General features: G+C 40.2%; 1 protein-coding gene and 1 pseudogene across 4 annotated transcripts; both read right to left on the bottom strand.

The window, feature by feature from the left end:
* Positions 1-13,807: 13,807 nt before the first annotated feature.
* Positions 13,808-14,920, bottom strand: LOC117090914 (annotated as a pseudogene).
* A 23,096-nt stretch (positions 14,921-38,016) lies between these two features.
* KLRG1 (killer cell lectin like receptor G1) lies at positions 38,017-58,775 on the bottom strand. Of its 4 annotated transcripts, XM_033223461.1 has the most exons (6): positions 58,585-58,722; positions 57,959-58,093; positions 56,000-56,104; positions 52,735-52,904; positions 39,687-39,787; positions 38,017-39,338 (listed from the first exon to the last, which is right to left on the bottom strand). In XM_033223461.1, the coding sequence occupies exons 3-6, from the start codon at positions 56,034-56,036 to the stop codon at positions 39,227-39,229; spliced, it is 420 nt and encodes a 139-aa protein (XP_033079352.1). In that variant the 5' UTR covers positions 56,037-56,104; positions 57,959-58,093; positions 58,585-58,722; the 3' UTR covers positions 38,017-39,226. The 4 variants fall into 4 exon arrangements, with proteins under 4 accessions (XP_033079352.1, XP_033079351.1, XP_033079350.1 ...); XM_033223460.1 differs by lacking the exons at positions 52,735-52,904; positions 57,959-58,093 and adding an exon at positions 40,118-40,200 and having other exon boundaries at positions 58,585-58,775; XM_033223459.1 differs by lacking the exon at positions 57,959-58,093 and having other exon boundaries at positions 58,585-58,770.
* Positions 58,776-72,089: the final 13,314 nt, after the last annotated feature.

The following is a 72,089-nucleotide window of genomic DNA, read 5'->3' as shown; positions in this document are numbered from 1 at the left end:
GTATTTCTTACCACTTAGGGAAAGCCAAAATGCTTTGCACCAATGTGACAAGTTTTAGACCAACTGAAAGCCTACAAAGAGCTCTATTTTAATAATTGAGTCTACTATAGATTTCAGGTTCAGCTTCCTACAAAGATTTTTTTCTGGAGTTTATTAAAATCAATAATTGACACTAGGTGGCAAGTCAGGATCAACAATTACTGAGTTCCCAGAGTAGTTATGCATCTTGATTTGAAGTGAAGAATGGGGGAGTACTATAAAGTTAGACACAGACTAATAGGATTCTGAAAGACATATACTGATACATAAGACACATATAGTGTATACAAGATTCATGCCCCAGATACCGAGCAGTATTATTTTCAAATACATTTTTAATGTGCTTCCCCTACACTTACTTGTTCCTGTTTGGATGGCTTAGCAGAAGCTCCAAGATGCCCTTTTCATATACAGTAATAAAAGATAGCCACAGGGTGGCAGCAAAGGTTTAAAAAGTTGAGTGCTGCTACTTTATTAAAAATCTTGTCAAAATAAAAATAAAAATAAAGTTAGGCAACGGGAACAGAAGAGAGGAGTAAAATAACCATAGAAACCAGAAATGAGAAGATAAAATAAGGTGCTAGCACAAATCATCCTTATCTATGGGTAGAATTGCATTCACCACCCTGGAAATAGCTGATTTTTGCTTTAAGCTTTGTTTTCTTAGAAACAATATATTCTACAAGAAATAGCACATCCCTTTATTTTTCATAAATAAAATATGACTCTAAACCCCAGCTCCCTTGGACTGACAGGAAATTTATTTCAGACATTCTGGGTCCTTCATACCTGGTGACCAAATGCAGGATCAAGATATTGCACTCGGCCGGGCGCGGTGGCTCAAGCCTGTAATCCCAGCACTTTGGGAGGCCGAGACGGGCGGATCACGAGGTCAGGAGATCGAGACCATCCTGGTTAACACGGTGAAACCCCGTCTCTACTAAAAATACAAAAAAAAACTAGCCGGGCGAGGTGACGGGCGCCTGTAGTCCCAGCTACTCGGGAGGCTGAGGCAGGAGAATGGCGTAAACCCGGGAGGTGGAGCTTGCAGTGAGCTGAGATCTGGCCACTGCACTCCAGTCCGGGCGACAGAGTGAGACTCCGCCTCAAAAAAAAAAAAAAAAAAAAAAGATATTGCACCCACTTCACCACAGGCATCTGTCTGTAGTCCACATGACCATTTTAGATCCACCACTCTGTGGCCACATTATCATTCTTGGCGGTAGCAACCTTTGACCAACAACAAGAGGCTGGGGCCTGGAACCCAACCTTCCAAGTGCTCCAGTCAGACCTTCCTTCTGAAGCCCTGATACTTACTCAGAGAGTACCAGAAGCTAGAGAAGGTCCCTGCTCTTAAGGGACTCACTGACCTTTCTCTGTCCAGCCTAAAAGAATAATTTTAGCCTTGGGAAAGTCCCTCTCAGCATAAACTTCTGTCTCTTAGTTGACTTTCTTCCTTCTCAAATTCTGTGTTTCTCTTGTTTATTCTTTTAAAATTAAAAGCCAGGTAACCCTGCCCCAAACGTTCAGCTCCTTCAAGATTTTCTACATCGCCAACCATGTAATCTGTGAACAAAAACAGTTTCATTTCTTCCTTACCAGTTTGTATGCCTTTTATTTTATTTTCTTCTCTTATTTCATTAGCTAGGAATTCCAGGACAATGATGACTAGGAGTAGTAAGAGTAGACATCCCCATCTTGTTCAGGATTTGAGGGGGAAAGTATCTAGTCTCTCATCATTAAGTATAACGTTAGCTCTAGTTTTTTTTGTAGATGTTCTATATACAGTTGAGTTTGCTGAGAGTTTTTATCCGGAATGAGTGTTGAATTTTGTCAAATGCTTTTTCTGCATTTACTCATATGACCAAAAGTTTTTTTTCTTTAGCGTTTTAATATGATGGATTACATTAAATGATTTTCGAATGTTGAACCAGCCATGCATACCTGGAATAAATCCCACTCTTCATCGCACCTAACTATTCTTACACATTGTTGGGTTTGGTTTTCTAATATTTTGTTGAGGATTTTTGGATTTTTGTTCATTAGAAATATAATCTGTACTTTTCTCATCTTGTATTTCTCTAGTTTTGGTTTTAGGGTAATGTTGTTCTCATAGAAAGGGTTAGGAAGTATTTCTTAGTTACTTGTTTTCATTTTTATTTAGTTCAACATATTTTTTAAATTTCTCATAAGACTTCTTGGACCTATATGTCGTTTAGAAGTATGTTATTTAATCTCCAAATATTCTGGAATTTTCTAGCTATCTTTCTGTTATTGATTTCTAATTTATTTCCATTGTTTTCTGAGCACATACTTTGTTTGATATGTATTCTTTTAAGTTTATTAAGGTGTGTTTTTGAACTAGGATATGACCCATCTTTAAGAATGATCTGTGTGAGCTTGAGAAAAATGTGTATTCTACTGTTGTTGGATGAAATATCCTATAAATATCAATTAGCACCAATTGATCGATTGTGCTATTCAATTCAACTATATGCTTATTAGTTTTCCTTCTGCTGAATCTGTCAGTTGCTGATAAATGGGTATTGAAGTCTCCAACTGTAATAGTGGACTTGTATATTTTCCCCTGCAGTTCTATCGATTTTTGCCTCCACATATTTTGACCTCTGTGGTTAAGTATACAAAACCTCAGGGTTGTTTTGACTTCTTAGAGAATTGGCCCCTTTTTCCTTGCTCTAAGATGTGCTTTGTCTGAAATTAATATAGCTACTTCAACCTTATTATTATTATTAGTGTTAACATGGCATATTTTTCTCCATCCTTTACTTTCAATGTATCCTTTATATTTACAGTGAGTTTTCTGTAGACTACATATAATTGAATCTTGTTTTCTTATCCACTCTAATAGTCAGTCTTTTAAATTGATGTCTTTAGACTATTCACATTCTAATTTATCATTCATATATTTAGATTTAATCTCTACCTTATTTTAATTGTTTTTATTCATTTTCCTTGTTCTTTGCCTTCTCAGATTTTAATTGAGAAATTTATACTATTTCATTTTGTCTCATCTCTTATCATATCAATTATACTTAATTCAAAAAAACATTTTCAGTGCTTGCCTAGAGTTTGCAATATACATTTGCAACTAATCTATGTCTGCTTTCAAATAACACTGCACTGAGTCACGGGTGGTACACATACCTTATAAGAGAGAGCTGCCAATACCTCACTCCCATCCCTTATAACATTCCTGTTACCCATTTCACATAGCTGTAAGTTTTATTGCTACTAATAATATTTTGTGGCTACTAATCTTTTGAACAAACTGTTATCTGTTAGGTCAATTAAGAATAAGAAAAATAAAGCCAGGTGTGGTGTCTCATGCCTGGAATTCCAGTGCTTTGGGAGGCCCAGGCAGGAAAAGCACTTGAGGCTAGGGATTTGAGACAGTCTGGGCAACATAGCAAGACTTTATCTCTAGAAAAAATTTTAAATTTAGGTGAGTATGTTGGCATGTGCCTGTAGTCCCAGCTACTCAGGAAGCTGAGGTGGGAAGATCACCTGAGTCCAGGAGTTTGAGGCTGCAATGACCTGTGATTGCACCACTGTACTCCAGCCTGGGTGGCAAGTGAAGACTCTGTCTCAAAAAAATAAATAAATAAAAATTTTAAAAAATAATAATAATAAAATGAAGAACAAGAATAAGAAAAGTGAAAGACTTTAAATGCTCTCCCTTTCTTTACATAGATCCAAGTTCCTGACCTATATCATTTTTCTTTTCTATGAAGAACTTCTTTTAACATTTCTTGAAAAGCAACAATTTCTCTCAATTATTGTTTTTCTGAGTTTTTATTTTCCTTTATTTTTAAAGAATAATTTACCTAAATATACAATTCTAGGTTGGCAGCTTTTTTCTTTCAATGCTTTAAATATTTCACTCCACTCTCTTGTTGCTTGCATGGTTTCTGAAGAGACATCTGCTGTAATTCTCACCCTTTGTTCTCTATAAGCAAGGCATTCCCTCACTGTGGCTTCCTTCTAGATTTTCTATTTGTCTTTGACTTTCTGCAGTTTGATTATAACATGCTTAGATGCAGATGTCTTGGTATGTATCCTGGGTGGTGTTCTCTGAACTTCCTGGATCTGTAGTTTGGTGTCTGTCAGTAATTTTGGAAAATTCTCAGTCATTATTACTTCAAGTATTCCTTTTGTTCCCTTATCTTCTTCTCCTTCGGTTTATTCCCATTATGTGTTTATTATACCTTTCATCATTGTCTTATAGTTCTTGGATATTCTGTTCCTTTATTCTCAGCCTTTCTTCTCTTTGGCTTTCAGTTTGGGAAATTTTCAGTTTCACTGATATATGTTCAAGCTCACTGATTCTTTCCTCAGTCTTGTCCAGACCATGTTACATAGGTACATGTGTGCCATGGTGGTTTGCTGCACCTATCAACCCATCACCTAGGTATTAAGCCCATCATGCATTAGCTATTTTTCCTGATGCTCTCCCACCCACCCCACACAGGCCTCAGTGTGTGTTGTTCCCCTCTGTGTCCATGTGTTCTCATTCTTCAGCTCCCACTTATAAGTGAGAACATGTGGTCTTTGGTTTTCTGTTCCTGTGTTAGTTTGCTGAGGATAATGGCTTTCAGCTCCATCCATGTCCCTGCAAAGGACATGATCTCATCCACCTTTATATGGCTGCATAGTAGTCTATGGTGTATATGTACCACATTTTCTTTTTCCAGGCTATCATTGACGGACATTTGGGTTGATTCCATGTCTTTGCTATTATGAATTGTGATGTATGAACATACGTGTGCATGTATCTTTATAATAGAATAGAATTACTCTACTTTTATTCCTAGCATTTCTTTCTTTCTCTTTCTTAGAGTTTCAGTCTCTCTGCTGATATTCCCCCATCTCTTCTTGCATGTTGTCCACTTTTTCTATTAGATCCCTTAGCATAATAATCATTATTTTAAATTTCCAGGCTATTAATTCCAAAATCTCTGTCATATCTTAATCTTGTTGTACTTGCTTGGCCTCGTCAAAATGTGCTTTTCACCTTTTAAAGTGCTGTGTAATTTGTTGTAGAAATCTAGATTATTATATATTGGGTAAAAGAAACTGAAGTAAGTTATCATGAGGTTTTATGTTTATCTAGCTAGGAGTTCGGCTGTGTTTACTTTCTTCGTGTCTTTATTAGAGGCTAAAATTTCCTCTGTAGTTGTTTTTGTCTCTGGGATTCTCTAGAGACTTCTTAAACAGGATCTAAGCCTCACAGGTCAGATGACAGCAGTGGTAACTTCTCTCACAAAACTGTAGTTCTATCAGTTTTCTGAGTGATGGTTTGCCCATAACCTCAATTCTTTGGTGGATCTAAGGAAAGGTGTTGATTTTCAGTATTTCAGTTTTTTTCCCTGTTGTGAGGGTGGCAGTGGTGACTTCCAAGCTCTTTGTAAGTCATGCCAGAAACCAGAAGTCCTTCAGTACTTTTCAACCTCTTTCTGTGTTGCTGTTTGCATATTTTGTGTCTTGCTTCTAACTTCTGTGTAGTATTCTACTAAAATAATTTGCATCCACCAAAATTTTATTCACTCCTTTAGTGACAGATATTTATGATACTTCTACTGTAGACAGCAATGCTCTGAATATCCTAATATATGTCAATTTATCAACCTATGTGATAATTATTCCGGGTTATAAAGCCAGGATTAGAATTGTTGAATAAAATGATATATACTATCTTAAATTTAGTATTCAACCAGAATGCTACACAAATCTATACTCCCTCTAGTAGTATACAAGAGGATCTCATTTCCCCTATGTTCTTGCCAATATTTACCACTATCTAGGTTTCTAATTGTTTATTCTTCTTCTTCTTTTTTTTTTTTTTTTTGAAACGGGGTGTCACTCTGTTGCTCAGGCTGGAGTGCAGTAGGGCAATCTCGGCTCACTACAACCTCTGCCTCCTGGGTTCAAGCAGTTCTCCTGCCTCAGCCTCCCAAGTAGCTGGGACTATAGGTGCATGCCACCACACCTGGCTCATTTTTGTATTTTCAGTAGAGACAGGGTTTCACCATGTCGGTCAGACTGGTGGCAAACTCCTGACCTCAAGTGATCCACCCATCTCGGCCTCCCAAAGTGCTGGAATTATAGGTGTGAGCCACCACACCAAGCCTGTTTGTACTTTTTTTTTTTTTTGAGTAAAAATTATTATTTTTTGATTCTTTAAACTTTTCCTTCTTTGATTACTAGAGGAGTAAAGTGTCTTTTCATAGTAGCTATTGGGATTTCTTTTTCTACAAATTACTTATTCATATAATTTGCATATGTTTCTTTGTTTGTATTTCATCAATTCTAAATTGTGCTTTGTTTACATTTTAAGATCCTTGAAATTGGGACATAATACAATAAATTAATATCTGTTTCATCTATCTGCTATTGTATAAAAAAACCACCCCAAAATCTAATTTGCTTAAAACGACAATTTTATATATTTCACAGTTCCATGGGTGGACATGGCTTAGCTGGATGATTTTTCTCATGGTCTTGCCAAGAGTCTCTCATGAAATTGCAGCCAGATGGCAGCTGGGATCGGAGTCAGGTGGAGACTCCACTGGGATTCTGAGAGATTGCTTGCTCGCTCTCTCTCTCTCTCTCTCTCTCTCTCTCTCTCTCTGCATGTAGTCTCAGGACTTCATTTTCTGGTCTCTCCAACAGACTAGCTTGACTTGTTATGTGGCATTTCAAAGCTCCAAGAACAAGAGCTTCAAAAACTGTAGGAAGAAGCTGCAAGGTGTCTTTGACCTGGCCGCAGAAGTCAGGTATTACTTCCATTCCGTTTGATTAGTCAAGTACATCATAAGGTCAGCTAGGATTCAGGAAGAATGAAACAGACTTCACCTCCTGAGGGAGGGGCAGCAAGATCACATTACAAAAGAGCATGTGGTTGCAGATATTATTGTGGCCACCTTTGGAAACACAAATTGTTATGAGCTGCCATTTGGCCACAAATTTCATCTCTCTCCTACATACAAAATGCACTTAGCCTCTTCCTCAAAAGCCTCGTCTTCTTAAGTCTAAGATTTCATCATCTAAATCAGATGTGAATGGAGTCCTTTGGGTGAAGTTCCTTAGGTACTACTCCTTGAGGACAGGAGACAAGATATCTCAACCTGAAGACATTTGAACTTAAGAAACAAGGTATCAGCCAGCCGTGGTGGCTCACACCTGTAATCCCAACACTTTGGGAAGCCAAGGCAAGTGGATCATCTGAGGTCAGGAGTTCAAGACCAGCCTGGCCAACATGGTGAAACCCCATCTCTACTAAAAATACAAAAACTAGCCAGTCATGGTGGTGGGCGCCTGTAATCCCAGTTAATTGGGAGGCTGAGGCAGAGAGAATTGCTTGAAACCGGGAGGCCGAAGTTGCAGTGAGCCAAGAGTGCACCACTACACTCCAGCTTGGGCAACAGAGCAAGACTCCATCTCAAAAAAAAAGATATCTGCCATGCACACAAACCCAAAAAAGATGGCGAGACAAAGAAAGGATAAGGGCATAAATATTCCTATTGAAAAAAACTGAGAGAACAGGAAGCACACAGCAGTCACTTGTCATAGCAATTCTGGCTGGGAACACATCGCCATTCCTCAATGAGGGCCCAGTCCTGCACTCATCAAAGTGCTTCTCCGTTCCGCTTCCCTCTACTTTCTGGGTTCTAAGCTCTTCCTTTTAAGTTATATTTTCTTTTCTATAAGACATTGCCCATACTTGCAGGTCAGTATCAAACTGCTTCCTGACTATAAAAGTTTGAAGACTCAGACCTCTTTTTATTTTCAACTGTCTCTCCCTTTCAGTACAAGGTAGCAGAATTCTTTTAAAAACTGTATGGACTGGCCGGACGTGGTGGCTCACGCCTATAATCCCAGCACTTTGGGAGGCCAAGGCGGGTGGATCATGATGTCAGGAGATCGAGACCACAGTGAAACCCCGTCTCTACTAAAAATACAAAAATTTAGCCGGGCGTGGTGGCAGGTGCCTGTGGTCCCAGCTACTAGGGAGGTTGAGGCAGGAGAATGGCGTGAACCCAGGAGGCAGAGCTTGCAGTGAGCCGAGATCGTGCCACTGCATTCCAGCCTGGGCAAAAGAGCAAGACTCCTTCTAAAATAAATTAATTAAATAAATAAATAATTAATTAATTAATTAAAAACTGTATGGACTTCTTTTCTATCAACTTATAACCCATTCCAGTAAACAAAAGCCACACTGATAAATCACTCTAAGACAGGTTCCTCTCTACCTTGCACTGAGAAGAAAAGCAGGGCTCTTAAGTTTTTTAGAAACCTCTAACAGAAAAGGTCTAAGAAACATGTCCTTGGGATTTTTTAGTAGACTTTTTGTCTAGCTGAGAGGGTTCAGGAGGCATTATCTTAAATCTTTCTGAGGTCTAAACAAAGGTCTACAGCTGTGATCTTGAAATCTTGACCCTGAGACCATACTTTAGTGACAGTGCCCTGAATTTGCTCTTTTGCTCTGTTGTCATTTATTACTTTAATCATCTTTTACTGGAAGAGAATGGAGATGAGAAACAGTTTTCTTTTCAATCCTAAAAAATCTGGCTAAGAAATGTGTTTTCTCTAGATTCTAGTTGAAAACTAAGCAGTTACTTCTTTAGTTCATCTCCAACTTTACCTTATCACATGCAGCTGAAAGAAACCAGCTGGTACATTCAACATCCTAGGTGGATACTTCCTTAGTCACCTTATCACAGGCTGAAGCATTGCTAAAATTTCTGCCACTACATTACACAAGCGACCTTTTTTCTAGCTCCCAATAAAAAATGTATTCCTTGTCCTTCCAGCCTTTACAAAGAATTTCTTAGAGGCCCTTCCAGATTCTTCTCATCACCTGGTCCCCAAACCAATACCACATATCTTAGATTTTTGTTAAATCATCAGCCTTGCATAGTACCAGTCTCTGTTTTGGTGATAAATTGTTGCATGCCAACCACTCCAAAACTTAGCAGTTTAAAGCAATTATCATTTTCTTATTTCTCATGGTTCTATGGTTGACTGGGATAAGGTGAGATGTCTCCCATGGGGTACCCCAAGCAGTTAGGGAATACCTAGAGCTGGAATTACCTGAAGATTTGACTAGGATGCTGGGACAACTTGACCTCTCTCACCCTCCAAATAGACTTAGGTCCTCTCTACCTAGTCTCTCCAGCAAGTACTCCAGTAACACTTGTTACAAGGCAGGTCAGGCATCCCAAGTGCAAATGTGTCAAGAGACAGTAGAAGTTGCAAGGCTTCTATAACCTAGCTCTACAAGACACACAACACCAGCTCCACAGCACTCTGTTGGTCAAGTGAGTCACAGGGCTGGACTGGATTCAAGAATAGTAAAAATAGACTGGAATTCTTGGAGAAGCAGTGTCAAGGACACATGGCAAAAATTCCTGTGGTGCATTAAAATATGCATGTCAAACAGGTGCAGTTTATGGTACATAAATTACATCTCAATCAAGTTTTTTGTTTTGTTTATTTGTTTGTTTTTGAGATGGAGTTTCGCACTTTCACCAGTGATTCTCCCGCTTCGGCCTCCTGAGTAGCTGGGATTACAGGCATGAGCCACCTCGCCTGGCTAATTTTTGTATTTTTGGTAGAGACGGGGTTTCACCATGTTGGCCAGGTTGGTCTTGAACTCCTGACCTCAGATGATCCACCCGTCTCAGCCTCCCAAAGTGCCAAGATTACAGGCATGAGTCACTGCGCCCAGCAATAAAGTTATTTTTAAAGGGTATGTCTGTTGGAAGATATGCAGTGATATGCATCTTTGGAAACAGTCTGCCACAGCATTTTGCACAGTTGCTGTCAGGTGGGCCGTGGTCATGATTTACTTGCCTTTCCCTGTTCACACCTAATCTTAGTTGTTTTCCCATTGACATTCCCATTGAATAACTACCATCTCTCAGTGTTCCGATCAACAAACCATTTAATAAGCAGTTGAAAAAGGAATCTGAATTCTAGTTGTTGCTTGAAATCTATCAGCAATAAGTTCTTGTAAGATCAAACCATTTTGAGCATGAAGAGCTGCAGAATGGTTTTCAATAGTTTGCAAAACAGCCCCAGAGACAACAGCGAGGCATCCTTTTAGAAAATGTCCTGTGATGTCACAGACCACACAACCGTGTATAAAAACAGAGAATCTGAAAGTGATTCAGAAGAATTACATTCTAAATAAAAGTAAGTTTTAGTAAAACTTAATATCAGAGACAAAGATGGGAGGGAGGCAGTGGACAGAAGAGCTAGGCGACATTCCAAATATATCATTGCTATTTCATGACAGGACAATAAATGTTTAGGTTGAACAATACAAAAGTATCCTTCTTATAGATCCAAACCATCAATGGTGAAAAACCTCCTGATTTGTAGCCTAATGAGTCCTACAAAATTCTGAGGAAAGATTTCTCTACTTGTATAGCCCAACACAGAAGGCACTTAAACAGAAAAATGGATAGCATGGTATTTATCTGTCAAGATGAGGTGAGAGAAGTTAAATTATATATTATTGTTTGATGACAGACAAGGTCTAGGAACTTAGCACTGTGTGATTCTGTGGTGAGTCTGCGCCGTATACTGAAATTATATATTCATGATCATGGACCATTTCAAAATGGTAGCAAAATTACCACGATCCTACTCTCTTACTTTTCAGAAAGTTTACTTTCCTATAATTGAGTACCTTCTTTTTATTAAGAATCTGAAGTGTTTCTCAGTCTTATCTTCTCTTGTCTTTTTCTTCACTAATTAGCCTTCTATTATTGATAGTTCCATTTTCCTTCTTACTGAAAGGTATCATTTCTTTCTTCTTTCTTACTCACTGTCATTCTAGTAGTGTCCATACCTGGCAATAACCTGAATGCATTGCACAGGCATTTTTGCTAATCAAATAATCTATCTTGGAGATGTACAGTAACAAAGGAAATAATTGAATGGCCACTAATGAACTATTTGTGTCTGAGTATTATAAAAAGAATGCACAAATTTTTCTAGAATCAAGGTAGTAAGAAAATGTTTTTTCCTCTAGTGATTGAATAGAAGAGACTTTACCCTTGATTGGCTACTAAACAAAGAAAGAAAGAATCCTGGAAGGGAATCTGTAATCTCAGCACCCTCTGAAAAGTCACTGGACACTGCTTTAGTAACTGTCATTAGTAGTGCAATTACTGGCATTGACCAAAAGAGGGCAGTTAAATCCTATAATGAGATAATGAGAGCACCGTGTAGTAAGACATCAGTTGTTTTTTTTTTTTTTTTTTTTGAGACGGAGTCTCGCTCTGTCGCCCGGGCTGGAGTGCAGTGGCCGGATCTCAGCTCACTGCAAGCTCCGCCTCCCGGGTTTACGCCATTCTCCTGCCTCAGCCTCCCGAGTAGCTGGGACTACAGGCGCCCGCCACCTCGCCCGGCTAGTTTTTTGTATTTTTTAGTAGAGACGGGGTTTCACCGTGTTAGCCAGGATGGTCTTGATCTCCTGACCTCGTGATCCGCCCGTCTCAGCCTCCCAAAGTGCTGGGATTACAGGCTTGAGCCACCGCGCCCGGCCGACATCCGTTGTTAAAGTGGTGTCATAAGGAAGAAGAAACAGAGGAAAAGGTCATGAATAGAAAAAAAAAAAAGTTTTTTAAAAAAACATAAAATTATACATATGTCAAGAACAAATAAGATCTTTTGGTCAATCCTAAGTTTCTGTGTACACAAATTATTAGAGAAAAATACTTTTCAATCATTCTATTTGTAAAGTCATCAGAGAAGGAAAACACAGTCTCACTTCCTAGTATTTCACATACGCAATCTAAGCTGGTTTTCTCATTCTATTCTCGGTAAAAGCAGAGAGTAGCCATCAAAAACAACAAATGAGAGAGGGCAAAGAGAATAGATGCGGAGGTAAAGAGATAAGCCTTGGATGTAATAACTAATGTTTTATTTAGCAATCATCTACTTTATACGTGTGACCAACTTATTGAATGAACAGAATTTATATATTACAATCAGGAAAGAGCTTTATTCTCCAACCAGAGCCTCCATACCCTTGGACAACTTATCAGACAAATCATTTAGCTCTTCTAATAAATTCAAGCTACTCTAACAGTCTCATTTGACTATCTGAAAAAGTTTAATCCAGTGTAAATCAAAATATTATTCTTATAACCAATTCATTCTCTGTTTCAATTTTTTTTTGTTGTTTTTTGAGACAGAGTCTCACTTTGTCACCCAGGCTGGAGTACAGTCCACGATCTCTGTTCACTGCAGCCTCCACCTCCTGGTTGCAGAATCAAGCGATTCTCCTATCTCGGCCTCATGAGTAACTGGGATTACAGTTGCCTGTCACCACTCCCGGCTAATTTTTGTTCTCCTCTACATACAGCTCTCACAAACCAGCAGTGGGGAAGAGCTGCTGCCCTCCAGCCTCAAGAGATGCGGAATTCGAAGAAAAGGGAAAAGTCTTGCTCTGGTACTATTGTTATCTGGCCATGATTTTGTGTGGAAGATACCTGGGATGGTTTTTTGATGTGTCAACTTTGCTAGGCAATAGTCCCCTGCTACTCAATCCAACACTAATCTAGATATTTATTGAAGGTATTTTGTAGTTTTTGTTAAAGCCCGTAACCAGTTGATTTTAAGGAAGGGAAAGTATCCTAGATGATCTAGGTGAAATTGGTTCAATATCAGTTGAAAGGTCTTAAGAGTGGAATTAAGGCTTCCCTGATAAAGATGAATTTCTACCTATAGACAGCAGCGTCAGCAGCTTCGGCTTCTGCTAGAGAGTCCCAGTCTGCCCTTCCTGGCAGCCTGCCTTATGAATTTTGGAATTGCCCAGCCGTGAGCCAATTCCTTGCAGGGTCTTGCTCTGTTGCCCAGGCTGGAGTGCTGTGGCACAATCACAGCTTATTGCCATCTTGAACTCCTGAGCTCAAGCGAGTCTCCAGCCTCAGCCTCCTGAATAGGTAGGACTATAGGCAAGCACCACCACACCCAGCCAATTTTTTATTTCTTTAAGGACTGGGGAGTCCCACTATGCTGCCCAGGCTGGTCTCAAACTCCTGGCCTCAAGCAAGCCTCCTGTCTTGGCCTCCCAAAGCACTGGGATGACAAGCATGAGCCACTGCTGTACATCATTTAACACAGCCAGGTCTCACTGAATTACAGGGATATGTTCTGATAAATGTAACCCTAAACAACGTTGTTTTGTGCAAAGGTCATAGATTGTATTTACACAAACCTAGATCGGATATCCTACTCCACACCTGGGCTGTGAGGTATAGCCAATTGCTCCTAGGCGGCAAACCTGGACTGGATGTTACTGTAGGCAATTGTAACAAAATGGCACATATTTGTGTATCTAAATGTATCTAAACATAGAAAAGGTACCATCAAAATACAATATAAAATATTTATGGTACACCACGATAGGGCTCGTACCATGAACGGGGTTTGCAGGACTGGAAGTTGCTCTGGGTGAATCAGGGAGTGGTGAGTGAATGTGAAAGGCTAGGACATTATTGTACATTACTGTAGATTTTATACACACTGTAATACTCAAGCTACACTAAATTCATTTAAAAAAATTTTTTTCTACAGTTTTCATAAAGGTTTATTTCATGATTGGTGGGTAGTGCATTTAACAGTTAAATATACTTAAATAATGTATAGGTGGCTGCATGGTTGCAGCATATTGCTAACTAGATACATAACCAATTCAACTAGAAACCAGCTAACGAGTAGCTGTTTAAATATTCTAAATATAGCTCTTGTTTATATCCTTTGTTTTGATCACCTTCTTTGTGGGGAGAGTCTGCTGGTCATAATGAAAATGTATTAAAGCCAAATCTTCTGATATCCATTGCCATTTCTTTCAACTGGATTAAGTCTCCAACTCCAGGACAAACCCAGGTGTTTGGCCTCCTGCATTACTGTGCTTTTTATCTAGCAGAGCAGGAAGTGCAAGCTTCACAGCAGGCCTCAGAGTCTGAGTGTAAATGAATTCTCTTTCTTTCCACTCGGATTAAACTTAGAGTTGTTGACTTTTGCAAAAACAGAAGCAGTGAAATGCAACCGATATTTAGTGTCGATGGCAAAATGAGTACAGTTGGTACTTGATGTCCAAGCAAAGTTTACTGAAGTGTCAAGATTGTCACATACCTTCTGATAAACTGAGCCTCCAAATTCTGTCCCATTATTGTCATTAGTGTGAAGCTCAAAGTCCCCCATCCAGTAGCCCACCGCAGACTTATTCCTTGTCAGCTTTGACTTGGCACTGTCAGTGGTCATCCGGTACCCAGCAAGCCAGCCCTCGTAATCAAAGACGGCTGAAGCATAGATTGCAGATCCAGCAAAATCAAAATTCACATCACAAGCAAGGTTTCTGCACTCCCTCTTGCAAGAGGACTTGATTTTACCACTTTTGTTTCCTGTAATTGCTAAGAAGGTGGTATCAAATATTAGTTTCAAACCTTGACAAACCTGGTCCAATTGTGATTTCTGTTCCCAGAGTAGTATCAGCGTCTCATTTTTCTGGGAAAGTCTCATCATACTCACACCGTTTATATTTGGTCTCCAAGACCCCAAAACCTTTTCCAGTGTCTGTATTAAATGAACCAGATGTTGAGAATCCCACAGCACTTCATGACTTTGTTCTCATATCCAGTTTTACCAACCCCAAACCAAATCCTTTGTTAAAAACATCTCTGGCAGCTTTACCAAGGTTAATATATGATGAAGAAATATACACTGGCCACATGCAGGTCTGCCCGTAGGTCGCCATGGTGAGGCCACAGTAAGAGGTGTTCTGGTGGTCTCCTAAGGAGGGCCACGGCCACCAGTCCACTCTCAGCTGAGGCTGCCCAGCCGGCTCACAGTCAGGCCGCACCTGCCATGAAGTGAAGTCTCTTTCTTCAGTAGTAAATTAACCTTAGCTTATTCTAATATTTTTTACTTAATAAACTTTTTCCTTTTTTTGTTAACTTTTATTTTAGGTTCAGTGGGTACATGTGCAGCTTTGTTAGTTACATGGGTAAATTGCATGTTGCCGGGGTTTCGTGTACAAATGATTTCGTTACCCAGGTATGAACACAGTACCCAACAGGCAGTTTTTCCATCCTCACTCTCTCCCAACCTCCACTCTCAAGTAGGCCTCAGTGTCTTTTGTTCCACTCTGCCTCCCTGTATACCCAATGTTTAGCTCCCACTTATAAGTGAGAACACGTGGTATTTGGTTCTCTGTTCCTACATCAGTTTGCTTAGGATAATGGCCTCCAGCTCCATCCATGTTGCTGCAAAGAACATGATTTTATTTTTTTACAGCTGTATAGTATTTCATGGTGTATATGTACCACATTTTCTTTATCCAGTCCACCACTGAGGGGCATCTAGGTTGATTCCATGTCTCTGCCATTGTGAATAGTGCTGCAATGAACCTGCACATGCATGTGCCTTTTTGGTAGAACAATTTATATTCCTTTGGGTATATACTCAGGGATGAGATTGCTGGGTTGAATGGTAATTCTGTCTTTTTTGTTTTTGTTTTTGTTTTACTTTAAGTTCTAGGGTACATGTGCAGAACGTGCAGTTTTGTTACATAGGTATATACGTGCCATGTTTGTTTGCTGCACCCATCAACCCGTCGCCTGCATTAGGTATTTCTCCTAGTGCTATACCTCCCCTAGCTCCCTACTCCCCAACAGGCCCTAGTGTATGATGTTCCCCTCCCTGTGTCCATGTGTTCTCATTGTTCAACTCCCACTTATGAGTGAAAACATGTGGTGTTTGGTTTTCTGTTATTGTGACAGTTTGCTGAGAATGATGGTTTCCAGTTTCATCCATGTCCCTGCAAAGGACATGAACTCATCCTTTTTTATGGCTGCATAGTATTCCATGGTGTATATGTGCCACATTTTCTTTATCCAGTCTATCATTGATGGACATTCGGGTTGGTTCCAAGGTAGTTCTGTCTTAAGTTCTTTGAGAAATCTCCAAACGACTTCACTTTTTTTGTATTAACACACAGTTTACCACACAAATGTATTGTACAGCTATACAAAAATATTTTCTTTCTTTATATTCTTATTATATAAGTTTTTTCTATTTAATTTTTTTTTTTACTTTTTAAATAGTTTTGTTAAAAACTAAGACACAAACACATACATTGGGCTAGGCCTACACAGCGTCAGGATCATCAATATCACTGTTCTGCTTCCTCATCTTGTCCCACTGGGAGGTCTTCGGGGACAATAACATTCATGAAGCTGTCCTCTCCTGTGATAACAACGCCTTGTTCTGGAAAACCTCCTGAAGGACCTGCCTGAGACTGTTTTACAATTAACTAATTTTTTTATAGATAAATACAAAGAACGTACTCTAAAATAACATTAAAAAGTATAATGGCCAGGCGCGGTGCCTCACACCTGTAATCCCAGCATTTTGGGAGGCCGAGGCGGGCAGATCACCCGTGGTTGGGAGTTTGAGACCAGCCTGGCCAACATGATGAAACCCCGTCTCTACTAAAAACACAAAAAATTAGCCAGGCATGGTAGTGCATGTCTGTAATCCCAGCTACTCAGGAGGCTGAGGCGGAAGAATCCCTGGAACCCGGGAGGCAGAGGTTGCAGTGAGCCGAGATCACACCATTGCACTCCAGCCTGGGTGACAAGAGTGAAACTCCATCTCAAAAAAAAAAAAAGAAGTATAGTATATTAAGTACATAAATCAATAACAGAGGCACGTATTGTCGTCAGGTTTATTTATCATACATAACCGTATGTCCTAGTTTTTATACGACTGGCAGTGAAGTAGGTTTGTTTACACCAGCATCACTACGAACACATGAGTAATGAGCAATTGTTGTGCTGTGATGTTGTGACAGCTATGATGTCCCTAGAGATAGGATGTCACTAGGAATTTTTCACCTTCATTATAATCTTATGGATATCCTTATGTCAGATATGTGATCCATTGTTAACCAAAACATCATTAGGTAGTGCATGACTGTGTGTATCTGTTCTCCTGGTTCTGCTTCTCTGGTTGAAACCTGACTGATACACAAATACCAGTTGTCTCTCATGGTGTCCTTCGATGGGTCTTAGGAGATCCTACACAGAGATACATCCCTGGGGAATTTCTGCAGGGCATCATTCCCGGATACAGGTGAGATGCTCTCTGGAAGGCCTCCTGTGACTCTACCTTAGCTCTCAACTTCTAGTGAAGCATCCAGCATGGCTTTTTTCTTGTAGGCTCTCCTCACCAATAGGGAGTCCGCTTGGATAAAGCCCTTTGTAGAGGACTCAAACCCACATCTGCTTCTTCTGGGATGAGGGGAGCTCATATACCTGCTCACCAAATAATAAAGCTGCACCTTGAAGGCACCCCACCTTACCCTGTCATCAGGTGCAACTTGTGCTAACTTCTCACCACTGGGCCTCTCTAAACAATAGTCACACAGAAGTGTCTTTGTCCTCTTCAATAAGGGACATAGGTCAGGTTCTTCCAAACACTTTTTTGTTCTCCACGCTGTCTCAAATTTACAAGCTCCCATAGTCGAGCAAGCATAGAGTCAAGGAGTAAGGCTCTGTCCACCTTCAGCAAGCAGTGCCCAATCTCTGCAAAGCGCCCTCTTGTTTCACCTCTCACTTGGAATCAGGGTGGGAGGGGATATACCTCAGTAATCCTTTTTGGTTTGTTTAAGAGTCTCATTCTGTCACCCTAGCTGGAGTGCAGTGGTATAATTGTAGCTCACTGTAGCCTCTATCTCCCAGTCTCAAGCAATCCTCTCTCACCTCAGTCTCCCTAGTAGCTGGGACTACAGACATGCACAACCATGCCCAGCTAACTTTTTTATTTTTTTATTTTTATTAGAGATGACGACTTGCTATGTTCCCCAGGCCAGTCTTGAACTCCTAAGCTCAAGCAATCTTCCCCCCTTGGCCTCCCAAAGTATTGGGGTTACAAATGTAAGCCACCACACCAGACGCCAGCAATCTTTCAATTCACAAATTCTTTCAAATAATTTGTCTCTGCAATCATGTAATCACCGGCAGGTTCTTCCTGCCTTCTGCACAGGCAACAGCAATTCACTGAGACTAGGGCACAGCAGTAAAGAAAGAGTTTGATTGACAGGAGGCTAACTCATGTAGTAAAACCAGAAGTATCACTCAAATCAGTCTCCCTGAAGGCTAGAAGTTTAGGGGTTTTAAAGGATAGTTGGTGGGCAGAGGGCTAGAGAATGGGGAATATTGATTGATTGGGGTCAAATCATAGGGGCATGGAAAATAGTCTTCACCACTGAGTTGCCTCTGGGTAGGGCCGCAGGACTGATTGACTCATGAGTTGCAGATCTGGCTCGAGTCAGCTGGTCTTGAGAAATGTTAACAGTCTGAAAAAAATCTCAAAAGGCCAATCTTGGGTTCTATAACAGTAGATGTTATCTGTAGGAGTAATTGGGGAAGTTACAAATCTTGTGACCTCCAGAACAACGGCTGGTTATCATTTAACTTTGCCTACATTTCAGCAGAATTCAGACCCTCTCATAATCCTAACCTGTGGCCTTTCATTAGTTGTACAGAGGTGGTTTAGTTTTAGGAAAGGGCTATTATCATCTTTGCTTTAAGGTTGAAGTATAAATTAAGTGCCTCCCGAAGTTAGTTTGGCCTACACTGAGGAATCACCAAAGACATCTTGTAGCTTAGAAGCAAAATGTCAGTTTTCTCTGTCATAATTTTGCAAAGGTGGTTTCAATGAGTCTCTATCATTTCCTCATATAGGCTGTTGGTAATTGTCCTTAGACCAGTTTTGGAAAGTCCTGTAGGGTATGCTAAGAACTCCCTTTGGAATATAGGATTTCTTAACACCTATTGTTCTCAGCTTTAGATTTTAGCCAAAATTCTGAGTCAACCAAAAAAAAAACTCTTTCTAATATTTTATTATACTCATCACTGAGTAGCTTTTTGCACCCTCAAAAAAATCAATTAATCATAGGTGATTTTCTAAGACCACCAGAGCGGGCACAAAAGAACCAGCGACTAGGCAAGTGTAGGAGCAAAACTGCAAGTTTATTTTGGTCACCTAAGGTGTGGGGAAGAGGTCTGTAGGCCTCCCGCAAAGAAGGCCCACAGAGTCCCCCGGTGGGGCTCTCAGACGGAGTTCCCACAGTCCCGACATCCCGACAGGAGTGGAGCTGTGAGAAAGCCGCGCGTGGTGTCCCTCCGCAGCGGCTTTTCTAGGAGTGGGAGGGCAATAGGCGGGGTACGGGCGTGTCGGGGGACGTTCCGCAGGTGCGACCAGGTAAATGTTGGTCTCTTCGGATTGACATCACCTGGCGCATGCCTAGTTGGTCTGCACCTTCCCGGGCGCCGGCTGCATTTTCGCTCGCGCGGGAAAAGTTGGTGAAGAAGAACCCGGAGGTGCACCATCTTGCCTCTGTTCGTCCAAACAATCGGTGAGCTTCTGTGATGATTAATTTTATGTGTCAGCTTAACAGGGCTATGAAATATCCTGATAACTGGTTAAGTATTACTTCTGAATGTGTCTGTTCAGGTGTTTCCAGTAGAGATTAGTATTTACATTAGCGGACTGACTAGAGCAGATGCCCTGCGTGGTTGAGCATCATCCAATTCAGTGAAAGTCTGAACAGAACAAAAAGACAAGGGAAGGGACAGTTCTCTCTCTCTCTCCTCTCTCTCTCTCTCTCTCTCTCTCTCTCATATGGGTCAGACAAATTCAACCAATTATCAGCCAGAAAATATTTAAATTTACCTGTAGCCTGGAAGCCCTTACTTTGAGTTGTCCCACCTTCCTGAATGAAACCAATGTATTTCTTAAGTGTATTTGATTGATGTTTCATGCCTCCCTGAAATATATAAAACTAAGCTGTGTCCCGACCACCTTAGGCATCTGTTCTCAGGACCTCCTGAGGTCTGTGTCATGGGCCATGGTCACTCATATGTAGCTCAGAATAAATCCCTTAAAATATTTTACAGAGTTTGACTCTTTTTGTTGACAATATTTTGGCGCCCAAATACATGGGGTCTCAGAGAAGACTCAGGACCCGGAAAGACTAGCCCAGATCCAGAGCTAAGGTACCAGCAGGGGCCCATTGAAGTCCCACTGAGTTCAAGTTTCTCTCCTGGTGGAACTGGTAAGTCCTCCCAAGCCCCAGACCTCCCTTTGGTTGACGGTCCTTGATTTATTCTGAGCTGGTTTTCTCCTAGGAAATTGTTTAAGGATCCTAATTCTACTTCAGAGATGCATTCTAAAGGGAGTTCTCTGTTGCTTTTTCTCCTAAAATTTATCTTGATTCAGTTTGTCTGTGTGCAATTTGCGTGAGGAACTGAACTGTTGTTTTCATAGCTAAATGAGAGACTGAGTTTTTTAGCTCTGAAGAGAAAGGGCATTTGCTCCTCCCAGCTGAAAGGTGCCCTGGGTGACCAGGGGCCTCACAGGAGTGTCTGGGGGGTTGAGCCCTCACCATGGGCCTCACAGGAGTGTCTGGGGGGTTGAGCCCTCGCCATGTGCAGCAGCCCTGCAGGGAAATCCCCAAACAGAATTAATTCTAAAATTGTAAAATTAATTTCTGCCCACACTCTCATGCCGTTGCAACCTAGGCCTCCACATTTGACCATTCTCTCACTACCCTCTGCCGGGAGATCCCATCTGGTGTGCTCACTGCAATACCTGTTCAACTGAAAACAGGTCACCCTATCTTGTCAACCTTTTTTTTTTTTTTTTTTTTTTGAGACGGAGTCTCGCTCTGTCACCCAAGCTGGAGTGCTGTGGCCGGATCTCAGCTCACTGCAAGCTCCGCCTCCCGGGTTTTACGCCATTCTCCTGCCTCAGCCTCCCGAGTAGCTGGGACTACAGGCGCCCGCCACCTCGCCCGGCTAGTTTTTTGTAGTTTTAGTAGAGACGGGGTTTCACCGTGTTAGCCAGGATGGTCTCGATCTCCTGACCTCGTGATCCGCCCGTCTCGGCCTCCCAAAGTGCTGGGATTACAGGCTTGAGCCACCGCGCCCGGCCTCTTGTCAACCTTTACACAGAACATCCCCACTCCTCTTTGCCTTAACTACAAACCAACTGTTTCTTAAAAATTATGCCCTCACAAAATGAGGCTACTAAGTTGCAAGGAGAGTGGAAGTAGTGGAAGAGAGGAAAGTCAGCATTTTTGTTATTGTTGTTTCCCTTGCTGACTCCAGACCATTGTTTCTTCATCATAGAAAAATGGTTCCTTTAGGCTGGGCACAGTGGCTCATGCCTATAACCCCAGCACTTTGGGAGGCCAAGGGGGGCAGATCACAAGGTCAGGAGTTCGAGACCAGTCTGGCCAACATAGTGAAACTACTAAAATACAAAAAATTACAAAATCTACTAAAAATACAAAAAATTAGCCAGGTGTGGTGGCAGGCCGCTGTAATACCAGCTACTTGGGAGGCTGAGGCAGGAGAATCATGTGAACCCAGGAGGTGGAGCTTGCCGTGAGCCAAGATCTCGCCATTGCACTCAAGCCCGAGTGACAGTGCCAGACTCCATCTCAAAAAAAAAAAAAAAAAATGGTTCCTTTAATGGATAGTGATAATGGCTGCACAACAGGGTGAACGTAATTAATGTCACTGAATTACATACTTAGAAATAGTTAAAGTGATAACCTTTATATTATGTACACTTTATCACAATAAAAACAATACCCCCCAAAAATGGCTTCTTTGAGGCACATGCCACCTGCCCACCCCATCCACTACCCCTTCTCATCACTTTCATCTTCAAACCTTTTCCTTCCCTCTCAATAACCCAAGACTTTGCCCAGAACTCAGTCCATCTTCTCTCTTCCAAGTTAGATATCACAACTGTAAAAATTAACTACAGATCAAAATGTGAAACAAAATAATAATTAAAGCCAGTTTAAGAGAGGGCAGGGCACAGTGGCTCATGCCATAATCTCAGCACTTTGGGAGGCCAAGGCGGGTGGAACACCTGAGGTCAGGAGTTTGGCCAATATGGTGAAATCCCGTGTCTACTAAAAATACAAAAATTAGCCGAGTGTGGTGGCACGTACCTGTAATCCCAGCTATTTGGGAGGCTGAGGCATAAGAACTGCTTGAACCCAGGAGGCGGAGGTTGCAGTGAGCCAAGATCATGCCATTGCATTCCAGCCTGGGCAACAGAGCGAGACTGTCTCAAATAAATTAATTAATTAAAAATATAAACTTATTAGAAAAAAAATTTGGAAAAATACAAGTAAAATCCCAAGCAGGCAATTCTAGATGGAATACCAAAATCCACAATAAGGGGGAAAAAATGACAGTTTTGACTTTGTTAAAACTTAAAATGAGGAGGGGGCATTGGGGAGATATTCGTCAAAATATACCAAATTTCAGTTGGAGAGGAGGAATAAGTTCAAGAAGTCTATTGTGCAACGAAGTAACTGTAGTTAATAACAGCGTATTCAGCCCGGGGGCCGCGGCTCACGCCTGGAATCCCAGCACTTTTGGAGGCCAAGGCAGATGGATCACTTGAGATCAGGAGTTCAAGACCAGCCTGGCCAACATGGTGAAACCCCGTCTCTACTAAAAATACAAAAATTAGCCAGGCCTGGTGGTGCACGCCTGTAATCCCAGCTACTTGGGAGGCTGAAGCAGGAGAATCACTTCTGCCGGAGGCAGAAGTTGCAGTGAGCCGAGATCGCACCATTGCACTCTAGCCTGGGCAACAAAAGTGAAACTCCATCTAAAAAAATAAATAAATAAATAATTAATTAATTAAAACACACACACACACACACACACAATGTACTGTATTCTTGAAAATTGCCAAGAAAATAGATTTTGCCTTTCTGCCCTTGGACGCCACCAAGGAAGCATCATTAAAGACTCTCTTCTCCCTGCCGTCATGTCTAAGTCAGAGTCTCCCAAAGAGCCTGACCAGCTGAGGAAGCTCTTCATTGGAGGGCTGAGCTTTGAAACAACCAATGAGAGCCTGACCAGCTGAGGAAGCTCTTCATTGGAGGGCTGAGCTTTGAAACAACCAATGAGAGCCTGAGGAGCCACTGTGCGCATGGGGAATGCTCAGGACTGTGTGGTAATGAGAGACCCAAATACCAAGCGCTCCAGGGCCTTTGGGCTTGTCACCTATGCCACTGTGGAGGAGGTGGAGGCAGCCATGAATGCAAGGCCGCACAAAACTTGAGGACCGTATTCGTGACTAATTGTATAACAGGTTATTTTAGTTTCTGTTCTGTGGAAATAAAAGCATTCAACCAAGGGTTTTAGTGTAGACTTTTTTTTTTTTTGCACCCATGCTGTGGAGTGCTAAATGGAATAGTCTGATCGTGATGCTGAATAAACGTCTTTTTTAAAAAAGAAAAAGAAAATAGATTTTAAGTGTTCTCACCCCACACACATAAATATGTGAAGTAATGCATATATTAGCTCATTTACCCATTCCACAATGTATATATATTTCAAAACAACATGTTATGTGTTGTAATATGTACACTTTTTATTTGTCAATTAAAAAAAAAAAAGTCATCCACAGTGATGCACACCTGTGGTCCCAGCTACTCAGGAAGTTGAGGCAGGAGCATCACTTGAGCACAAGAGGTCGAGGCTCCAGTCAGCCATGATCACAGCACTGCACTCCAGCCTGGGAAAAAATGTGAGCACCTGTCTCTAAAATACACACACACATGCACACACAGACAGTCACACACAGACACACACACAATTTTTTAAAAACTTAAAATGCATGAATAGAAAGAAAATAAATGCTCCACAATGTTTTAAGAAAACAAATAAAATATTTGCAACACATATGACTGACAAATAAGCAGGTGGCATGTGCCTCAAAGAGTGCCTACAGATTGATAAGAAAAAAGACAAAAAAAAAAAAGCAAACCCTGATAGAGTGAATAGCCAAAGGATATAAACATGAAACTCAGAGCAAATACAAATATCTAACTTACTTGAGCAGATGCTCAAAGCCAGTAGTAGTCTGGAAAGCACAAATGATGACAAAGCTATAACATCCCACTTTCCCCACAAAAATAATAATAATAATAATTAGCCAGAATTTAAAACATTGAGAACACATGGAGCTGAGAAGGACCTAGGTCGGGTACCGTCATCCGTTGCCAGTGGGAGTAAAATTGCTCCAGCCTTTTTGAAAAGTAATCCATTGGTATTATTAACACTTTTGCTTTGGCATTTGTTTAGGCTCATGATTTCAAAACATGAGAAAACAGAATACATGTACAAAAATGTTTGCTGTGATGTTTTATTTCGTTTCCTGCACTATTACTCCCAAATCTTTTCCTATACATGTCCCTCACTTCAGAGAACCTATTATTTGGTCTTCTTGCCTACTTCTCTTTTCTGACACCTTTTCTCTTCCCCTGAAACCATGCTGTAATATCCTCTCCCTCCATCCTTCTTGCTATTTGATTTCTCTATTTTTATGACTAATCCCATGTGGCCTGCTGCCAAAAATTATGCAATAGTACAGACTGAAATCGCTAAAAATATATGGCCTCCTGCCTCACCCAAGCTCGCAGAGCTGCCCAGCAATGTCGTGTCTCCAGGCAGATGCCTCTTTTTGCCCTTTATGATTATTCAAAAATTCCGCTGTCCACAGACCCCCAAAACTATTATTTCCTCTCTCCTTCTTAGTATATGACCTTGTCTTTGATTTCACTGAGAAAATGAAGTTCACGAGGCAAGAACAGTTTACTTCCCTGTCACTTGTAATAAACCCATCAGAATCCTCACCCATCTCTCCTTCTTCCATGGGAAAGGGGCACTCCTTCTACCCAAGGTTACTTCTTCCAGTTGTCCAGTCAGCTTCATATTCATCCACTGACTCAATAATTTTGGTCTCTAAAGGATCCTCTCTCACATGCATTTTTTTTTTTTTTTTTGAGATGAAGTCTCACTCTGTCACCCAGGCTGGAGTGCAATTGCACGATCTCACCTCACTGCAAACTGCACCTCCTGGGTTCAAGTGATTCTCGTGCCTTGGCCTCCTGAGTAGCTGGGACTACAGGCATGTGCTACCACGCCCAGCTAATTTTTGTATTTTCTAGTAGAGACGGGGTTTCACCATGTCGGCCAGACTGATCTCAAACTCTTGGCCTCAAGTGATCTGCCTGCCTTGGCCTCCCAAAGTGCTGATTACAGGCATGAACCACTGCAACCGGCCACACCCACACGCATTTTTAATATCTCCCTTTTGACATAATTTTGTTACCTCAGGTTACAAAATGTGCTATTCTCGTCTATCTGTATTTTAAGATATATCATAAGATACCCAACATATGACTCTACTTAGATATTACCCCTTTCCTTCCTGTCTTAACCAAACTGTGAACCATCTAAACTCATTGTTTCCACTTCCTTACTTGTATTATCAGCCTGCTAAAATTTCACCTGTCACCACCACACCAGTGAAGAATGATAAACATGACGTTCATATTGCCATTTCCATTGAATACTCTCCTCTCATTATGTTACTTTACAACTCTTTGACATTGTGTTCTAATGAGTGCTCCCTCCCCCTTGAAAACCACTTCTTCTTTAGCTTTCATCACATCATTTTTATGCTCTTTCCTCTGTGCCACGAGTTTTCTTTTCTCCTCTTTATTTCCTTTCCCTTCTCATTGCTAATACAGAAACAAAGACTTTACTATCACCAAAACTTTGCTATATGAGACCATTACTAGCAAGGGAAAGATGTGTATTGTAGATGTCCCAAAGTGAAGAATCTGAAAGAGCTCCTTCTAAGTAAAAACCCCTCATTATCCTTCAGAAATGGAGCCAGGAATGAAGTCATCATAATCATGAAGAGCCTGGTTCACCTGGTTCACCTTATCTCTGCCTTGTGAGGGTATAAAGATATAGGCACCCAAATTTATACATTGTTGGAGAGTTTAAATTGGTGGGACCATTTAAAGCTGCCATAAAATTTAAAATGCACATTGCCATTAACTCAGTGATTTCCCCCAACATATTCACACATATGCAAAATGTATAAAAAGAACATTTATCTAAAATCTATAGTAAAACCCACAGGACCAAGAACAGATAAAACAATTTTTAAAAAGAAAAACAAAGTTGGAGGACTACATTACCCTATAGTCTTACTTATAGACTTACTATAAAATTACAATGGGGTAGAAGTGACAGGATAGATATACTTTGAAAAGGAACAGAAGAGAATGCAGAAATAAACTCATGTGTTGGCCAGGCGTGGTGGCTCACGCCTGTAATCCCAGCACCTTGGGAGGCTGAGGCAAGCAGATCACCTGAGATCAAGAGTTTGAGACCAGCCTGACCAACATAGTGAACCCTTGTCTCTACTAAAAATACAAAGATTAGCCAGGCATGGTGGTGCATGCCTGTGATCCCAGCTACCCAGGAGACTGAGGCAGGAGAATCACTTGAACCCAGGAGGAGGAGGTTGCAGTAGCTGAGATCATGCCACTGCACTCCATCCTGGGCAATAGAGTGAGACTCTGGCTTGAAAAAAAAATCCGTGTGTTCATGATCAATTGATTTTCAACATAGAATTTAATGGGAAAAGGATATTTATTTCAATAAATGGCTCTAAAATAATTGGGCATTTATAAGAAAAAAAAATGTCAACCCATACCTCACACCACGTATAAAAGTTATAAAAAAGCAGGCTGGATGCGCCAAGGTGGGCGGATCACAGGATCAGGAGATCGAGACCATCCTGGCTAACATGGTGAAACACCCTCTCTACTAAAAATACAAAAAAATTAGCCGGGCGAGGTGGCGGGCGCCTGTAGTCCCAGCTACTCAGGAAGCTGAGGCAGAAGAATGGCATGAACCCGGGAGGCGGAGCTTGCAGTGAGCAGAGATCACACCACTGCACTCCAGCCTGGGCAACAGAGCAAGACTGTCTCAAAAGAAAAAAAACAGGCTGGATGCTGTGACTTATACCTGTAATCCCAGCAGCCCAGGAGACCAAGGCTAGAGGATCACTTAAGGCCAGGAGATCAAGACAAGTCTGAGCAACACAGTGAAACCCCATCTCTACAACTTTTTTTTTTTTTAATTGGCCAGGCATGCTGGCATTCACCTGTGGTTCCAGTTAGCTGTAAGGCTGAGGCAAGAGGATTTTGAGCCCAGGAGTTTAAGACTACAGTGAACTATGATGATGCCACTGCATTCCAGCCTGGGTGACACAGCAAGATCATCTCTTTAAAAAAAAAGAAAAAGAAGTTAAATACATTACCAACCTAAATGTAAAACCTAAAACTATAAAATTTCTAGAAGAAATTGTTTTTTTTTTTTTTTTTTTTTTTTTGAGGCAGAGTCTCGCTCTGTCGCCCGGACTGGAGTGCAGTGGCCAGATCTCAGCTCACTGCAAGCTCCGCCTCCCGGGTTTACGCCATTCTCCTGCCTCAGCCTCCCGAGTAGCTGGGACTACAGGCGCCGGCCACCTCGCCCGGCTAGTTTTTGTATTTTTAGTAGAGACGGAGTTTCACCGTGTTAGCCGGGATGGTCTCGATCTCCTGACCTCGTGATCCGCCCGTCTCGGCCTCCCAAAGTGCTGGGATTACAGGCTTGAGCCACCGCGCCCGGCCGAAGAAATTGTTAAGGCAAATTTTGTGGCCTTGGACTAGGCAAAGATTTCCTTAACAACGTACAAAAAGAGTAAGCTAGAATGCAAAAGATTGAATAGGAAAAGAAAATCAAAACCTGTTTCTCCCATACTATACTCTCATAACAGGATGCTTTTGTGACCAAATACGTAGGGATGTTTCCCCACACGCCAAGCAAGCCATCGATTCTGCAGTGAATTCTCCAGAGGTCACCAGCTGAGTGTCCTCTAACTCAATTCAATTCTGATACTATCTACCTGGAGGTAGCATCAGATCCCACAAGGTCAGGGCTCAGTCCCACAAGACTGTCTCCCACTTCCAATGCCAGTCCCAAGCACAGGATGTGGCCTGAGTTTGACTGATTGGCTTTAAATCTGGGTATCCCTGACACCCTCCTCAGGTCCAGTTTGCTGGATGGCTCACAGAACTCAGGAAAACACTTAAGGTTTATTCATTTATTTTAAAGAATATTACAAAGGATACGGAGGAACGGCCAGATGGAAGAGATGCGTGGGGTAAGCCATGTGAGAAGGTGCACAGATTTTCCAGGCCCCACACAGGTGCACCACCTGCGAGAAACCACCACCCGTTCAGCTGTCCAGAAGCTCTTGGAACCAGTTCTTTTGGGTTTTTATGGAAGCTTCGTTACATAGGCATAATTGATAACATCATTGGCCATCATTGATGGCCGTTGATCAACTCAACCTTCAACCTCCCTGGAGTTGAGGGGTAGGGCTGAAAATTCCAGCCCTCTAATCATGCCTTGGTCTTATTGGCGACCACCCCGATCCTAAAACTATCTAGGAGCCCCCAGCCACCAGTCATTCATTAGCATACATAAGACACTCTTATCACTCCGGAGATCCCAAGGGTTCTAGAAGCTATATGTCAGGAAATGGTAGGAAGACAAAATATATATAGTCATGCACACATAACAATGTTTATGTCAGCAATGAACCATATATATACACTGTGTTCCCATAAGACTGTAATGGAGCTAAAAAATTTCTGTTGCCTCATGATTCCATGAAGCCGTAACTCAAGGCACTGCACAAACACTGTTGTAGTGAGGAAGGTGCAAACAAACTCACTGTGCTGCCAGTCACATAAAAGTATAGCACATATAATTAGGTACAGTACATGATACTTGATAATGATAATAAACAACTGTTATTGTTTATGTATTTAGTATCCTTTTGTTTTTTTAGAGATGGGGTCTGGCTATGTTGCCCAGACTGGAATGTGGTGGCTATTCACAAGCACAATCATATCACTCAACAGCCTCAACCTCCTGGGCCCAAGGGATCCTCCCATCTCAGCCTCCCAAGTAGCCAGGATTACAGGCACATGCCATGACCCCCGGCTATTTCTTATATTTTTAATCATTATTTTAGAGTCTATTCCTTGTACTTATTAAGAAAAAAAAAGTTAACTATAAAACAGCCTCAGGCAGGTCCTTCAGGAGGTGTTGCCAAAGAAGGCATTGTTATAATCGCAGGTGTCAGCTCCATGCCTTACTTCCAAAGAAGACCTTCCAGTGGGACCAAGATGTGGAGGCGGAAGACAGTGATACTGATGATCCTGACCCTGTGTAGCCCTAGGCTAATGTGCATGTGACCTGATTATGATCAGGTATGATGAAACAGTTCATATACCTGTTTGCCATTTCAATGTCTTCTTTCAAAAAATGTCTATTCAGACCTTTTGCCCATTTTTAAATCGTGTTATTAGATTTTTTTTCCTGTTGAGTTGTTTGAGCTCCTTATATATTCTGGTTATCAATCCCTTGTCAGATGGATAATTTGCAAATGTTTTCTCCCATTCCGTAGGTTATCTCTTCACTTTGTTAATTGTTTCCTTTGCTGGGCAGAAGTTTTTAACTGGATGCTATCTTATTTATTCATTTTTGCTTTGGTTGCCTGTGCTTGTGGGGTATTACTTAAGAAATCTTTGCTCAGACCAATGTCCTAGAGAGTTTCCTCAACGTTTTCTTTTAGTAGTTTCATAATTTGAAGTCTTATATTTAAGTTGTTAATTTTATTTAATTTTTGTATGTGAAGAGAGAGGAGGGTCTAGTTTCTTTCCTTTTTTTTTTTTTTTTTTTAATAGAGATGCGGTCTCACTGTGTTGCCCAGGCTGGTCTCAAACTCCTGAGCTCAAGTGATCCTCCCACCTCAGCCTCAGAAAGGTCTAGTTTCATTCTTCTGCATATCAATATCCAGTTTTCTAGCACTATTTATTGAAGAAACTGTCCTTTCCCCAGTGTTTATTCTTCATAACTTTGTTGAAAATGAATTCACTGTAAATGTATGGATTTACTTATGAATTCTCTATTCTGTTCCATTGGTCTATGTATCTGTTTTTAATGCCACTGCCATGCTGTTTTAGTTACTATAGCTCTGTAATATAATTTGAAGTCAGGTAATATGATTCCTCTAGTTTTTTGTTTGTTTGTTTTGGTTTTTTGCTCAGGATGGCTTTAACTATTCTGGGTTTGTGGTTCCATATAAATTTTAGGATTCCTTTTTCTATTTCTGTGAAGAATGTCATTGGTATTTTCATAGGAATTGTATTAAATCTCATGTGATGCTTTAGGTACTATGGATTGGTTTTTCCAATCCATAAACATAGAATATCTTTCTACTGTTTTTGTGTTCTCTTCAATTTTTTGCATCAGTGTCTTATAGTTTTCACTTGTATGGTTTTCACTTCTTTGGTTAATTCCCAGTAATTTTATTTTATTTGTAGCTATTGTAAATAGGATTACTTTCTTGATTTCTTTTTCAGATCGTTCACTGTTGGTATATAGAAATGCTGCTGATTTTTTGTAGGTTGATCTTGTATCCTGCAACTTTACTGAATTTTTAATTCAGTTTTAATAGTTTTTTGGTGAATTATTTTAGGGTTTTGCAAATATAATATCACATCATCTACAAACAAGAATGATTTGACTTCTTCCTTTCCAGTGTGAATGCCCTTCCTTCCTTTCTCTTTTCTGATTGCTCTACTAGGACATCCAGTACTATATTGAATAACAGTGGTGAAAATGGGCATCCTCCTCATGTTCCAGATCTTAGAGGAGACACTTTCAGGTTTTCCCCATTACGTATAATACTAGCTGTGGGTCTGTCTCATATACGGCTTTTATTGTGTTGAGGTATGTCTTTGTATACCCAATTTTTTAGCGTTTTTATCATGAAAGGATGTTGAATTTTATCAAATGCTTTTTTGCATCAATTGAAATAATCCTATGGTTTTTGTCCTTCATTCTGTTGATACGATGTATCACATTGATTGATATGTGTATGTTGAACTATCCTTGCATCCCTGGGATAAATCCCATTTTGTCATAATGAATGATCTTTTTAAATAATGTGTTGTTGAACTCAGTTTGCCAATATTTTGTTGGAAATTTTTGCATCAATGTCTGTCAGGGATATTGACATGTAGGGTTTTTTGTTTGTTTGGGATTTTTTTGGCCTTTTTTTTTTTTTTTTGAGACAGAGTTTCACTCTTGTTGCTCAGGCTGGAGTGCAATGGCATGATCTCGGCTCACTGCAACCTCCACCTCCCTGGTTCAAGCAATTCTCCTGTCTCAGCTTCCTGAGTAGCTGGGATTACAGGTGCCCACCACCATGCCTGGCTAATTTTTGTATTTCTAGTAGAGATGAGGTTTCACCATGTTGGTCAGGCTGGTCTTGAACTCCTGACATTGGGATCTGCCCACCTTGGCCTCCCTGTTTGAAATTTTTTTAATGTGTCTTTGGTTTTGTGTCAGGGTAATACTGGCCTCATAGAATGAGTTTGGAAGCATTCCCTCCTCTTCTATTTTTTAAAATAGTTTGAGGGCTGGGCATGTTGGTTTGCACCTGTAATACCAGCACTTTGGGAGGCTGAGGCAGGTGGATCACTTGCAGTCAAGATTTCAAGACCAGCCTGGCCAACATAGCAAAACCCCATCTCTACTAAAAATGAAAAAATCAGCCAGGTGTGGTGACACACACCTGTAATCCCAGCTACACTGAGATTACAGCTGAGGCATGAGGAATCACTTGAGCCCAGGAGGCAGAGGTTGCAGTGAGCCGAGACTGTGCCACTGCACTCCAGCCGGGCAACAAAGCAAAACACTGTCTTAAAATAAAATAAAATAAAATAAAATAATTTGAGTAGGATTGGTATTAGTTCTTCTCTAAATGTTTGGGAAATTTCAGCAGTGAAGCCACTGGGTCCGGGGCTTTATTTTCCTGGGAGACATTTTGTTACAGCTTCAACCTCATTACTTATTGTTGATCTGTTCAAGTTTTGGATTTCTTCATGGTTCAATATTGGTAGGTTGTATCTGTCTAGGAATTTATCCATTTCTTCTAGGTTTTTCAATTTATTGGTATATAGTTGCTTGCAGTAGCCTCTAATCATCCTTTGAATTTCTGCTGTGTTGGTTGTAATGTCCCCTTTTTTTAACCTCTGATTTTACTCATTTGGATCGTCTCTCTTTTTTTCTTAAGTAATATGGCTAAAGGTTTGCTGATTTTATCTTTTAAAAAAACCAACTTGTGGTTTCATTGATCTTTTGTTATCTTTTTTCATGTCAATTTCATTTACTTCTCCTCTGATCTTTATTATTTGTTCTACTAATTTTGGGTTTGGTTTACTCTTGCTTTTCTAGTTCTTTAAGATGCATTGTTAAGTTGTTTATTTGAGGCATTTTTACTTTTTTGATGGAGGCGGTTTTAGGTATAAACTTTCCTCTTAGTGCTGCTTTCACTGTGTCCCATAGATTTTGGTATTATGTTCCCATTATTATTTGTTTTCAGAAGTTTTTTATCTTCCTTCTTAATTTCTTCATTGGCTCACCTGTCATTCAGTAGCATATTTTTAATTTCCATGTGTTTATATAGTTTTCAAAGTTCCTCTTGTTACTGACTTCTAGTTTTTTTTCCATTGTAGTCAGAGAAGATACTTGACATGATTTCAACTTTTTTGAACTTTTTTTTCTTTCTTTCTTTCTTTTTTTTTTTTTTGAGATGGAGTCTTGCTCTGTTGCCCAGGCTGGAGTGCAGTGGCCGGATCTCGGCTCACTGCAAGCTCCACCTCCCAGGTTCACGCCATTCTCCTGCCTCAGCCTCCCAAGCAGCTGGGACTACAGGCGCCCGCCACCATGCCCGGCTAATTTTTTTGTATTTTTTAGTAGAGACGGGGTTTCACCGTGTTAGCCAGGATGGCCTCGATCTCCTGACCTCGTGATCTGCCTGTCTCGGCCTCCCAAAGTGCTGGGATTACAGGCTTGAGCCACCGCGCCCAGCAACTTTTTTGAACTTTTAAAGACTTGTTTTGTGGTCAAATATATGATCTATCCTTGAGAATGATCCATATGCTGAGGAGAAGAATGCATTCTCTGCAGCCATTAGATGAAATGTTCTGTAAATATCTATTAGGTCCACTTGGTCTATAGGACAGATTAAATCTGATGTTTCTTTATTGATGTTCTGTCTTGATGATATCTCTAATGCTGAGAGTGGGGTGTTGAAGTCTTCAGCTATTACTGCATTGGGGTCTATCTCTTTCTTTAGCTCTAATATTTGCTTTATATATCTGGGTGCTCCAGTGTCAGGCGCATATTTATTTACAATTAATTGTTATATCCTCTTGTTGAATTGACACCTTTATCATAAGGTCAAAGAGACCTTGTCTTTTTTTACAGTTTTTGTCTTGAAATCTATTTTATCTGACATAAATATAGCCAGTCCTGCTCTTTTTTGGTCTCCATTGGCATGGAGCATCTTTTTCCATCCCTTTGTTTTCAGTCTATGTGTGTTTTTATAAGTGAAATATGTTTCTTGTAGGTGACAGATCGTTGGGTCTTGTTTTTTTATCCATTCAGCCACTCTGTGTCTTTTGATTGGAGAGTTTAGTTCACTTACATTCAATATTGTTATTGATAAAACCTACTCCTGCCATTTTGTTATATGTCTTCTTGTTGTTTTGCAATCTTCTCTTCCTTCTTTCATTCCTTCCTGTTTTTCTCTTAGTGAAGGTGATTTCTTCTGGTGGTATGTTTTAATTTCTTGCTTTTTATTTTTTGTGTATCTGTTGTATGTTTTTTGATTTGAGGTTACCATAAGGCTTGCAAATAATATCTTATAACCCATTATTTTAAACTGATGACAACTTAACACCGATTGACTAAACAAAAAAGCAAAGAGAAAACTAATAAAAACTCTACACTTTAACTTCATGTCACTACTTTTGAACTTTTTGTTGTTCCTGTTTATGTTATTGTACTGTCCATGTCTTAAAAAGTTGTGTCAGTCATTAATTTTTTGGTTAATCTTTTAGTCTTTCTACTCAAGATATGAGTAGTTTATGCATCACAATTACAGTATTACAATATTCTGTTTGTCTGTGTACTTACTATTACCAGTGAGTTTTGTACCTTCAGATGATTTCTTATTGCACCTTATGTTCTTTTCTTTCAGATTGAAGAACTCCCTTTAGCATTTCTTATACAACTGGTCTAGTGTTGACTAAGTCCCTCTGCTTTTGTTTGGGAAAATCATTACTTCTTCTTCATGTTTGAAGGATGTTTTCACTGGATACATTACTCTAGGGTAAAAGTTTTTTTCCCTTCAGCACTTTAAATATGTCATGCCACTCTCTCCCGACCTGTAAGGTTTCCACTGAGAAGTTTGCTGTCAGACAAACTTCTCCTTTGTATGGAGCTCCTTTGTATGTTATTTGTTTCTTTTTTCTTGCTGCTTTTATGATACTTTCTTTATCCTTGACCTTTGGAAGTTCAATTATTAAAGGTAGTCTTATTTGAGTTAAGTCTATTTGGTGTTCTATAACCTTCTTGTGCTTTAATATTGATATCTTTCTCTAGGTTTGGAGAGTTTCCTGTTGCTATCCCTTTGCTTTCTACCCTGATCTCTGTCTCTACCCCTTATTTAATGTCAATAACAATTAGATTTGGCCTTTTGAGGCTATTTTCTCCATCTTGTAGGCATGCTTCATTCTTTTCTGTTTTTTCTATTGTCTCCTCTGCCTGCATATTTTCGAATAACCTGTCTTTGAGCTCACTAATTCCTCCTGACTGATCAATTCTGCTGTTGAGAGACTCTGATGCATTCTTCAGTAGGTCAATTGAATTTTTCAGCTCTAGAATTGCTGCTTGATTTTTTCAAAATTATTTTTGTTAAATTTTTGCTCTGTTAAATTTTTCTGATAGGATTCTGAATTCCTTCTCTATGTTATTGATGTGGTTTGGCTGTGCCCCACCCAAATCTCATCTTGAAATGTAGCTCCCACAATTCCCACATGTTGTGGGAGGAAGTTGGTGGGAGGCAAGTGAATCATGGGGGTGGGTCTTTCCCATGCTATTCTCTTTATAGTGAATAAGTCTCATGAGATCTGATGGTCTTATGAAGGGGAGTTTCCCTGCACAAGTTCTCTTCTCTTGTCTGTCGCCATGTAAGATGTGCCTTTCAACTTCCACCATAATTGTGAGGCCTCTCCAGTCACGTGGAACTGTGAGTCCATTAAACCTCTTTTTTTCGGTAAATTGTCCAGTCTCAGGTATGTCTTTATCAGCAGCATGAAAATGGACTAATACAATTATCTTGAATTTCATGGCTTCCTCTAAATAGCTATTTCACATTCTCTGTCTGAAAGGTCACATATCTCTGTATTCTGAAATTGGTCGTTGGAGCCTTATTTAGTTCATTTAGTGAGGTCATGTTTTCCTCAATGGTCTTGATGCTTATGGATGTTTATTTGTGTCTGGGCATTAAAGAGTTAGGTTTTTATTATAGTCTTTGCATTCTGGGCTTGTTTGTACCCATCCTTCTTGGGAAAACTCTCCAAGCATTCAAAGGGAATTGAGTGTTGTGATCTAAGTCTTTGATCACTGCAGCTACATCTACATTAGGAAGCACCACAAACCCAGTAACACTATGACTCTTGCAGAGTCATAGAAGTACCACCTTGGTGGTCTTGGGTGTGATAGAAGAGAATTTACTAGATTACCAGGCAGAGCCTCTTGTTATCTTCCATTACTTTTCCCCAAAGAAACAGGGTGTCTCTCTTCATACTGAGCTATCTGGAGCTGGGGGAATAGCGACACAAGTACCCTTGTGGCCACCACCACTTGGAGTGCACTAGGTCAGACCTGAAGCCAGCATAGCACTGGGTCTTGCCCAAGGCTTGTGGTGACCACTACCTGGCTATCACTGATGTTCCCTCAAGGCCCAAGGGCTCTTCAGTAAGCTTATGGTGAGTGTTGCCAGGCCCAGGTCTCTATCTTCAGCGCAATGGGCTCCCTCCCCTCTGACCCAGGGCAGATCCAGAAATGCTATCCAGGAGCCTGGAATCGAAGACCCCAGGTGCTTACTTGGTGCTCTACCCCACTGTTGTCAAGCTAATACCTACGCTGCAAGATAAAGTCCCCATTAGTCTTAGGTTAAATCTCTCCTTATCTATGTCCAAACTCCCTCTCATTTCCTCAAGCAGAAGGTGTCTCTCCTCATGGCTACCATAGCTAAGAATGTGTTGGATCACACTGGAAGCCAGCATGGCACTGGATCTCACCCAATACCTATGGCAAATACTGCCTGGGTACTGCTGCTGATTATTCAGAGCCAAAGGGCTCTTTAGTCAGCAGGTGATGAATCCTGCCTGGATTGGGTCCTTCCTTTCAAGACAGCATGTTCCCTTCTGGTCCAGAGTATGTCTTAAAATATCATACAGAAACTAGGTCCCAGCATAGGGACCTTAGGACTCTGCATGGCGGTGCCCTATCCTTCTCTAGCTGAGCTGTATCCAAATTGCAAGGCAAAGTCCTCTTTAGTCTTCCATCTCCTCTCCTCAAGTGGAAGGAAGGAGTCTCTCCCAGAGCTGCAAGCTCCACTGCCTGAGTTTGGAGGAGGGTTACACAAGCACTCCCTTGGCTACCCACATGGGGGTCTCACTAGCTCACGTTCCCTCCAAGTCCACTGGCTCTGAGCCCAGTACAGCACCAGGACTTGCCCAGGAATTGTGGTCCTTGTAGCCTAGATTGCCTTTCAGGTTTATTTAGGATCCCAGAGTGCTTTAGCCTGCAGTGGTGGGACTAGCAGAAACTCAGGTTCCGACCACTGGGATGGGCCATTCCCCTGTGGCTAGGGCTGGTCTAAATACTCCCTCTGTGGGCAATGGCTGAATTCTGTCCCACGTTGCTATCTGCTTTGACAGGGCAGCACTGAGTTCCACTGCAAAGTCCCGTAGTCACTGCACTCTTCCTCCCCGAAGCACAGACTCTCTCTCCGTCCCACACTGTGCTACTGGGAGATGGGGACGGGGTGGCACTGGCAAATCAAGACTGTCTCTCCTGCCCTCGTCAGTGCCTCTTTTGTTGATACGATGTTAAAACCAGGTACTGTGACTGCTCATCTGATTTTTGGTCCTTATGAAGGTGCTTTTTTGTGCGGATAATTGTTTCATTTGTATTCCTGCAGGGGAAAAATCAGTGGAGGCTTCTTGCTCCGCCTCCTCCTGTGTGTCCCTGGATTTTCTTCATTTTAATTTTGTGACTGCTCTGTTCTTATCTTTAATAAATGTCTTATTCCAAACACTGAATGTCCCAGATATGTTTAATGTATAATGTTCATCAAAGGAGTCCGCTGTGCAATGTAAGTGCGAATCAAAAAAAATGTTCATTTCTAGTTTTACCAAACTTTATTTCACTAGGTAAGGTACAAGAATTGAGTTACTAACTGACCCCACCTCTTCATAAATAAGTCTAAGGAATAAATAAGCAACCAGGAAATAAACTGTTACTTCTCTTGAAACAACCTTAAGGAAGACAAAGCAATGAAGAACCACACCCAGTTCTGATAATAGGTGGATCAATCCTTATAAAAGGCCTGAACCCTAGTCACAGAGGAGGTCTGCACACATCCTGCCTGCTCAGGTGAGAATTTAAGACACAGCTGTAGTTCTCCTTTTCTTCTCTTTCAATAAGTAAATGAAATTGTCCACTCTGTAGTGGCCAAGGCATGGCCCACATGGAATCGCTATCATTACATCCTTCATGAAGTGAGAGTCACTACTATCATATCCGTACTCTGGGATACTTCCTGCACCGGAACCAAAGGAAAGAGATCACTAGGAGACAGGAGCTTGTTTCCATGACTTCCTTCTATGAGCACTGTATCCAGATTAACTGGCCCTTTGCCTTTTTAGAGTTAGCTGCTGAAGACTCATACTGGTGAGTTAGGGAGGATTAGGATATACTGGTTTTCTCATCTTTAATTCCTCTAATTTACGGGCTAACAGAAATAACTAGAATGAACAGTTTTCATTTTTTTTTTTTCATCCATTTATTTATTTGTCACTGAATGTAAGCATTATCTTAGATATTTGGGATACAGTGGTAGATAAGATACAGTTCGTGTTTAAAAAAAAAAAAACTGTGAAAGATAAAGACAAAAAGATTACAATCCAGGATCATCAACACTACAGAATTATGGTCTATTTCATTACTGCACCTTCTCTCCTTATGTATGTCCAAACTCTACTGAGGAGAAATAATAAAGTTTTTCTTATTTTTGAGGCCTTAGTACCTAAGATAATCTGGTGATCCAACCACATAAAGTATTTCTGTAAACTTTCCTCTATGAAAATGCCTTATCGAATTGACTGCTATCTTGAAATTAATATGCAGGTCAAACAGTCACAGAATGGAAAAGATACAATCACACATTGGTTAATTCAACGACATCTATATATACTCAGAAAAAAGACAAAATCAATTAAGACCGGATTTTTGCATTAAGTGTGAAGAGCTGAGAAGGAGGAAGTACCACCTTGCCCTCACTCACTTCCCACAATTTACATTCTCACATTAGTATTATTATTATTATTTTTTTAGAGATGGAGTCTGGCTCTGTCTCCCAGGCTGGAGTGCAGTGGCGCAATCATAGCTCACTGCAGCCTCAAACTCCTGGGCTCAAGCCACCCTCCCACCTCAGCTGCCCAAATAGCTAGGACTACAGGTACACACAACCATGCCAGCTAGGTTTATTCTTTAGAATAAAGCTTGATTTGCAAAGAGTCACTATTAGGATAGAAATATACCATCAGGGCTTGGTAATGTACTAGAGGAGTACAGCAATAACGTACTTATCTATACATAGGCAACAGTATATATTAGCATAGATTTTATCAGATTAGCTCAGAATATAATATGAAAAAGGTATATTTTTGACAGAGATGGTTGGGATGGGGATGAGAGTGGCAGCATTAGTTGCCATACTGAGAAATACACAAAACAAACTTACCTATTTCAAAAATTTGCTTATATCTGGTCTTTAAACTGTTCACATAATATCTAAATAGCCTCAAAGAGAATCCATCAGTTAGGCATCAATCCCCAGGAGGTTGTCTTGCATCTAATGCCATATCTGAGCAAGTTCAGTATTTGCTAACTACATACTCATGGCTTTCCCAACAGCCAGTGGCCAGCTCCCTCCTTTTAGGGATACATGACAGATCTGAGGGTCAGGACAGAGTGGTCATCCATCAAGGTCTGACCTTCTTACACACCCACTGTAAAGGAACTTCACAGCTTGAAGCTTGAAGACTATTTTTGTTGAGGGCACCGCATGTCTGCACCAAGCTATTAGAATAAATCCTGTAAGAAATCATAAAAGTCAATCACTTGAGGCCGTACGCACAGAAAAGGAGTTGAAAGGCATGAAGGGATAAAAATTGAGCAAATTCTTTCTCCCTATTCAGGCCCCTAATTCCTCCACACAGCAGAAGAATTAAAATTGTTCATCAGCCTCTTTAAAATGTTATCCCTTTTTTTTTTTTTTTTGCCCTTACCCATTGTTCATTCCCTTCCTTATTCCCTATTTCCTCTCCTTTTCACTTTTTCCTCTCCTCTCCCTCTGCTCTTCTTAATCTATTCCCCAAGTATCATAATTTGGCTTTCCTTTTTCCTCTCTCTCTTTCTTGGCACTCCTTTAAAGCCCCTTACCTTGAGAAGTTTAGAGGTGATCCATCTTCCCACCTCCAGCCAGAATTGTTCCTCAGACCAACCCAGCGAAAGGCATCACTGAGGAAATCTTGGAGCAGGCTCTAAGAGAAAGGTTGAAAACCAAAAAAGAGACCTAGTGTCAAGGTCAAACAACTATTCCTTTCCGCGTTGGATTCCTTATACTAAGTTAAGTAATTAATTAAAAGACAAACTAGCATTCTTTACACCTCCATCACCACCACTCTTAAGGACTGAATGCTTCCTAAAATCAGTATGTTGACCCCCTAACCCCTAATGTGATGATACCTGCTGGTGGAGCCTTTAACAAATAGGTGTAGATAAGACCATGAGGGTGGGGCCTCCGTGATGCAATTAGTGTCCTTACAAGAGGAGGAAGAGACCAAAGCACTCTCTCTGCCAAGTGAGGATACAACAAAAAGGCAACCATGTGCAAGCCAGAAGGTCCCCACCAGGAGCCAGAGAACCTTGATGTTGGATTTTCCAGCCTTCAGAACTGAGAGAGAGAAACATCTGTTGTTTAAGCCATCCAGTCTATGGTATTTTGTTAGAGCAGCCCAAGATAAGACAACTATTCACTCTAAATAACTAATTTCTCATTTAACATCTAATTCTAAAGATGTGTTAACTGTAGAGAGGAGCAGCATCCTAGAATTGACCTTTCTATCCATATCTGGATTCTTATAATGTAGCAAATAAGATAATATTACATCTCTACCTTCCATTGTAATTTTCTTCTTAATTAAAGGGAGCACCTGATAGGTATTCAGAGTATTTCAAAAGAAAGAAGCTACACATTTGCTGCAGAAGTAATCATCTTTCCCATACTTAAGTATGTAAATTATGATTAAACCTATAGCAATATTCTTGGTTTTTTCCAAAGTCTCATTTTCCATGTCCTTTTCAATCTTGTATATGGCAAGAAAAAAACAGTTCTTAAGGGAATAAGTTTAAGGTAAAGGTATATTGGCTACACCATTTCCGTGTGCCATGTTACCCAAAAGAACAGAGATAAAAGATGCTTCGATCTGCAGTCTGACATTCAAATGAAGAAGTTTATATCCTAAGAGAATTGCCTCTATAAATGAAATAAAATAAAATATTAAAGATTAAAATAGATTAAAATAAAAGGTTAAAAAGATAATCTAAGGTAATTTTGTTGTAGGATTTAGTGTTGGTGTAATTAACAATTACACTTTCAATATTTTCTAATGACAGCTTAATTGGTCAAACACTTTTGGAATAAAATATTCTTTTTTATCTAGAAACTACTAAGAAAGCAACACAATTTCAACTGCCTATGGTGATTATTATACCACCAGATGTCCCATTTTGATGTTGTTTTTATTCCACTCCTGAAAGATGGTTGCTGAAGAGTAAGAATTTATGGGCTCTGCTCTTAACTGTCTCTCTTTGCCTACTTGGACCCTGCATGAGCACAAATAGAGTTGCTCTTCTAAAGTTAAGAGAAGGCCAGGCACAGTGGCTCACGCCTGTGATCCCAGCACTTAGGGAGGCCGAGGTGAGTGGATCACTTGAGGTCAGAAGTTTGAGACCAGCCTGGTGAATGTGGTACAAAACTCTCATCTCTACTAAAAATAAAAAAGTAAAAAAAAAAAATTAGGCATGGTGACAGGTGCCTGTAATCCCAGCTACTTGGGGGACTGAAGCATGAGAATCGCTTGAACCCAGGAGGCAGAGATTGCAGTAAGCCGAGATGGCACCACTGCATTTCAGCCTCGGTGACGGAGTGAGACTCTATCGCAAAAAAACCAAAATAAAATAAAGAGAGGCAAAAAGCCTCTTCGCACTTCTAGTAAAGACACTACAGGAGAGAAAAGGAGTCTTTTGTGCTATTTCTCATGGTCAGAATAACCTCTATTTTCTCTTCACTGGGTTTCGGTCCTGTTTCCCTTCAGGACATGACTGTGGTGGTTCCTAGACGAAGCATTTGAAAAATGAGTACAACTTGTTTATCAATGCTTTTCTTCCCAAATAATCTATTCCTTATGATGACTTTGTTCTCTCAGAACCCAGTATCCTGAAAACAATTATCTCTTACATTTGTATTGCACTGTAAGGTTTGCAAAATCCCTCTGCGTTCATTCCCAACATCATTTGAAATACTACACACACACTGTGGCATTTAGGAAAACAAAACAGAAACAAAATTCTGGAGCTCCTAGTTCTGTCCTTCCATCTGAAGATGAGCAGGTGGTTTAATCTGGCCGAGCTTCAACTTCTTTATGAGCGTTTAGCTTAGATATTTTCTAGGATTCTTTCCAGTTATGAAATTCTTGACAATCTTGGAAGGTAGGCAACTATTATTATCCTCACCTTTAGAGATGAGAAGACGAGGTCATGTGGGTGAAAGAATTCATCCAAGAATTGGATCCTTATCAAATAATCATCCAAGTTTTCTCTCCCAGTGCTAAACTTTTCATCACTCTGTGCCCCTGATTAATGTCCTCCAGTGGTCTCACTTTTCACACAGAATAAAATCTAAAATCCTTACAATGTACGCACAGTCCTACATAATCTAGCCCCTGCTAACCATTTACTCACTTCCTAGGTGCCAGCCACATGAGCCTTCTTTCTGTTCCTTTCACATGACAAGGTCATTCTTGCTTTCGGGTCTTTGCATAGCTTTTCCCTCTGCCTGGAATATCTTTCCTGAGATTTCTACATGGCTGCCAATCAGGTCTAGATATCAACTCAAATGTTCCCTCCCGAAAGAGGCCTTCCTTAACTAACCAATCTAAAATAGTATTCACATTTACTATGACATCATACTGTTTCATTTTCTTTAAAGCACATATCACCATATTCATTTGTTTAGTTTTGTCTGTCTCTTCCGAAGACAATGAAAGCACATGTAACATGTATGCAATGTGTAATGATCAGAGCAGGGTAATTAGCCTATCGCTTCAAACATTTACCATTTCTTTGTGTTGGGAACATTCAAAATCCTCTCTTCTAGCTATTTGAAAATATACAATAAATGGTTGTTAACTCTAGTTACCCTGCAGTGCTATAGAGCAAGGGTCCCCAACCCCCAGGCTATGGACAGTACCAATCTGTGGCCTGTTAGGAACCGGGCTGCAGAGCAGAAGGTGAGTGGCTGGGCAAGCCAGCATTACCGCCTGAGCTCTGCCTCCTGTCAGATCAGTGGATCAGCGGCAGCACTGGATTCTCACGGGAGTACAAACCCTATCATTAACTGCGCATGTGAGGGATCTAGGTTGCCTGTTCCTTATGAGAATCTAATGCCTGATGATCTGAGGTGGAACAGTTTCATCCTGAAATCACCCCCCACAACGGTCCATGGAAACATTGTCTTCCACAAAACAGGTCCCTGGTGCTAAAAATGTTGGAGACCACTGTAATAGAACATTAGAACTTATTCTGCCTATCTAGCTGTAATTTGTATCCTTTAACATAACTCTCCCTAACCTCCCCTTCCCCAGCCCTTCCTAGCTGCTTCTATCCTCTGTTCTGAGGTCAACTTTTTTTTAGTTTTCACATAAGCAAGAACATGCAGTGTTTAACTTTCTATTCCTGGTTTATGTCACTTAACATGGTGCCCTCTAGTTCCATCCATTTTGCTATGAATGACAGGATTTCATTATTTTCTATGGCTGATTAGTATTCTAGTGTATATCCATACCACATTTTCTTTATTTCGTTTTTTATTATTATACTTTAAGTTCTGAGGTACATGTGCAGAATGTGCAGGTTTGTTACATAGGTATACACGTGCCGTGGTGGATTACTGCACCCATCAACCCATCACCTACATTAGGTATTTCTCCTAATGCTATTCCTCCCCTAGCCCCCGACTCCCAAACAGACCCAGTGTGTGATGTTCCCCTCCCTGTGTCCATGTGTTCTCATTGTTTAACTCCTACTTATGAGTGAGAACATGCACTGTTTGGTTTTCTGTTCTTCTGTTAGTTTTCTTTATTCATTTATTTGTGTTGAACATTTAGGTGGATTTCATATCTTGGCTATTGTCAATATTGCTACAATATACATGAGAGTGAACATATCTTCAACATACTGACTTTATTTCCTTCAGATAAATACCCTATATATGTAATTATGTGTCAATTTAAAAAATGTTAATAACAAAATTAAATTTAAAATATCATTTTCCTTAAAAATAAATTAAATTAAATGTAAACATCATAACAGCAACAACTCTTGACTACCATATCCCTAGCACCTAGAAAAATACATAAAATTACACTCAATAAATGCAGACCAGGCATAGTGGCTCATGCCTATAATACTAGCAATTCGGAAGGCCAGGAGTTCAGAACCAGCCTGGACAACATAGTAACACTCTATCTTTACAAAAATTTAAAAATTTAGCCAACCAGTCAAGGTGGCATGTGCTTGTAGCTTCAGCTACTTGGGAGGCAGAGGCAGGGAGGAGAATCACTTGAGCCTCAGAAGTTTGAGGCTGAAGTGAGCTATGATCATGCCATTGCTGTCCAGCCTGGGTAACAGAGTGAGATCCCATCTCTTTTTAAAAGAATTATGTTTAATAAGTATTTATAGAAATAAAGAACACACAATCAGGTATTATGCTGCAAGAAGTTAAAACCCTCTGAACACAAACTCTATTTTTTACTTTCTCTCTGTAAAACTCTTAACTGTGCATGCTGGGGATAAGGAGGTAGACAGGAGAGTGAATGAAGTACACGACAGATGAAATGACACTGTAATTTTCAACATAGCTTAAAATTTTTGCATTTCTTAACCAACTTGTTTAAAGAATTATTTAAATTAGGAAAAAAAGAATGGATTTTTTTTTAATATTTTCACAAAATTGGTGTGGTAGTTAGTGATAGCCACGATCTAAAAGATTCAAAAATAAATGTTACTGCATTCAAAGTATATAAAATTTGAGTATATGTGAATCAAAAATTGTAAACTAAATATTTGAAAAAATAAATTAATTAAAATTAACAAAAGGAATAAAAGAGTAATTCCCAATTTCTCCATTGGAATTATGAGAAAAATAGTCCATTTCTTTTTCTTTCATTTCAAGAGGAGGAATAGCAGCTAATGAAGCACAGAAATTGATAAAGATTTGCTCAGAAACTTCAATTAGAGTCTGAAGAGCTAGGATTGGGTAATGCCCACGTACAAACTCCAATCCTGTGCTCATTTACTACCCTCAAGACCCATATAATTCTAAGTCACTTGATCAGTCAGTCCTTTTACAACTTCTCATTGGTGAGGGTGGATATTGAAAATGTTTATTATGGCACCTTCACTCGAAAATCTTCCACCTGGAAGAGGCCTTCAAAATCATAGTGCTAAAACCTATTCTATGTACTCATGGATGTGTGTGTGTGTGTGTGTGTGTGTGTGTGTGTGTGTGTATTAGAGTGAGAGAGAGAGAATATAGAAGCAGCATGAAAGTAGAAATTATAGAAAGTATAACTGTAGAAACAGCATGAAAGTATAAATTAGTCTGCTGCAGTGGCTCACACCTGTAATTCCAGCACTTCGGGAAGTCAAGGCAGGAAAATCTCTTGAGCCCAGGAGTTCAAGATCAGCCTGGGCATCATGGCAAAACCCCGTTAATACAAAAAATATGAAAATTAGCCAGGCAAGGTGGCACATGTCTGTAGTCCCAGCTACTTGGGAGGTTGAAATAATAGGATCATTTGAGCCTGGGAGGTGGAGGTTGCAGTGAGATGAGATTGTGCCATTGCACTCCAGCCTGGGTGAGAGTCTCAAACAACAACAACAAAAGTATAGGTAAAGGTGGTAACTGAGAACTCTTGTCACCCAGAGAAGGTGTGAGCTAGAACACTTAGGTGTTATGTCACTTAGCGTTTGTAATGTTTGCTTATATTTTAGAAAAAATGCAAACCCTAAAAGCAAAGTGAAGATAAAATCCAAACAAACAAAATCAGGTACACTTTTTCTTTTCTTTTCCTTTTTTGCTTTTTTAGTTCAACATTTATAACTTCCACACACACTTCTGTATGTAATATTTTTAATTGAAATTAAAATATCATTAAGGCACAAAGCATATTCCTTAAACTTCCAAATTAATATGGTTTACAGAATGTATGCAAGTTATTTCAACCCATATTAAGAAAAACTAATAATACATGGAAACTATAAAATTATATCTTTTGATTAGCCAACTTAATTCTAGGGAATATAATGTAAATAAATGACAGCAACCAAAATGATTTCTATAAATATGCTCATAGCTCATGACAATTAAAAATAAGTAGAATTGTATCTAAGAATATGAAAAGATTTAAGCAATAGTGAAATGATGCAGAATGTGTAAAAATAATGTTTAAAACTAAAATAAAATCTGGTTGCAATTTTTTATTACCTGGAATAATTTAATGCTTAGCAAAAACCACGAATGAAATAACGCTATTTGATAAAAGCAGAATATAAAATAACGGGTTCCAAAACGCCTAAAAACAGAAGATAAAGGTGCTTTTCGACAGTATAGTTGTTTTGTCCCACCAAACCCGTGGCTAAAATCATCCTGAAAGCAGTGACAGGAGAATTCCTACAAGGGAGAGCCTCAAACCATCATGAGATGGGGCTGGTTGGGATACCATAGAGTAAAGCACTCAACGTCAAGGTGATCCGCGCAAAGCATCTATTACGGGAACTTACAGAGGGCTGCAGCAATCCTCACGACGGACAGTCAGAGAAAAGGAACGTTTGACCTACGTATGTCCACAGCAAGGGGGTCAGAGATGGAGCTTTTATGAGGTTTAAGGAATCTGACTTAGGGCTGGGGCTAGTTTATTTCAGTGTTTTGAGCTGCAACCTAGATACCTTTATCAGTGACTGGAAATGTTCAAGCCTGGGGTTTGGGTCGGAGCCTGCAGGGGAAAGACCTGTAGCTGGGTGGGTCATAGGGCAGTCAAGGCCCTCTGCGATTTTCAGCCAATGCACAGAAAGAAAGTCGGGAACTGGGGAACCCTACAGCCTCATATTTTCAAATAATATCATTATTGTCTTTTTCTTCAGACACTTTTTCAGGTGAAGTATTTAAAGCAAAGGATGCAATTACTAATTTGAAAAAAATTACAATACAGAGTACTCATAAGGTCTAAAAATAATTATGTCTATTGCTTTAAATTTAGAGATGTTTCACTTGAAAACACGTCTCAAGATTGAATAAAAAATATAGAGCGTATTACTTGAAAATGTAACTTACAGTTTAAAAATCAGTTTAGCCTGTTTCCAGACTTTTCAGATATCCTATAATATGAACACATTAATTACCATCATCTAAAAACATGCAAATAACATTAAGAAATTTCAAAGGAAAATTTGACAGGTTACAAATTACTACAGCTTAATATCAATAAGAATTTTCCCTATAATTTTGCGTAAGTACACAATGCTAAAAGTCAATAAGCTCTGCTCTATCAATCATCATTTGCTCCTCTTTTAAAAGCTTGTGGAAACAATGTCCGTCAACAGATGGATATCCAAGTTCACAGCAGCCTTATTCTCAACAGGATAAATGGATAAATGGACAAATAAAATGTAGTATATCCATAAAATAGAATGTTATTCAGCCATCACTTTGATACATGCTACAACATGGAAGAACCTTGAAAACATTATTCTAAGTGAATAAGCTAGACACTGAAGGACAGAACAGGCAAATTCATAGAGACGATAAGTAGAACAGTGATCACCAGGAGCTAGAGGGAGAGGAGTTATTGTTTAAGAGGTACAGACCTTCAGCTGGGGATGATGAAAAGGTTCTGGAGATGATGGTAGTGATGGTTGCACAGCAATAGGAACGTACTTAATGCCACCGAATTGTACACTTGAAAATGGTTAAAATAAGTTTTATGTTATGCATATTTTCCCACAATTTTTCAAGTTAAAAAATAGTGGAAATATCCTGGCCTATCATGCCCATCCCTTGTTATGCAGTTCACACTAGCTGCTTAATCTGATTATAAAGAAGCGTGACAAAAGACACACATTACCAGACTGTGAAGACCTCCAGAGTAAAACAGTTCCTCTACCATCTACCCTGTTTCCAGCCATTTCTTTGAATCTTCTGACATATCATCTCAGATTTCCTCATAAACAAAATACTCAATTCAACAAGTCATAATTTATTCTGTGATGTATCTTTTACTGAAATTGTGTGTTGGGACACAGAAGAGCAAACTAAAAGTTATTTTTGGCTCTGGACTTTATATTGTTGTTTGAGTTTTTTGTGTTTTTGAGACAGAGTATCATTCTGTCTCCCAGGCTGGAGTGCAGTGGCCTGATCTCGGCTCACTGCGACCTCTACCTCCAGGGCTCAAGTGATTCTCCTGCCTCAGCCTTCTGAGTAGCTGGGATTACAGGCGTGTGCCACCACGCCCGGCTAATTTTTTGTATTTTTAGTATAGATGGGGTTTCACCATGTTGGCCAGGTCTTGAACTTCGAACCTCAAATGATCCACCCGCCTCGGCCTCCCAAAGTGCTGGGATTACAGGTGTGAGCCACGGCGCCCAGCCAGTCGAAAAGTTCTATCTTCACTTTGTACATGAGGAAACTGAGAGTCAAAAAGGTTAAGGAAGTCGCTGAAGTTCACACAGCTAGTAAGAAATACAGTAGAAGCATACTCATGACTGTCTGAAAGAAACCAAGCTGTTTTCATTACCTGATTAAAAATATACAGAAAAGTGACCATGTTACCCTAGTGTTTGTATTGCTGTACCCAAAGAAGGAAACCTTGGGTATTATCAGATGTAAATCCTAAATATGTGAGAAGCCCATGCCAGAAGTTCAGGGAATCCCAAGTTTAGGAAGACAGGTAAAGTTGAATGAGAGGTTGTTACAACAGTAAAGTTGGATCATATAATTCCAAATTATGATAATGAGGCAGGGAGATATTATAGGGCAAGGAACATCAGAATAGATTTAAAGAAATCAAAGCAGTTTCACTGGGAACTCACTAATGAATGCATACTTTAAAATAACATACCAATAACTATAAGGAATCAGGGCTAACAACATCCAGGATGAACTGAGCTTGGTGGGGGGAAAATGGCAAGAAAAATCAAGAATTTGAATATATCCAAACATCTAAAGATATACTCAAAGGGCAAGAAGGAGTAAGGGCTGATGCTATAATGTTAACACAAAAATGAGAAAATAACAGAGCAATTTAATTTCCATTTTGCTTTTATTCTCTCTCTCAAGAGTAATCTTAAGGTCCCAGAGAGAAAAAAAGAGACAATAACTAGGCATCTCACTATTTTATATATATTTAAGCCTATAATCCCAGCACTTTGGGAGACCAAGGCGGGAGGATCACTTGAGCCCAGGAGTTCAAGACCACACTGGGCAACATAGTGAGACCTCATCACAATAAATAAATTTAAATCTCCACGGTCATACAATGTACATTCTGCATGTCAAATTCAAAAAAAATTTAAATATGAATAGAAAAGAAACTAGAAGACAATTAGTAGAAAAAGTTATCTTCTTGAACATGTGCAAAATGGATTCTGGAAGCTGTCAAATACAATATTTCTACAAGTGACTTTGAAGATGAGTTGATGTGAATTTTTTTTTTTTTTTTTTTTTTTTGAGACAGACTCTCACTCCATTGCCCAGGCTGGAGTGCAGTGCTGTGATCTGCACTTGACTTCCTGGGCTCAGGCAATTCTCCCACCTCAGCCTCCCGAGTAGCTGGGACCACAGGTGCATGCCACCACACCCAGCTAATTTCTGTATTTTTTTTGTAGAGGCAGGGTCTCGCCATGTTGCCCAGGCTGGTCTTGAATTCTGGGTTCAGGCAATCCACCTGCCATGGCCTCACAAAGTGCTAGGATTACAGGCGTGAGCCACCGTGCCCATTGGAGTAGAATTTAAAATTTGGCTCTGCCAGATTTGTAGCCTTAGACTTATACTCATTAATTCTCTGATTTTTTTTTTTTTTTTAAACAGTGTCTCACTTTGCTGCCTAAGCTGTAGTGCAGTGGTGCTGGTCTCAGCTCACTGCAGCCTCCACCTCGTGGGTTAAAACGAGTCGGGTGCCTCAGCCTCCCAAGAAGCTGGGATTACAGGTGCACAACAGCATGCCCAGCTAATTTTTGTATTTTTAGCAGAGACGGGGTTTCACCATTGTAGCCAGGCTGCTCTTGAACTCCTGACCTCAAGTGATCCACCCATCTCAGCCTCTCAAAAGTGCTGGGATTATAGGCAGGAGCCACCACGCCCAGCCAGTTCCTCTGAATTTTATTCATTCACCAACAAAATGGGGATGTGGACCTCTATTTTTCAGAATTGCTGTGACGATTAAGAATACTATACATAAAGGCCAGGCATGGTGGCAGGCGCCTGTAACCCCAGCTACTGGGGAGGCTAAAGAGGAGAATCGCTTGAACCCTGGAGGCAGAGGTTGCAGTGAGCCGAGATTGTGCCACTGCACTTCAACCTGGGCAACAAGAGCAAAACTCCTTCTCAAAAAGGAAAAAAAAACAAAAAACAAAAGAATACTATACATAAAACATCTGGCAAAAAGCAGGTGCTCAATCCACGGTAGCCTCTGTTATTATTGTACACTTTGCCGTAAGTGATCTAAGATAGGAGGTGAACTTTACTTAAGTATCTCAATGAAAGATGACCATTTAACAGCATGAGAGGGATATTTTCCATAGGCCTGTAGATTCTACATATAGCAACGAAATTCTCTAGCAGCACTTTCCACCAATGGAATGCCAGTTTGAAAAACTTCAGTTTTAACAGATTCATAGAGCTCTCTTTTTTATTTTTACTTTTTGCTCTTTTGGTAGTGGCTCAGACCCCAGTATGATACTAGAAACATTGTACATACCTCAAAATAGTATGTAAATCTTGCCCCGAGGACAAAAGAATAGTAACACTAGAACAAGAGAGGCAGCAGGTCACGTAAAAGTCAATTCGGTTCTACAGAATCTGACAAAAGTCAGAGCAAGAAAAAGAATCAAAGCAGAGAATCAAGTAAGATTCCAGAGGAGTGTCAAAGGTCAAACTTATGACATCTAGCAGGGACATTCCACCCTCTCCAGCACTGACCTGGCCCCACGGATCATTAAGAGAAAATAAACTCAGTTTGGAAATGCAGTGAGTGTAACTCTGCTGGTTTTACTCAACAATAGTCTCAGGAACGGCGGCATGTAAGGAAACAAAGGAAGGACAAAATTCCTCTAATGATCCTGCCCTTCCTCTGGGTACCTCAGAGAAACAACAATATTGCCGTTTTCCCAGATGTTCTGTGCCCTTCATCCTTTCCCTCCTCACCTCTCATGATCACACTGTGAAATGTATAGTAGCTGCTACACCACAATTTTCTGTGGCAGTGTCTTGTGCTATGACTCACGACTCCTGTTTATCAGTTTTGCCCTCAATGTTTCAAATTCATGGCTCACTTCTGCTATTTACTTCAGTCAGCTCGAATCCTCAGAGTCACTATATCAGAATGAGAATAGGGGTTGCTACAAGGTCCAGAAAGCAAGGCTCTTTTGCTGGAGGCCATAAAACTAAGATGGCATGTTTAATGAGTATGACTCAATGCATTCTGCCACCTCCCTTAGAGAAGACTTAAAAAAAAAATGTTAGTCACATATGTGGAATGATTTAGATTCTATGTGGAATTCCAAAGGAGTAAGTGTTTCTTTGACAGAAAACAAGAATCTGTATGCTTTATATAGGTGGCTGTATAGGTAGTTATAAAATTTAGGAACTATATGTTCTCCCCAGCTGCTTTAGAGTAACCTCTGGATTTTTTCCAAGGTAAGTTAATATAGTTTAATTCTCAATAAACTGTTCTCTGTGACTAGATTCTACCCCAAAAAAGAAAACAGAAAACAATAGCAAAACACAAAAATCAGTATTAAATTAGTGCTAAAGACGAAACTAAGATTTCTTGTTTTCCTTATAGATGTTATTTATGTTGACAAATTAGAATTTGATTGATTTTTATACTACGCAACCTCAGGATGTCAATTCCTTGTGTTGCCTTGAGATGGTCTAGGACCAATAGCAAGTTCTTTTCCAAGAGATTGCTGGGTGGATAGGAAGGATCTGACGGGCCCGAAGGAAGTGGAGGCCACCACACACACACACACACACACACAAATACACGTGCTTATATCCCAACTTTCTCGACACTGCATTCTGGAACTTACTGCATTCCAGTGAATAAAGGGAAAACTTTTTAAAAGAAGGCATTTAAGCCCTTATCACAATCACTCTGTCCCCGTGATCTCTACCTTTCCCTCCCTCCCAAGTTCCACTATATAAGAATCTGCTGCCAGGCCTGGCACGGTGACTCACGCCTGTAATCCCAGCACTTTGGGAGGCTGAGGCGGGCAGATCACGAGGTCAGGAGAGCGAGACCATCCTGGCTAACATGGTGAAATCCCGTCTCTACAAAAATACAAAAACTTAGCCAGGTGTGGGTGGCGGGCGCCCGTAATTCCAGCTACTTGGGAGGCTGAGGAAGGAGAATCACTTGAACCTGGGAGGCGGAGGTTGCCGTGAGCCGAGATCATGCCACTGTGCTCCAGCCTGGATGACAGAGGGAGACTCCATCTCAGAAAAACAAAACAAACAAACAAAAAACAACAACAATCTACTACCTTGTTGTTGGACCTGTATGTTTCCGGACCTAAGACTTCTTTTAACTAGAGCTGTATTTCAGGTCTAATTCCTCTCCAAAACACTCACCATCCTTCTGCCTCCTTGCCCCACATACACACTTACATGCTATGCAAGCATCTGGGTTGCTGTAACTGAGGTTTGTTGGAGCAGACAGCATAAGAGTAAAGAGTGGGGAAGAGAGGAAAGAAGGCAGAAGTAGGGGAAGAGGAAAGAGAAGAAGAGGGAAGCGGAAGAATACAGTATCCCCCCCAAATCACAGATTCCTTCTGTTCCTCAAAAGAGGATACGTGATCCATTTAAACAGCAGCTAAGAAAAACAAAAAAAACAAAACAAACCCCCTACATTTTCTAAATGTTTGCATTTACCATTTCCTGTTTGTCCGTTATCATAAGGAGGTGTGAGTCTCTGGCTAGGCAGAATTCCAGACTAGAATTCCAGTCCTTTTCCTCCACTGAGAAATAATAACAATGGTTACCATATTTCATCCAGTGGTCTGGGCAGCTAGGACAGCTGGCACAAGTAGAGTACTTGGAGCCTAGGAAAGAAGAGGACCTGGTTCACATATTTATGGACCACTCAGTCTTGAAAATGAAATGGGAGATAAAATGGAATATGGCAGTCCCAGGTCTTCCCTGCTCCACCACTTTTCAGATTAAGGGTTAGAGAAATGTGTAACAATGCATGGTCTCAATTTGAATACCTCATAATGTCCAGCCCCATCACCTACTAAGTATGTATTCCACTACACAAGAATAGGACTATAACTGAAGGAGCAAAGAAGAAAATGTAGAACAATCTGCCTGAAAACTCTGGAGCAAGTACTTTACTTGTGCTAGAGATCTCTGTGCACATGTAATATACACACACCAGATAACTGTGTGCTTGTATGATATGCGTCTGTGTACTGTCTTTGCTCAGTGTATACATTGCATAATTGCATAATGTATATTACTTAAATCAGGCAGAATCATTCAGAATGCCCCACCAAAAATGCACACACACACAAAAAAGAAACTAGGAAAAGCAAACTTAACTAGAATGAAAGGTTTTACTTTTTTATTATCACAGATATAACTCTCACCATTGAAAACTGGAAGAAAACACTTATACTTCAGCAAAAAGAACTTACATTGATATTTTTTTAAAAGGGTTTTCTGACAGAGAAGCATAACAGGTGCTAAAGTGAAAAGTGATAGAATGTTCTAACTAAGATCTTTTAAATACGGAAGATCCGCATTCCTTTAAAATGGTTGGCTCATAGTTTTGTTAAGATGAAAGGGAACTGGCCAAGCATGGTGGCTCACTCCTGTAATTTTGGGAGGCCGAGGCAGGCGGCTCACATGAGTCCAGGAGTTCAAGACCAGCCTGGCCAACATGGTGAAACCTCATCTCTACTAAAAATACAAAAAAATCAGCCGGGCATGGTGGCACCCGCCTGTAATTCCAGCTACTTAGGAGCTGAGACATGAGAATCACTGGAACCCAGGAGGCAGAGGTTGCAGTGAGCCAAGATCACACCACTGCACTCCAGCCCGGGCAACAGAGCAAGACATTGTCTCAAAAACAATCAAAAATGAAAGGGAACTGAATATGCTTTCAAGGTAATTCCAACCAAGATTCCAAAATTCTACTGATTTTCTACTTCAGTTTCAATACTTAAACATATTTGCATACACTCACCATAAGCACAATTCTACAGTGAGCAAGTATGAGCCATTATATTCCATGAGCACATGTGTAGATACATAATTGCAGAATGGAGTATATATCTACTCTAGATTTGGGAGTTACAAAGTGGGGAAAGTAGTACTTTTCATATAAATATTAGATAATTGTTCTCTAGGAAGATCTGGCATACAACCAATGTAAGTTTTGGAGATCAAGCTGTTAAATTGGCACCTTATAGATTTGTGCTTTTTCCATATGACTGTGACATTAGTCAGCCTGGATTAGAAATCCCCAACTTCGGCCGGGCGCGGTGGCTCAAGCCTGTAATCCCAGCACTTTGGGAGGCCGAGACGGGCGGATCACGAGGTCAGGAGATCGAGACCATCCTGGCTAACACGGTGAAACCCCGTCTCTACTAAAAAAATACCAAAAAAAAAAACTAGCCGGGCGAGGTGGCGGGCGCCTGTAGTCCCAGCTACTCGGGAGGCTGAGGCAGGAGAATGGTGTAAATCCGGGAGGCGGAGCTTGCAGTGAGCTGAGATCCGGCCACTGCACTCCAGCCTGGGCGACAGAGTGAGACTCCGTCTCAAAAAAAAAAAAAAAAAGAAATCCCCAACTTCCCTAGGAGTTCCTTTTTGTCAAAGGTCAGACTTGGATCTGAGGTAGAAACCCTGGAGCTAAACTCTTAGAATCCCAATAAATCGGCAGAGCGCAGTGGCTCACACCTGTAATCCCAGCACTTTGGGAGGCAGAGGAGGGCAGATCACGAAGTCAGGAGTTCAAGACCAGCCTGGCCAATATAGTGAAACCCTGTCTCTAATAAAAATACAAAAAATTGGCCAGGCATGATGGCGAGTGCCTGTAATCCCAGCTACATGGGAGGCTGAGGCATGAGAATCACTTGAGCCTGGGAGGCACTGCACGCCATTGCACTCCAGCCCGGGTGACATTGCAAGACTCTGTCTCAAAAAAATTTTTTTTTAATTAAAAAAAAAGAATCCTAATAAATCACTTCTGTATAATCTGTCACTATCATCCCCTAAAAACATAAACCTAAGCTAGGACTCTAGACTGTAAAACAATAAACTGAGAGCCCTCTAGATCACTAGATTTAAGGACTTAGAAGAACTAAACTTAGAAAAATTAGTTTTAGAAAATGTGAAAGCACCAGAATGGCAAAAAAAAAAAAAACAAAAACAGAATATGTTTAATTACATTATGATATATCTATTATGTGAAAAGTTAAACATCATTAATATTATAATTCAAGTATCACAATACACATGGCAGTACAAAAATGTTTCTGGCAACATAAAATTAAAAAGCAATATACAAAATTATGAGCATACTACGATAAGAACTATTCTCAGCCTTGCATTAGAAGAAAGAAAGGTGGGAGAAATTTTAAAAGGACTTGATTGCAGTTCTATTAAGAAAATATGGTCAGGTGCAGTGGCTCACACCTGTAATCCCAGCACTTTGGGAGGCCAAGAAGGGCAAATGCCTTGAGCCCAGGAGTTCAAGATCATTCTGGGCAACATGGTGAAATGCCTCTACAAAAATAATAATAATAATAATAATACAAAAATCAGCCAGGCATGGTGGTATGCGCCTGTGGTCCCAGCTATTCGAGCGGCTGAGGTGGATCACTTGAGCCTAAGGAGGTCAAGCCTGCAGTGAGCTGTGACTGTACAGTGGCACAGGGTCCAATAGCAGCACACAAATCTATCACCCACAGCCTGGGTGACAGAGGGAGACCCTGTCTCAAAACACAAAAAGAAAATACACGCTGACACAAATGCACATGGTCAAAGATAAGGAGGCTATACCCAGAAAATAGTTGTATAAAGATGTTGATATATTTTGTTTGAATTATTTTTTGATTTTTCAAAGCTCCTGCTATGTTATATTGCTTTTATAATATAAAATGAAAGATTCGTTTTGGTTTAAGTTTGCACTTACCCTGGCACAGGATCCACTGGTATAGCAGCACACTCATAAGAACGGCAGTCAGAAGCCCCAAAGCTATTGCCACAAGGCAAGAACAAGAAGGCCTGGAAGAGGCAGCTGCAACAACAGAGAGTCAAAGCGCAATCCTGAGTCAGAAGATAGGTTGAAAGAAAAGAGAAAGTCAGGGAAGGATACCGCATCTTAAAGCAGTTTGGCCTAATGGAAACTGAGATCCAGGCCATAAAGATTCCTTTTCTAGATATATCAGGAACTTGCTCTAAAGTCTAAGGTAACCACTAACACCTGTATCAAAGAACTTACTGTATTCATCAAGATAAAGAATGCTTTTTTCCTTTGAAATTGTGACTTATACTGTCTCATACTCAGGTGGTGAGAATACAAATTGGTGCCTCTTTGGAGGACAATTTGGCAATATCTACCAAAATGGCAAAGGCATTTACCCTTTGGCCTAGAAATTTCTCCCTAAGAAATTTTTCCTACAGATACTCACACGTGCAAAATGTCATATTTATTCGTGGCAGCAATATTTGTAGGAGAAGACTGAATACAATCTACATTCTATCAGTAAAAGGCCAAATACATTTTTGATATATCCATAAAGTGAATATACAGCTTCTAATAAAGACTGGCTTTTTTTTTAACTGATAGGGAATATTTTGTAAGCTATATAGTCAAGACAAACAAACATTCTGCAGAACAGGGTATACAAATATCTCTGCAAACACACCCAAGAATCTGATAACATTGTTTGCTTCTGGAATGGAAAAAACAGTCACTGGAGACAAGATAGGAAAAAGACTTTTTACCTTATTTTCTTTTGTACCTTTTGAATTTTGAACCACGTAAACATATTATCTATTCAAAATTTAAATACATAAAATTTAGATAAAAATAATCTACATTTCAAAAGTGCTTTGTAAACTGTCATTATTAAAAGAGCAGTAAGTTTAGGTTGATGCCATGTTTAAGCTTAGGACACTACTTCATATTAGCTGTGTTGCACACAACCTAAATCTAAATTTTAAATTTGAAAAATGGAAGTATTTTCAGCAAATCTTTATTTTAAAATCGAAGGTATCTCATAGTCCAATAGTGTAGAAATTACATGTAATGAGCAAAACTCTGTGAAGTAAGATGATATTTAAGTTCTAATTTTGATTCCTTTGTTTAATAACCTTTAATTAGAAAATTAAACTTGCCTATTTGGGCTTCAATTTTCTGTTTACATTTTAGATAAATTATTCTATCTATGTGTGTATCTATGGAGTATTCTAAACTTCTTAAAGAAAAAAATGTATAATGAGAGATGCCTTCATAAAGAGAGAATTCTGCATAATAAGTATTTGGACTGATGAATCCAAAGGCATTAGATTTCTAGTAAAACTTTAAAAAAGACATTTGCATCACAGGAGAACATTTAATGAAATACACAAACGTTCATTCTTGTGTTATGCTAAATTTAAAAAAGGTATCAAAGCATAATTGTATTTGTGTAACCACAAGCCAATTCAAGAAGTAAAATAAATTTTTTAAATTTACTTTAAGTGTATATCGAAAGCCTCTAAATAGTTCCAAGTAGGTTCCAATTTATCACCAGTTGTGTGTGTGACCTTGAACATATACTTTGAGATATACATTACTTCTAACTTAATATTTCTATTCCTTAGAAATTAACACAGATATAATTCAAAAATAGGAAAAGGTTACACAAATAAAGATGTCCAATGCTGTATAATTTATAGTAATAGAAATAAGTCTAAATAGCCCAAGTATACTAGAATGATTTAGCAAAGTAAGGCAACACTCTCAAAAGACATTAAAAATTATAATAGTAAAACTATGTAGTAAAAAGAGAGAAAGCTTAAGGAACTACCCTAAAGAATATACCTCGTGGGAGTTTACTGCCTAAGATACAAAATCAAGGATTAATTTTGGCATTTACACTATTACCTGTCTGTCTCAGATAATGTTCTCTCAGGGCTCTATGTAAAAATGGCTCTTTTGCCTTCAAATCCTCAGTCACAGAGACTATTATCTGTAGTGTTCTTGAGACTTTTTCTTCCCTGTCACCATTCTAGTGCAACACTGAAGTTAAAAAAAAAAAAAAAAAAAAATCTAGATATGTAAATCAGTTTCTTTCCTGACAAAACTCTTACTATTATCCACCAGCAAAACTATTGGTGTCCTCCTCATTCCATAGTCAGAAAAACAGCCATACTTTTAAACAGCTGGTCCAAGGTTACTCCGCATATAGCTAAAGAGATAAAGTTCTCCCAACAAAGTTCCCACTATAGATAGGAGCAAGAAGGAATAACAGCAATGCCCTAGGTTGGGTTTCTAAGATGCGATCAAAGAAGTGAATGATTAGAAAAGGGTTTACCTGAGGCCTAAGATCGGATCCTATACCATACACCAATTTTCATATTCCAACTCTGGACTTTAAACTGAACCAAAAGTATTTCCTCAAATTATCCTCGATTGTTCTGCATCCTCTGCTTTAAACTTATTCTACGCCCCATTCATCCGTAGCCTACAGTCACTATGCATCGTCTTCCATGCTACCTTGGTTAACTCACATTTTTGCTGTGGTCCGTAGTCATTCTGGGCTTGGGTTGCCGTAGGCAACTCTAACATGGAATAAATAACACTGTCAGTCATCTTCAGCTAAGATCTTTCACATGCAGTTGAGAGAGTTAAATTATCGAAGTGTGAAGGGATATGTATCAGTCAGGAAACAGCCCAATCTCTAAACTGCTAGCAGGAAACTTGACAAAAGCAGAAGTAATTTTTCAGGAAATGATTCAAATTTGGAGACTGCCTATAGAAATTAATATTTTAAGTTGCTATTTTTTTGCCCCATGATACTCTAGATGCTCATTAAATATATATTGAATTGATTCCCCATGTCACCTAATTCTGTTGAGCAAGGAAAAATTGCTCTCAAGTCCAGCAATTTCACTTATGGAAACTAAAATAAAAGTGAGAGTGGTTACTAGCTACGAATTTTTCTCAGAATTTTTTCTCTGCTTTGTTTCCTTCTGAAAAATGTATGTGAAATGAGACTGTATGTATGTATAGATGTATGCCAAAAGAGACTGATTTCATCATTTCTTGGAACTTTTGGGCAGTGATAAACAATAATGAAATGGACTGTTGGGTACATGCCTGGAATCATGGGAGAAATGGACTATTGCCCAGATATGTCTTGTGAATATGACATAACCACATCTTCTCCAAAACATTGTTCAGATTGTGCTATCATCTTTACCCTTCACAGTATCAGAAATTCCATTAAATTTTTTCTGTTATTTTTACAAGCAAAGACGACTAAAAAGAAGAGCAAAGTAAACAAACACATTCTAACATCTTAGTAACTTATTTTTAGTAGGTGAAAAGTTAATAAAAAGTTAAAGTAGGCCAGGCGTGGTGGCTCACGGCTGTAATCTCGGCACTTTGGGAGACTGAGGCAGGTGAATCACCTGAGGTCAGGAGTTTAAGACCAGCCTGGCCAACATGGTGAAATCCCATCTCTACTAAAAATACAAAAAAATTAGCCGGGCATGGTGGTGGGCGCCTGAAATCGCAGCTACTCAGGAGGCTGAGGCATGAAAATCGCTTGAAACCGGAAAGCAGAGGTTGCAGTGAGCTGAGATCACACCATTGTACTCCAGCCTGGGCAACAAGAATGAAACTCTGTCTAAAAAAACAAAACCTAAAGTAAGGAAAACAGAAAGGGTATTGAAACTTCTAAGAATGGATAAGATCATCAAGATAGACTGTATAAGGATAAAAGAAGAGAAACAGGGAGGGCATATTAATAAAAACAAATATATTTCTGCCTCCAGTCATGACAGAATGGCATTAGACTTACTCTCCAATCAAAATATTACACATGGCAAAATACACGAGGCAGCTATTTTCAGGAACACACAGGCAGCACTGTGATCCTTGAGAGAACACAAAGGTGAGTGCTATGATCACCCTAGCTTTCTATCTAGGACCACGTTCTAGTACAGAGCACAAAAATGAATCCTAAACAGAACAGCAGTCTTACTAAAATGAGGAGGCAGAGATTTGGAGTTTTGAGCTGCTTAAATGGCTGGAATTTGCAGGGCAGGGTAATTCACAAGAGAGTGGCACCCTTAAGACTATGTAGGAATTCACCGTATGTCTGTAGCTAAGTTCTAGGCTGCGCAGACATAGGACAAAACTCTGCAAGTCCAAGCTGAGAGAGTTCCTGCAGGGCCAAGAGCTGAACAGGGAGAACAGAGGTGATGTATTGCTTAGTAGCACCAACCAAAAGCAAACAAAAAAAAACTTAACATCACCAAAGAGAGTCACCGATAGTTTAGCTGCCTCTGAGAACAAATTTTCACACCCTTAATATGAAGGCAAACAAACAAAATGTGGTCTATACATACAATGGAATATTAGTCAGTCTTAGAAAGGAAATCCTGTCATACTTTACAACACTGATGTGAAGGGGTGGCCTGCCCCTCCACACCTGTGGGTGCTTCTCGTTAGGTGGAACGAGAGACTTGAGAAAAGAAATAATACACAGAGACAAAGTATAGAGAAAGAAAATCAGGGCCCAGGGGACCGGTGCTGTGCTTACAGAGACCCACACCGGCACCGGCCTCTGAGTTCCCTCAGTATTTATTGCTCAAAAGATAAGGGAGTAAATCAGCAGTAAGACATACAGATACACGGAGATGTTCTATTTACCCAGGGGCGGGCAGGAGACAGATGTTTTTCTTTTACTGAGATTTAAGAGAATGGCACCGACCTTCAACCACAAGTAGGCTTTAAGCATTTGCCTAACAAAGCACATTCCTTACAGCCCAAAATCTTTTCAACTTTAATTAGCACAGCGATGTCTCCAGCAAGGACAAGACTGGGGGTAGAGTCACAGATTAACAGCATGTCAAATACAGAGGCAAATGGAGTCTCTTAAATTTACTTCTTTCTATGTAAACACAGTAACAAGCTGACCTCTCTTTTTTCCCCACATTCCCCCTTTCTTTTCAACAAAACTACCATTGTCATCATGACACTGAGATTATATACTTTACAAAGTAATAGAATATTACAAAGTAAGTGGAGGCAGGATGAGATCACAGGATGGTGTTAAAATTAAAATTAAAATTGCTAATGAAATTATGGGCACGCATCGTCATTGATAACATTTTATCAGGAAATAGGGTTTGAGAGCAGACAACCTGACTGATCAAAAATTTATTAGGTGGGAATTTCCTCTTCCTAATAAGCCTGAGAGCACTACAGGAGGCCGGGGCTTATTTCATCCCTTCGGCTTCAACTGTAAAAGGCGGCACGCCTCCAGGGGGTCGTTTATAGGCCTACCCTTAGAGCGCATTCTCTTTCTCAGGGATATTCCTTGCTGAGAAAAAGAATTCAGCGATATCTCTCCTATTTGTGTGCAAAAGGAGAAAAGATATGGCTCTGTTCCGTCCGGCTCACCGGCGGCCAGTTTAAGGTTACCTCCCTTGTTTCCTGAACACCGCTGTTATCCTGTTCTTTTTTTCAAGATGCTCAGATTTCATATTGTTCAAACACACATGTTTTACAAACAATCTGTGTAGTTAAGGCAATCATCACAGGGTCTTGAGGTGACATGTATCCTCCTCAGCTTACAAAGAAAATGGTAGGATTAAGAGATTCAAGACAGACATAAGAAATTACAAAAGTATAAATTTTGGAGAAGTAGGCCGGGCGCGGTGGCTCAAACCTGTAATCCCAGCACTTTGGGAGGCCGAGACGGGCGGATCACGAGGTCAGGAGATCGAGACCATCCTGGCTAACACGGTGAAACCCCGTCTCTACTAAAAATACAAAAACTAGCTGGCGAGGTGGCGGGCGCCTGTAGTCCCAGCTACTCGGAGGCTGAGGCAGGAGAATGGCATAAACCCGGGAGGCGGAGCTTGCAGTGAGCTGAGATCCGGCACTGCACTCCAGTCCGGAGACAGAGCGAGACTCCGCCTCAAAAAAAAAAAAAAAAAAAAAAAAAAAATTTTGGAGAAGTAATAAATGTCCATGAAATCTTCATATTTTATGTTTTTCTGTTCTAGTTCCGGCCAGTCCCTCCGTTTAAGGTCCCTGACTTCCTGCAACATTTTTTCTCCCTTTCTCTCTATATAAATGTGCCATGGCGATGAAGGCTTGTTCGTTTTCTCGATTTTGGCGCAGGATTCTTCGACTGGTCCAGCACACTAAAAACAAACCGATTAAACAAACACATAATTCCAAAATTTATTGCAGTAGAGTTTCCAATAGACTTAATCCAAGTCGTGGGGTTTAATCCATAAAGATTTTTTGTCACTTGATCTAACGCCTCAGCTCCAGGCACAATATTTAAGTGACTCTGAGAGGCTTCAAAAATTTGTTGTTTTAATTTAGAAATGTCTAAAGTGAGATTATCTTCTCTTCCCTGTAAATGGCGTCTTACCATGTCCCAGTGATGTTTAGACTCATTATAAACTTGGGGTGTAATACAAAAATCTGAAGTATTCCAGTCACATTGTAACTGGAAACGATGTTCCAAGCTCATGAGCCTATCTCCCATCCAAATGACAGTTTGTCTAAGGTCATTAATTTGATTTGCCAATTTTTGATCGATACCAGATTGTGAATTCCACAACCTTGTGGAATTCTTTTGCCAATTGTCAACAAAGCTTACTGTCTGAACAGAAGAGTGCAATGCGACTCCTGCCACAGCGGCTGTAGATGTGACTGCAATTAATCCCATAATTGCTGCAATTAAAGTAAAAATGAATCTTTTGGATCTATTTAAAATGCCTTTTAATACTTCAGTTAAAATATGGATGGATGGCGAGGCCTCCCATGGTCGATCCATGGACACAGGGATCCACACACCTTCTCTTGCTCTCACTAGCAGAATACGGTGCTGCCAATCAAAAGTCGAATCAATGCAAGTAAACAATCCGCAATTTTCACATGTTATAGTTTGGGAGTCTGGTTTAATAACTATATTTCCTATGACTAACATATAAGGGGGCTTTACACAACTTTGTAAAGGAACTGTTAGACTGGAATTTAGGTTGATAGAGTAAAATGTCTTATAATCTCTTGTTTCTATAGTTTGGTTTCCAGACCAAATTCTAAGGTGATATGAAGCTACAGTAAGCCTCCGTAATTCTGGATGTTCAGGACCAAAAACAGGACTTATTATTTTTGGTCTTGGAGTACAGATTCCCTTTTCTCCCCATTTCCAAGGTATAAAGACTGTAATTTTTTGTGCTTATGTTTGTCTACATTTTTTGTTAAGTCACTATCAACAGTTGGACTCACTAGTGCACTGGGACAGAATTGAGTTTGTCCTGTGCAATCGTGGTAAATTGACCTCGAGGTGCCCAATCTATAACAGTTCCAAATGTATTGTTTTGTAAAATCACGGCACTATCAGCCACACATTCTTCCCAAACTAAATCTCTTGTTTCTATGAAATCTCCTTGGGGCAAGGTTTTCCTTTTGGCCTAAATTTTAATGATCTTTGATAAAAAGTCTTGTAAATAGTTTGCCTGTGGTTTGAGTGACATTCCGCTTACCATGTGATAAGTCAATTTACAGGTGGGATTGAGAGTAGGTACTTCTACCAACCAATTTTGGATAGCAGGCATTAAACATCCTGGTGCTTTCCCTAGACATATAGGAGGATAACGATACCCAATGGAAATATTTATCATCATTCCTTCTTCCTCCGGTTTGGCAGGGCAACGATCATCTGTGGGACCAGCTACCCACACACTATTATTAACATATACTTCAATAGGATTATCCATCCATGTGACTGCCCGAATTAAGGGCGGAAAGGCACATAGGCCCAGTAGGTATAATTAGCTGCAGCTGCTCCTGCAGGCATGGGGAGACTTACCACCGTTGATACAACCATTAAAGCTGCAAGCAGCATTTTTTCTGAGGTTTGTGTCACCTTTGTGCTAGCTAGGCTTTTTCTAGCTAACAGTGTCAGCTTCTTTAACTGTGCCCAGGTCGGCAGCTCCGCCTTCTTGGTGTGTGGTGACTTCATCTGTTTTTCTAATATCACCCCTTGACTCATCATGCGAGTCAATGGTGCTCGATTGCGGTGTTTCCGTCTCCGTGGAGGCGCTTTCCTTTGCATCTCCGCTGGGTTCATTGTAGAACTTCAAATGTCTAGTGGGTATCCAAACAGGAAGCTGATTTTCTCCTGGCAAAACACAAGCAAAACCTCTTCCCCAGGTTATCACCTTCCCTATTTCCCACGTCCTATTTTTGTTGTCTTTCCACCAAATCAGTTTTCCTTCATGTGGGCTGTTCTTTTTACCAGGAAGATGTTGTTCTGCAGAAGTAGTAGTCTGATTTCTATAAATGTTTAAAAAATGTAAGGTATAGAGTGCTAGATTAAGCTGCATCTGAGGAGAGGTACACTCCTTACTGTCTCCCCCTTTTTTTTGTTTAACTAACTGAGTTTTGAGTGTTCTATTAGTTCTTTCAACTATGGCCTGTCCTTGGGAATTATAAGGAATTCCTGTTGTATGTGTAATATTCCACTGATTTAAGAATTTTTGGAAAGCTTTACTACAATAACCTGGTCCATTGTCAGTTTTAATTTTTTCTGGAACTCCCATCACAGCAAAACAAGATAATAAATGTTTTTTAACATGGGAAGTACTTTCTCCTGTCTGGCATGTTGCCCATATGAAATGTGAATAAGTATCAACTGTTACATGAACATATGATAATTTCCCAAATGAAGGTACATGGGTAACATCCATTTGCCATAATGCATTAGGACACAGACCTCTGGGATTAACTCCTGCCTCTTGGGTGGGCAGGTGTAGTACTTGACACTGGGTACAATGTTGTACGATATTTTTTGCCTGTTTCCATGTGACATCAAATTTGTTTTTTAACCCTGCTGCATTTACATGGGTCAAAGCATGAAGTTCTTCTGCTTTGATGAATGCAGAGGATACCAGTAAGTCAGCTTGTTCATTTGCTTTAGTTAAAGGTCCTGGTAAATTAGTGTGTGCTCGAATATGAGTAATATAAAATGGGAAATTCCTTTTTCTTATAGTTTGTTGTAACAAATTGAACAGCTGGTTAACTGATCATCCATGCTATATTTAATTAGAGCTGTCTCAACATCCCTGTAGCCTGTACTACATATGCAGAATCTGATATAATATTAACAGGTTGATTAAAATCTTCTAACACTGTAATGACTGCAACCAACTCTGCCCTTTGAGCTGATGGTATTGAGTTTTTACTCGCTCTTTTGGCCCTGTGTAAGCTGCTTTTCCATTGCTGGAACCATCAGTAAATACTGTCAGAGTATTTTTTAAAGGTTTATGTCTGGTAATTTTAGGTAAAATCCAAGTAGTCAATTTTAAAAACTGGAAGATTTTTGTTTTGGGGTAATGATTATCAATAATTCCCACAAAATCAGCAAGGCCAATTTGCCATGCACCAGATTGATAAAGCTTGTTTAACTTGTTCCTTGGTTAAAGGAACAACTATTTTGTCTGGGTCATTACCACACAATTTTATTATTCGTAATCTTGTCTGACCAATTAATGTAGCTATTTGATCCAAGTACAATGTAAAAGTTGTAATTGTACTGTGAGGAAGGAATGACCACTCCACAAGATCAGTATTTTGAACAATGATGCCTGTTGGAGAATGTGCAGTAGCAAAAATCAAAAGTTGGAGTGGGGCTAAGGATCTATTCTACTTATTTGCGCTGACTGAATTTTTTCTTCCACTAATTTAATTTCTTTTGTTGCCTCTGGGGTTAACATGCTTCTACTATTTAAATCTGGATCTCCTCTTAGGATAGAGAACAAATTTGACATGGCATAAGTAGGAATGCCTAGAGTTGGCCGAATCCAATTAATATCGCCTAACAATTTCTGAAAGTCATTTAATGTTTTTAATGTGTCTTTTCTTATTTCTATTTTTTGTGGCTTAATTTTTCTATTTTCTATTTGCATCCCTAAATAATGAAAAGGAGCAGAGGTTTGGATCTTATCAGATGCTATTGTTAGTCCTGCGTTGGCAACCTCTGCTTGCAGAAATGTGTAACAGTCAATTAATTTGTCTCTTGTTTCTGCAGCACATAAAATATCATCAATACAGTGAATGATATAACAATCTGAAAATTTGTCTCTAACTGGTTGAAGGACTTGACCTACAAAAGTTTGACAAATAGATGGACTATTAAGCATTCCCTGAGGTAAAACTTTCCACTGAAACCTGGTGGCTGGTTCTTTATTATTTATGGCTGGTATAGTAAAGGCAAATTTTTCACAATCCTGCTCTATCAGAGGAATGGTAAAAAAGCAATCTTTAAGATCAATTATAATTAAAGGCCAGTCTTTTGGGATCATGGCCGGAGAGGGCAATCCAGGTTGGAGAGGCCCCATGGGTTGAATTACAGCGTTTACGGCTCTTAAGTCCATTGACATACGCCATTTGCCTGACTTTTTCTGAATTACAAATACAGGAGAATTCCAGGGTGAGAATGAAGGCTCAATGTGTCCCTTTTCTAATTGTTCCTTTGCTAATAAGTGTAAAGCCTCCAGTTTTTGTTTTGGTAGCGGCCACTGATTTACCCATACCGGTTTTTCTGTTTTCCAAGTTAATGGAATGGGTTTAGGAGGCTCTACAGTGGCCGCCCCTAAAAAGGATACCCTATTCCTTTTCTTTTTTGATTTTTCTTAGTCTCAATTGGGACTTTAATGCCATTTTCATTTTTTCCTAATCCCTTTCCTGGTATATATCTCTTTTTAGTCATGATTTTTTGACTCATGGGGCTGTATAATGGAGCGGGCATAACGATTTCTGCACCCCATTGTTGTAACAAATCTCGACCCCATAGATTAACAGGAATTGAAGTAATCATTGGCTGAACAGTACTTTCTTGATTATCTGGCCCTAAACAATGTAAAATCATTGTACTTTCATACACTTCTGAAGCTGTGCCTACGCCGACAAGTCTTGTAACAGCCTTTTGTTTAGGCCAATTTTTTGGCCACTGATTTAAAGCAATGACAGAGATATCTGCTCCTGTGTCTACTAACCCTTCAAACTGTTTTCCTTGAATAATGGCCTTACACACAGGTCTGCTCTCAGAGACCAGACTTGCCCAATATGCAGCCTTTCCTGCCAGATCAGTGCTTCCAAACCCTCCTGTTCTTTTTATTTCACTGTTTCCAACTTTAATATAAGGTAGGAGTAATAATTGAGCGATCCTGTCTCCTGGACTGGCACTCCAAGGAATTGAGGAACTAATAACCAATTGAATTTCGCCTTTATAGTCTGAATCAACCACACCAGTATGAATTTGAACTCCTTTTAGATTTAAACTTGATCTTCCTAAGATTAGTCCTACAGTCCCCTCAGGCAATGGGCCGTATACCCCTGTGGGGATTTTTCGTGGAGGCTCCCCTGGAAGCAGAGAGATTGCTTGTAAAGTACATAGATCTACTGCTGCACGGCCACTTGTGGCGGGGGATAATTGCTGTATTGTGATAACTGGCTTATTCCCTGAGACACTTGCGACAGTGGGGGTTGTTGTTCCTGAAAACCCTGAGGAACAAAAGGTTGAATTTGGAATGCCCCAGTTTGTTGCGGGGCCTGAGGCTGGCCCCTCCTCTCGTTTCCCAACAGTGGTTCCCTATTTTTATCAAATTTAGAACGACATTGATGACCCCAATGTTTTCCCTTTTTACATCTTGGACATAGGCCAGGTGGCCCTTTATCTGTTGTTGTAGTAACTTGAGTAGTTACATTTTGTTTATTTGTGACTAGGCAATTCTTTTTTAGATGACCAATTTGACCACAATTATAGCATTTTCCCCCAAACGTTTTCACTTGTCCTCCTAAAGCAACTCCTGTGATTGCTTGAGCCATAAGCATAGTTTTATGCATGGCTCCTCCAATTCCATCGCAGGCTTTAACGTACTCTGAGATTACATCTGTTCCTGCGGGAACCCTTCCTTTTAATGGCTTAATGGCTGATTGACAATCTGGATTGGCGTTTTCATATGCCATCAACTCCACTATGACCTTACGGGCATTCTCATCGGTAATTGACTTTTGAGCAGCATCCTGAAGTCTTGCTACAAAATCAGGGTAGGGCTCTTTTGAGCCTTGTCTTACTGTATTAAAGGATGGGCAGGCAGTTCCTGGGTCTTGGATTTTCTCCCAGGCCCTAAGGCAGATAGCCCTGATTTGCTCAATGGCCTCATTTGATATTATTGCTTGTTGGTCAACAGTGCTCCAATTTTGACCTATTCCTAATAGTTGATCTGCATCTATGTTAATTGGAGGATTGGCAGTCCTATTTCTTCGGACCTGCACTTGTGCCCCATCAATCCACCAAGTCTTAAATTGTAAAAATTGAGAGGGTGAGAGTGATGATTTTGCCAGAATCTCCCAACCATAGGGAATGAGTCTATGTCCATGAGCAATGGAATCTAATAATGTTCTCATGTAAGGAGAGTTGGGTCCATACTGTTTTACTCCTTCTTTCATCTCTTTTAGCATTTTTATAGAAAAGGACTGATATCTGGCTTCAGCTACAGGAGGCTCTCCCTCTTGGGCCCCTTCTCCAGGTGGTCTTGCTTCTAATATTACTGGGATTGCCACGCCTCAATATCTCCCTGTTTTCTTGCCTCATCAATAATTTTATGTATTGCACTACCTTTGTACTAGGCGGTGCTGTAGGATTAAGTCTCATGGTGGGCGGCTGAGGATATGGCGCCCTGCCCTGTGGCACTGGAAATGCTCCTGGCTGTCCATACAGATTTTCTGCAGGCTGCAGATACTGCAGTTCAGCTGGCGGCCAGTATTGATAGGCTACTGGCGGCTGGGTCTTATTTTTTACCTGCTGATATTGTGGACACTGTATTTGGATTGGCATTGCCATGACAGAGACTCTATCTTTTTCTATTTGATCTTCTTTTGGAGTTTGTACTTGTTTAACCTGCATTTGAGGTTCTAAGGTTGCAGGCATCTGAGCTGTTGTAAGAGTTGGCCATCGTGGTTTAGACTCTGATGGCTCTGCTAATTTTGGATCTTTTTCCTCTAATTTTAACGTTTCAGGATATATTATCTCCTGTAATTGATTATCATCAACATTTTGCGTTGACTGAGCCATTACCGGCTCTGCTACACATTTACAGTGTGAACTTTCTTTTCCTTTCTGGGATTGTATCCCTGCCTCTTTTTCACAATCTACTGCACAGCTTTTAGGGACATCAGAAATTGAAATGTTATCTTCTTCTGTTTGCAATGGTTCTAAAGCTACTTTAACAATGACCCAATCATTCCATACTGTAAGTGGGATGATTTTACCTTCCCTACTTGCTTGTTTTAATTCTTTGCCAATTTTTTCCCAATCTTTTAGATCTAAAGTTCCCTGTTCTGGAAAACATGGACAAAACTGTTCTATTGTTTGAAAGAGCGTAATTAGATTTTTGGTAGACACTTTAACTCCCCCTCTTTTTAAGAGAATTTTTATAAAGCTGCGATAAGAGGCATATTTACTTTTAGTTTGCCCCATTGTTACCCTAGGTTCTTCCGAGCGCACAAGCTTACCGCAAGGCTGACTGTAGACGTACTCGGGAGTCTCTCGTCGACTTGTCCTCAATGACCACGCTCCAGCGTACCTTCACCTTAGAGAAAAGCCTCCACGTTGGGCACCAGATGAAGGGGTGGCCTGCCCCTCCACACCTGTGGGTGCTTCTCGTTAGGTGGAACGAGAGACTTGAGAAAAGAAATAATACACAGAGACAAAGTATAGAGAAAGAAAAGCGGGGCCCAGGGGACCGGTGCTGTGCTTACAGAGACCCACACCGGCACCGGCCTCTGAGTTCCCTCAGTATTTATTGCCAAAAGATAAGGGAGTAAATCAGCAGTAAGACATACAGATACACTGAGATGTTCTATTTACCCAGGGGCGGGCAGGAGACAGATGTTTTTCTTTTACTGAGATTTAAGAGAATGGCACCGACCTTCAACCACAAGTAGGCTTTAAGCATTTGCCTAACAAAGCACATTCCTTACAGCCCAAAATCTTTTCAACTTTAATTAGCACAGCGATGTCTCCAGCAAGGACAAGACTGGGGGTAGAGTCACAGATTAACAGCATGTCAAATACAGAGGCAAATGGAGTCTCTTAAACTTCCTTCTTTCTATGTAAACACAGTAACAAGCTGACCTCTCTTTTCCCCACACTGATGAACCTTGAAAACATTATACTAAGTGAAATGAACTGATCACAAAATGACTGTGTGATTCCACTTATATGAGGAATCTGAAGTAGTCAAACCCATAGACAAAGAAAGCAGAATGGTTATTGAAAGAAGTTTGGAGGGAAAAAGAAAAGGAAGTTGCTTAATGGATACAGGGTTTCAGTTTTGCAGTGTGATTAAGTTCTGGAGATATGGTGTATGACAACGTGAATATTCTTGTATTCACTTGCTTGGACTATCACAACAAAATACCATAGACTAGGTGACTTAAACAACAGAAATGTATTTATATTCTCATCATTCCACAGACTGAAAGTCTAAGATCAAGATGCCAGCAGAGTTGGTGTTTGGAGAGTGCTTCCCCCGTAGGTTGCAGACTTCTCATTATATCCTCAAGTGGCCTTTCCTCAGCCTGTGCACAAGGGGAGAAAGAGTGGGCTCTGGTCTCTCTTCTTACAAGAACATTAATCCTATCAGATCAGGGCTCCACCCTTGTAACCTGATTTAACCTTAATTACTTCCTTAAAGGCTCCATCTCCAAGTGCAGTCACACTGAGGATTAGGGCTTCAATGTGTGAATTTGGGGAAGACAAACATTCAGTCCATAATAATACTTAACACTACTGAATTGTATGCTTTAAAATGATTAAGATCATTTAAAAACAAAAGGAAGGTGTATTAGTCCATTATTGCACTGCTATAAAGAAATACCTGAGGCTGAATAATTTATAAAGAAAAGAAGTTTAATTGGCTGACAGTTCTGCAGGATGCACAGGAAGCATAGTGGCATCTGTTTCTGGGGAGGCCTCAGAAACTTACAGTCATGGTGGACGGCAAAGGGAAAGGTGTTACATGGCCAGGACAGGAGCAAGAGAGACCGGGGCGGGGCTGGGGGGGATGGCGGGGGGGAGGTGCTACACACTTTTAAACAACCAGATCTCGTGAGAACTTTATCAGGAGAACAGCTCTAGGGGGATGGTACTAAACCATTCATGAAAAAACATCCCCATTATTCAATCACCTCCCACCAGGCCCCATCTCCAACACTGGAGATTACAATTCAATGTGATATTTGGGTGGGGACACAGATCCAAATCATATCAGAAGGCAACAGAGGAATCAGGGGCTCTTTGAGGAAATGGCTAATTCTAGGGCCAGAACAGGGAAAATACAACATAAACTTGGAGGATCTCCTAATCTTTTTTTTTGTGTGACAGTCTTGCTCTGTCCCCCAGGTTGGAGTGCAGTGGCACAATCTCAGCTCACTGCAAACTCTGCCTCCTGGATTCACGCCATTCTCCTGCCTCAGCCTCCCAAGTAGCTGGGACTACAGGTGCCCGCCACCACGCCTGGCTAATTGTTTTGTATTTTTAGTAGAGACGGGATTTCACCGTGTTAGCCAGGATGGTCTCGATCTCCTGACCTCATGATCCGCCCGCCTCGGCCTCCCAAAGTGCTGGGATTACAGGCTTGAGCCACTGCGCCCAGCCTGATCTCCTAGTCTTTTAATGTTAAAAAGTAAGCAAGTTAAAAAAAAAAAAAAATGGGAGCCTATCAGGACACAGGAACCAACCTGGAAAAGCTCCCAATGGAACAATATCAACAACAAAATAAATGACAGTAGTGAATTATAACACAAGGGGAAAAACTAATCCATACTGATTTAAATAAATAAATAAGTAAATAAATAGGGGAGAAGTGACAAATCTTCCTTACAGAAGGTACCAAATAATATACGTAGATAGTCCCCATTCAGGATGTGGAATTTAACTCTCCTCCCTTCGAGGGTAGTCAGGGATAAGAGACTC

This window comes from Trachypithecus francoisi, unplaced genomic scaffold (assembly GCF_009764315.1).
Source record: "Trachypithecus francoisi isolate TF-2019V2 unplaced genomic scaffold, Tfra_2.0 Lachesis_group11, whole genome shotgun sequence".
NCBI classification, from domain to species: domain Eukaryota; kingdom Metazoa; phylum Chordata; class Mammalia; order Primates; family Cercopithecidae; genus Trachypithecus; species Trachypithecus francoisi.
This window is presented reverse-complemented; position numbering and strand designations above follow the sequence as displayed.

Coding starts and splice junctions, on each gene's coding strand:
- KLRG1 (XM_033223459.1), bottom strand. CDS start 58,666: ATGACTGACAGTGTTATTTATTCCATGTTAGAGTTGCCTACGGCAACC. Junction 52,905..55,999: donor CCAGTGGATCCTGTGCCAGG/GTAAGTGCAAAC, acceptor CTTCTTTCCTAG/GCTCCAAGTACTCTACTTGT. Junction 39,788..52,734: donor TAACGGACAAACAGGAAATG/GTAAATGCAAAC, acceptor CCTTTCTCTTAG/AGCCTGCTCCAAGATTTCCT.